This window comes from Pieris brassicae, chromosome W, assembly GCF_905147105.1.
Source record: "Pieris brassicae chromosome W, ilPieBrab1.1, whole genome shotgun sequence".
In the NCBI taxonomy this organism is placed as follows: domain Eukaryota; kingdom Metazoa; phylum Arthropoda; class Insecta; order Lepidoptera; family Pieridae; genus Pieris; species Pieris brassicae.
The window spans coordinates 2,545,868-2,617,956 of record NC_059679.1 but is presented as its reverse complement, the minus strand read 5'-3'; the positions used below and the strand labels follow the sequence as shown (position 1 = coordinate 2,617,956).

Genomic DNA, 72,089 nt, shown 5'->3' with positions numbered 1-72,089 from the left:
GTTGATAAATTGGTTGAGTGCGGCACCAGCTGTTTTGTCGCTAGCGTCGCTGAATATAGCAAGTGTCGCCTGGTGAGACGGATGAGCAAGTAAAGCGGCGTTTTTTATGCTCTCTTTACATGCTTCATAAGCTTGCGTTGATTCAGTGGTCCAGTCGATCTTAGTTCTGTCACGCTTCTTGACGTTGTGCAGGTAGGTATTTAAAGGCACTTGTATGGTGGCGGCATCTTTGATATTTTCACGGTAAAAGTTTATCATACCGAGAAAACGTCGTAGTTCTTCTACGGTTTGTGGTTTTGGAAAGTCTGTAATAGCTTGTACCTTCTCTTGGGGTGGCTGTATTCCTTCCGCTGTGACTTGGTGACCGAGGAATTTCACAGTTGGCTGGCCGAAAACACATTTTGATGGGTTGATGGTGATGCCGTATTCTTCTAGTCGCTGTAATACGATGCGTAGATGTTTTCGGTGCTCTTCCTCGTCGATTGATGCTATGAGTAGATCATCAACGAAAGGGAATACGAAGTCGAGTTCACGCAGTACTTCATGAATAAAGCGTTGGAAAGTCTGTCCGGCGTTCTTTAGACCAGGACACATGCGCGGAAACTCGAAAAGACCAAAAGGTGTGATGATGGCGGTTTTCTCCACATCTTGCTCGCTGACTGGCAGTTGTTGGTACGCGCGATTGAGGTCGTGTGTGGAGAAAATTTTCTTCCCTGCGAGTTGATAAGTGAAGTCACGTATGCGTGGTATGGGATACCGATCGGGCTTGGTTATGGCGTTGAGCCTTCGGTAATCGCCACACATGCGTAGGTCTCCCTTCTTCTTTGGTACGACGTGAAGAGGTGATGCCCAAGGGCTTTTGCTTGGTCTGCATAACCCTTGATCGATCATGTTTTGGAATTCCTTCCTGACCATTTCGTAACGATGCGGTGCAATGGGGCGTGGCTTGCAGTGAAGGGGCGGTCCATTTGTTTCAATGAAGTGTTCAACGGAATGTTTGGGACTAAGCTTCATTGAAGTGATTCTGGTTGTGCCTGGGAAATCTGCTAGAATGCTGTGGTAATTTTGCTCAATGTCAATACTACGGACTGTAGGTATGTCTGCAGTACTGAGTTGAGCGTTTGTTACCAGTTTTGTTTTCCCGTCGATCAGTCTTCTGTTTTTTACGTCGACAATGAGGTGGTGGTGCTGCAAGAAATCTGCTCCCAGGATTGCCTTAGACACATCTGCTACGACGAATTTCCATGTATGTGGTCTTCGGAGGTTAAGATCGAGTTGGAGTGACTTCTCTCCGTATGTTGGAATGACCGTGTTGTTGGCGGCGTAGAGTTGAAATGGCAGTGGTTTTTCACGTGAGCCTTTAGTCTTTGGTAGCACGGAGTTATTGGCTCCTGTGTCGTCCAAAAAGGTAAGTTTCGTTACCCTGTCGGTAACGAAAAGGCGGTGTGATGATTCGGTAACGCCGGTTCCCGCCGCGGCCAGCGTTACTTTTAGTTTTCCGACTGATTTTTGGGCTTGAAACTGCATGGTGGTGCGCATTTCTTCGCGTCCATACCATAGCGATGATGGTAATAGCAGTACGGCATTGGAGATTTTTTCCAGCTTCGATCTTCCATCTGCGACTCTCGTCGGTTTTCGTTGCGCTTTGTTGATGCATTCCGCGAGCGTGATTGTAAATGTGAATGGTAGCGAGAACGACTGTTGCGGTAGTTGTCGCGAAGTTGTGCTCGTAGCTCGGCGACTTCCAAAGACAACCTTCTTATTTCACCGATGAGGGTGTCGATGGTTGGTTGTTGTTCTGGAGGTGGCACACGGAGTGACAGTGAGATACCGGAGACTTCTTGGCTCGACGGATGTGATGAAACTTGACGCTCTGCACCGGAATTTTCTGTGTTCGTCATCTTCAATTTTCTTGGTGTTCTTCTCGGGGTCACCACTTTAGGTTTTTTACTTTAGGTTGTTTTGGTTTATGTTGATTGGTCCTTATTTGGTTAAAATAAAACTTCCTAATAATTCGTTGAGAAGAGGTGAAGATGGAATGTGGAATGTGTTTAATTTTTAAAAACTGTAGATTTATATACAAAAGTTATCCTACACTGGCCACTAGTGGTAACATGTGGTACCAAGATGCGAAGGGTGCGTAGACAATAAAATCGAGGCGCGGCAAAAAGTTGTCCTTTTCTGCGCGCAACCGTCGAAGGGTACGAACGTGTTCTTCTCAGAACAGTTTGATATTGTGGTCTAACGATAACGCCAATTTAAGTAACAAATCTGAAACTTCGATGTTTTGTTATGTCATGTCGATAATTTAGCTTGCTTGTTAAGACTGTTATAATTTTTATATTAAAAGTAGTATGTTTATAGTAAAATTACATATGACTTTTCTACATATATATTTTCCCTGTGCATAATCAATACTTGACTTACACTAACAATAGTTTTCTTTTTATTATTGGTCTTAATAGTGGATATGAAATACTTTTATTTATGTCTGATGATAAACATATCGTTCAACAGAATTGATAAGATATTGTAATGAAATTGAATGTAAGGAAATTATTGTATCAATTTGATCGGTTACCAATGAGTTTGTATTTGACAAATTATTTGATAAAATAATGTCAAATTTACGTCATCTCCAGAAGTAATAGTATCCTAATAAAAGCGATGACTTAATATAATAAGTAAGTTTTGAGTGAATTAAAATATGTTGTTGAAACATAATACTAAGAACAAGTAGGCTTGTAGTAGTAGTTGGTGTTATTAATATAATTAGGTATTTTGTGAGAAATGAAAGTGCTTCAAGTAATTGTTGTGCTTACGATAAGTTTTTGTTAAATTTATGTTTTTATATCAATTTTACATGATAAATTCACTTTTGTGAATATAAAGGGATCATAATAGATTTAGTTATGTAAACTTTATTGTGAATCTGTTGTGAATATGAAAAGGTTACAGCAGATCTGGTTATGTAAGACTATTGTGAATGATCAATTTTACATGATATATTTACTTTTGTGAATATAAAGGGATCACAATAGATTTAGTTATGTAAACTATATTGTGAATATAAAGGATCAAAATAGAGTTAATTAGACAGTTATGTATTTTTTTTATTTATTATAAAGAGATCACATTAGATTTAGTTATGTATACTTTATCGTGAATCTGTTGTGAATATGAAGAGGTTACAGCAGATTTGGTTATGTAAGACTATTGTGAATGTGTAGAGATCACAATAGATTTGGTTATGTAAGACTATTGTGAATGTGAAGAGGTCACAATAGATTTGGTTATGTAAGACTATTGTGAATGTGAAGAGGTCACAATAGATTTGGTTATGTAAGACTATTGTGAATGTGAAGAGGTCACAATAGATTTAGTTAGTAAGACTATTGTAAATTATTGATAAAATTGATGACTTGATATTTTAAAAAGAGTACCGAGAGTTTTTTACGCCGGCTTTTTCTCTCGGCCTACACCCTGCGTCTTCTTTGCCGATGAGTAGGGATGTCTACCGAGACAAATTCATATTACCCATAATAAATAAACATAAATAATTAGTGACGTCACAATGGATTAAATTTAACTCTCTGTAGTTATAGATGTAATTCGAGAGTTAAAATTTCGTTTCAAATTTGAGTTGTATGTTACAAAGCATTCTTTTTGCGAGACGCAAACATTGTCAGGAAAGGCCGACTGTTAGCTTCTAATATTTATTTAATTAAATTCTAAACATTTTTATGAAACATATTCTTAAGAATCTTGCTACAAGTGCGCATGTGCAATAGTTATTCATTTGACTCGTTCGGTTGTTTATGAATTGTTACGAATTGACTCGACCATCTTCACGAAGTGGAATGGTCGAGTCGGAGGAGGGAGTTGTGATTATAAAAGAGGTTGTGACACATGCGCACAGGCCTTTTTCTTTGCACAAGTTTGAAGTTATACAGTTCACGTAAAATCAGTGAAGTAAATTATAGTGAATTAAGTCATCATTGAAGTGTTTAATTTCCTACCCTAAGAACTAAATCAACTACCGCTAACAGTATAATTATAATACCTTTTACTATTTATTATTATATCACAGCCTGTATGGCTAAAATCACAAAAGTAATATCTAAGACAGTCTTTTTTTAAAGGGACATTTATAAATTTTGATAAAAACTTTCGTAATATTTAGGTATAATATTTTTCTCAATAAGTTTGAGTATACCTTGTTTTTTCGTCTCCCGATATTGTAAGTTTATGATTATACAACTTTTTTGGCACTATGTTGTAATTAGTAGATGATTTAGACATCATTTTTGTCAGCGTGGAGACTGAGATGAATTCTTCGCTTTCGTATGAAGTTTATATAAAAACTGGTGTTTATGTTCCCGGTGGACTTTCAATATTTTTATCTCGGACCATTTTACTTTTTGCCCATCTTCGGATGTGACAAAATTTCCAACACCCAAGCATTTTAAATCTAAAAAACTGTCATGTGCAAGTTCGTGAACTGCGAAAGGTGTGCCCTTTTTCTTTGCTGTCTTAATAAGAGTAATATACTGGTCCGGCACATAAATGGGTGACGATTTTAAAGCCATTGAAATATTTCGTTGAATTAAAGAGTGGGCGGCATCCCCCTCATTTTGGGTATGTCCCTTTATTAAAAACTTATAAATGATACTTCTCAATTTCGAATATATTTTCACAGCATATTGGTATGTTGCTAGCATGTATTTGTTTTTTTGTTGGCCGCAACAATTATCACTATAAAAAACTACGTCGAAATCACTCGCAGCTTCATCGTTCAAACGTTTCAAATACACGAGCACGCATGATCCAATTTCATTCACACCCCGACCCCCTTCCCCCTCGTGCCATACAAAACAATCTGAACCATTCTTTCCTAATTTAGTAATTGTCAAATTAAATAAATTCAATTTAGAAATACAATAAAAGATAGAGACTTCACCTCGCGGACAAGGCATAACTGCTTGTAGATCATATACACACACTACATAATCATCATTAATATTTTGTTTATCCTCTCCTTTTCAGATCTAGCGAGACATTTTTCTTGTAAATGCAAGTCGTACTTTTCTTTCAAAACAAATTTATCATCTGCATTTAGGTAAGCTGTACAGTCTTCACACTGGTCCTTTTTAGGTTGCCAAAAGGAGATGTTAAAGTCCTCCATGAATATATTATAATATATTTTATATAAAACATGTGGCTTATTTTCTTCTTTGCACTTGACAACGTACAGGCGATGCAAAGCAGCAATTGACATGTTTCCCCCAATATATTCACGTTTTGTGTGAGCACGGCAATAATGGCTGTCAATTCTAGGGATTGAATTGATATGTGCTTTGACACCATCTTTCAAAGAGGCCTCTAACTGGAACTGGTTCCCATGTTTCCCTCGATTTTCTTGCATTAATCCGAATGAAGTCGTTCAGAATTCTTTTTGACAACAGTTCTTATAGTTTTATCAGAAATAGCAAGTGTATTCATAAAGTATACTTTGCATACTCGAATGCGTCTATCGTTTTTAGGAAAATAATATGCGTGATTAAAGTTCTGACGAGTGCTGCCAACACGGACATAGCAATACTTAGGTTAAATTTTTGTCATGTTGTCGCTAATGAAATGCCTCTGATTTGTCAAGTCACGCATCTTCAAAAAGTTCTCAAATAAAGCCAACCTTTCTTCCCGTGAAAATTGGTTAGCACATTTTAATTTGCATTTATCGGAACATTCAAGTCCAATTTTCTTGGCTTCTATTTGTTAGTTTGATTTGGACATTGTTTCATATACCTTTCCGCTGTTTTAAAGAGCCTTGGATTTATTTATCTTCCAAGATGCTGGGTTACATTTTCTTTTTCGGGATAGCAGCTGAGGTTCCACGCTGGGTGGTTGACAATCAATGCTAGGGGGCTGGGTGTCAATGCTAGCGGGCTGGGTGTCAATGCTAGCGGGCTGGGTGTCAATGCTAGCGGGCTGGGTGTCAATGCTAGCGGGCTGGGTGTCAATGCTAGCGGGCTGGGTGTCAATGCTAGCGGGCTGGGTGTCAATGCTAGCGGGCTGGGTGTCAATGCTAGCGGGCTGGGTGTCAATGCTAGCGGGCTGGGTGTCAATGCTAGCGGGCTGGGTGTCAATGCTAGCGGGCTGGGTGTCAATGCTAGCGGGCTGGGTGTCAATGCTAGCGGGCTGGGTGTCAATGCTAGCGGGCTGGGTGTCAATGCTAGCGGGCTGGGTGTTAATGCTAGCGGGCTGGGTGTCAATGCTAGCGGGTTGGGTGTCAATGCTAGGAGGCTGGATGTCAATACTAGGGGTATGGATGTTACTACTGGGTGATTGTGGTTGTTCAGTCTCTAAGATAGGTGCCTCAGTGTTAGAAGGCTGCATTTCCAAGTAGTTGGTTTCATCATTTGCCTTGAAAGGTCCCGGTCGGGGTGAAAAAAAATGGTACTTAGGCCGTTTCAACTCTATGTATTTCTCAAGTAGAAAATTAGGATCCTTTCCACTATCATCCGAGGAAAAATCAGTTAAACTAGATAACGTAGAACAGTTCGCGTCACTGTCGTCAGAATCGCTGTCTGATGAGTCAGTAGGTGGAAGGATTTTAATAGGTTTTTTTCAAGTACTTAAGCTCTCTTCATCATCACTAAACAACGATATATCGTAATCAGGCTGGCTGTCAGGGTAGGAGTCCGTATCAAAACTAAAATTTGCCGTTTCTCTTTGTTGTCTAAACTGTGCTGCTATTTGAGGTTCCTGGGTGATGTCATTTTCAAGATTAATTAAGGTCAAATCGTTAGGGTTAGGTTGACTGATTGGATGGCACTCCGTAATCAAAATAATCCTTACCCGTTGTAATGTCTTGTTAAACTCTTGCTGGAATATCACAATCCTGAATTTGTTCAGAGTTGATAACGGGCAGGTATTGTATGCTTTCTGATTCGTGATGATTTTCTGAATGGCCGATTGCCATGCTTAAAATTATTTTTGCTCTGCTATTCATTCTGTAAATAATTATATAGACTATTATTTCTCGTGAAGCAATGCGTATCATAAATTGGGTGCAAAAATGAGATGAAGGTGTGCGAAGTTTTCATCAAAACTAGCATTTTATTTATCTGTGAGGAAGATAAATTACTTTGGAAATATAAAAACCAACCTAACAATTTTGAAGTGCTAAACTTAACCACCTCTAACTGTGTGAACGTAAACTCTAAGAAGTAAATGTTGATTTAAAGTAAATAAACATTTTATGATACTTCAATTATACCTCTAAGATTTACAAATTTTGAAAACATGCAGTTTAGCTGTATTTAAATTATTATTACCTCTGTAATAATTCAATACAAAAAGTACACATTTGTAAATATGGCATTGTTCTTTTTCAGATTGCAATGCAAAATGTACGTTTTCCAAAATATGGCTCTGTTGCATTAAAAATCAGATTGTACTCACTTGAAATTGGAATGCAAAACGGACGCATTTCAAAAAGTGGCCCCTTTGGACATAATAATTACACATGACCCGGGGGAGGCCCAGCGAGGCGACCAGCGGTCGAAGCCGCGGTTGCTGCCCTGATGTCGTCGGGACCCGCGGTGAAGAGCTCACGCGGGTACTTGTATTGGTCGGGCGGCCTGGAGTGCCACGGCGCGATGTTTTGGAGGTGAGGATGTTGAGAGGCGTCCGCTGGATCAAACATCCTCATCGCGAGCCGTGCGACGAACTTGTCGATCGACTCCATCCGCAAGTCTCGCGCTATGGTTGCGTTCCTCACGTAGCGTGGTGCCTTTACAGCGCGCCGTAAGACGGTGTTTTGTACGGTGCGCAGTCTTCGGCGGTTGGTCTCCTTGGCATAGGAGAACCACGCCGGTGCCGCGTACGTGAGGTGAGGGCGCACATACAATTTGTGTAGCGCGAGCTTGGTGCGGAGAGGTAGGTTGCCTGTGAAGAGTGGGCGAAGCGTGTGCGCCGCCCACTTGGCTCTCCCTACAGCCCTGGAGATGTAGTGCGTCATGGTCAGACTCCGGTCTATAGTGACCCCTAGATAGGTGACCGGCGTCTTCCACGGTACGTCTCGATCCAGGAAGCGTAGGGGTGGTGGCAGCCTACCCCGGCCGAAGGCGGGTCTCCACTTGTCCAGCCACTCTGGCAGGAGGTCCAGAGCGCGTTGGAGTTTTTGAGCAGCGTGCGAGGCCCTCAGCGATGACGCCACGTACGCCGTATCGTCGGCGTAGAGGGCGAGTGTGCTCCCCTCGGGGCACGGAACATCGTCGGTGTAGAGCAAGGGCGATAGCACGCTGCCTTGCGGGACGCCCGCCGTGATGGGTCGCGGTCTCGACGCAGCCTCTCCCGTCGCAACGAAAAACGTGCGCTCGGCGGGGCAGTGGAGACTCGATGAGCTTCAGCACGAGGCCGTCGTGCCAGACACCCACCCCCCAGAACACCCCCAGAACCCCCCCAGAACCCCCAGCGTCAGGATGCCAGTCAGGTTGACGGCCTGGATAGCGCGGTGAGGAATACTCCTTCTAACCAGCACTGCCAGGCCGCGCATGGGCGCCCCGTTGATCGCCTGATGCTCTTCGCGGTAGACGAAGTAGCCCGCAGCACTCAGATGGTCGGTGGGGCGCAGGTGCGTCTCAGAGATGAGCGCAACATCCACGTTGTGTGAGCGCAGGATGTTGCGCAGGTAGGGGCCTTTCCCCCTAAGGCCCTCGGCGTTCCAGTGTAGGAGGCGTAAGATCATCCTCTATGTTGTTGAGTTGTTGTGCGTCTTACGCCTCTACTGCGCGGCCGGCGTCCTCCGTAGGTCGGGGCAGGCGCAGTCAGGTAGAGGGCGTTCAACTCATTGTTGACCGGCTCAGCAATCGCTGTCTCGCTGTGGAACATCTGGCCCCTCAAAGGGCCCCCACTGCGGGGGCGTGCGGCGCGCTGTCCGGCGGTCCTGGAGGCTCCAGCAGCTGGAGCGGAGTGAGGAGCGGCCCTACTACGGCCCTCTGCGAAGTGCGCGGAATTTTCCGCGCGCGGGGGGGGGGGGGTTGTAACCCCCCGGCCTCTTCTTTCTCGGGGGCGCCTGCGTTGGCCTCTGGGAGGCTCCGCAGGGTACGAAATTAATTCCGCATCCTGCGCTATCGCTATGATCCTCAGCGGCGATTGCTTTGGGATTTAATAAATAAATCCACGGCAATACTTGACGTAAAGGAGGCTCGTTTGCACTATAAAGGCAGAAGACCGTCCGCACTGGAGCAGACGTCCGCACGGGTCGCCCCGTTTTTTTTTTTGAATAAGGAATCTCGCTGTTGGCCTTAAGGGCCTTTACAGCTCAGCTCGGGCTGTTTTGGCGAGCGTAGCTCGGCCAGAATGGCGTTTTATCCCGCGGCTAGCGCAAGGGCGTCTCCTGTGAGACTCAAACCTCGGCTTGGGCCGCCGCGGGGCGGTCAATCGCCTGAAGGGCAGGACGGAAGCTCACTGGAGTGAGCGAAGTGCGAAGTAAAGGTCCTCGCCTTCCCCGGTGAAGGCGGTTTTTTACCCTAGTCTGTGAATTTCTATTTTGATTATTGACCGCGCGGGCGGCATTTAATTTATTGTTTGCTACAGTAATTGGATCGTCCGGATCCGTTAGTATGTGTCGGGGCCTCCTACGAGACTTTTTGTCGGGAAGGGGTAATAGTAGATGCTATTACGCACCAGCGGATTGGGATGGTGTTTAGCCTTGTCAAAGTGGCGTGTGGACGCCAACTTCATCCATTGGGCTTTGGTAGGGAGCTCCATCCAGGTCGTGGTGGAGATCGACGTTTCTCACATAAAAGGGCGCATCGGTCCGACTGAAGCACCTGTAGCCGGTAAATTTAGGAAGGGGCACAATGCAGGTCGGATGCAGGCCTTGTACAGGGTCACCTTGTGTCTGAGAGACATGTGACTCCTTTTATTTAGGAGGAAATGGAGGCGAGAGAGGACAAAATAGGCCTTCTTGCGAACGGCGGCTATGTGCTTACGGAAAGACATGCCGCTATCGAGCGTGACTCCTAGATATTTGACGGACTTTTGCCATGGGATGGCTTGCCCGTATAGGGTTACCTCTGTCTTGAGGTGAAATTTATCCCTAGCTTTAGCACCGGGGTTGCCCCTGGCAAAGAGAACTGCTACGCTTTTCTCGGGATTTGTTTGGAAGCCCCATTTCCGAAATGGCCCGATGTCGCCGGTATACGGCGTGAACAGAAGGGGCGAGAGGACCGAGCCCTGGGGGACTCCGGCCATGATGGGGCGAGGAGACGATAACGTTCCTTCTACGCGATAGCGCATTGAGCGGTCGGACAAGAAGTCGTGTACGATACGCACGAGTCTTAGTGGCACATTAAGGTGGTAGAGCTTGTAAACCAAGCCGTTGTGCCAGACCTTGTCGAAAGCTTTCGCTATGTCGAAGAAGAGCGCACCCGTGGCTCTCGGTTTCAGGGAGCTATTCATCCCGGAGAGGATGTGCTCCGTGATTCGATGGACTTGATGAACGCACGAGTGGGCCGGCCTGAAGCCAAACTGCTCATCGGGAATGAGCCCCTTATCTAGGGCAAAGTCTAGGAGGCGCTTTTTAAGTACCTTCTCGTAAAGCTTGCTAAGCGTATTGAGAAGGCTGATAGGGCGGTAACTGGTGGGGTTGTTACGGGGTTTGCCTGGTTTGTGAATACCAATGACAAGGCCTCTTTCCACTGCGCCGGGAAGGTGCAGTTTTCAAGGAGGCAATTGAATATTGGCACTAGTAGGCATATCAGATGGGGCGGGAGGCACCGGAGGACCTTGTTCGAGATGGCGTCGAGATCTGGAGATTAACGAGGCAGTGAACTATTTATTAGAGTTTTGACCTCGGCGATCGACGTAGGAGGGAGCGGCTCGGGAGGGAGGGGCAGTGCTACGATGCGTTCGACCTCGCGGTTCACTCGTTCGACGTGCGCCGGGTCGCTATGATCGAGATACGGGGTGCACTGCTCCACTAGGTTGACGGCTAAGCACTCGGCTTTTTCGTCGTCGTCGAATGCGTCAGGCAGATTTGGACGCTTGAGAGGGGGCATGGACGCCACCGTGTCGGTTTTAAGGGAACGCGCGAGAGACCAATAGGCCGTGTGCGAAGGTGACAATTCGCTGGTAAGACGGTCCCAGCGTTCGTTTCTAATTTCCCGCAGCTTATTCGCCGTAGCTGTATTTAATGTCACCTATTCACACTTTATAATAAGCGTATGCAGAAAGTACAATTGTGTTTACGGAACATATTTAGGCACATAAATACATTATTAATTATTTACATACATATAGCAGAGCGATTTCTTTATTTTAACACCAAACGCCTTCTTCATGTACAATAGAAAAATAATTTAACGATTAACATTAAACGATTAAGTAAACTAAAAAAAATTTTATGTCGCGGGGGGAAAACATGCAGTTAATAAATAACTGCATTATTCAGCACATTCTAAAGTACACGAACTATTTTAAAATGAATTATTTATTTCATTTTGGTTTTTATTTTTATGTTACTATTTTTAAGATGCTTTCAACATTAATGAACATTAGTACAATTAATTATTTTCATATTAACGGATAAGAGACAGCGACATGGAGACGGTTGAAAACGCGGAACCAACACAACAAGCGGGTTACGGTCATCGAACACGAGTGAAGATTTCAACAAAGGCTACAACTTGCTACCACAACGCACCGCAACGCGCGTCTACGAGACGCTGCAGCTTTACCAGCTTTGCCGACTTTGTGAGGCGCCAGTATGTTCAGATTTCATTTGAACATAGACCAATTGCTGACTCGACTCACTTATGTTCCAAAATGTTAATAGCTGAAGGTGCGCAATACACCAACAGCTCACTTAAATAATTTTTTATTTTATTTATTTACACTTCGCTCGTTACACTACAAAAAAAAAATAACATAATTAAATCAAAAGGAGGGCAACTGGCGGCCTTATCGCTTACGAGCGATCTCTTCCAGGCAACCACTGTGTGTAAAGAAAAAAGAAATGTATTAAATAAGATAGGCAAGTAGTGCAAAATACATGTAATACACAGTTATTAAAACAAAAACTAAACAGGAATAAAATATTAAAGATACTGTACGGTTCCTGGGTCAACGGGATGCTTCAAATAATAGAGATTTATTGATTTACTCTATATGTACCACTCGCGTGTTACAATAGAATATGAGCGAAATAATGACGTGCTAATTGCTATATACCGAATGAATACAATTTAACAGTCAAAGAGAGTGCCTACGTCTGGCTATGCTCTCGGGGTGTAACTCCGACGATTTGGGAAATCGTCACGCTTATAAGTGATCGAAATGTACATCCATGGCACGTACAAACATAGGAATTTGTCAAGCTTGTAAACGAGCAAGAATGTACGAACCTTGGCACGTACATAGGGTTTCATCACGCTTATAATTCTAAGATAGCCTGAGTGAGCAAAATGTACAGCTTTGGCTCGTACAGATACATTAAAGAGTAAAAAGACACATAAATCACGATAATTTAAGATAAGTCTCACGTCAGTTAGTAGTTAGTAAGAAAGTTAGGGATACAATGTGGACAGGTAATATTTGTAAAGAAGAAATTTAAAGGAAGATAAAGAAGGAGCTAAGCGAATAGGGACGGGAAGTGAATTCCATAGCCTAACTGCGGAGACCTTAAAGGAATCGCCAAGAAAGGAGGAGTTACGAGATGGGATTTCAAGGGTATAGTTTTCGGAAGAGCGTAAGCTATAGTTATGGGCTCCCAAAAAATGAAATCATTTTTGAGATAGGAAGGAGTTTTAGGGTTGAACAGGATGGAATATAGGAGATGAAGAAAAGGAGCATCACGTCGCTGACGAATTGGCAACCAGCCTAGCCGCTTACGGAACGCAGAGATATGATCGTACTTTCTTAGACCGAATATAAATCTGATACAGAAATTTTGGAGACGATCCAGTCTATTTAGCAATTCCTCGTTAAGATCGGAGGAGCAAGAATCGGCGTAGTCCAGTAAAAGCAGGAGGAGAGATTGCGCCAGTGAGGTTTTGGTACTAAAGGGAAGAAAATTACTGAGACGTCGAAGGATACTGGAGGCACCGTATAATAATCGGCTAACTTCTTTAACATGCTGCTCCCAGGATAAATTTTGATCAAATAAATCCCCCAATTTTTTTACTGTACGGCTAAAATTTAAAATTACACCATCGATATGGATAGGGGGTATCCTGGCCCAATCAATTCTCGTCGTGAAATAGGGTCTGCCAATAATTAATACCTTACTCTTTTTGGGATTGATTAGAAGACCAAAATTTTTACTCCAGTCAACTATCTTTGCCAGCTCATTGTTAGTAGATTGTATGGCTTGCGGGAGATCATCGAGACTTGATTGTACGTAGATTTGAAGATCGTCAGCGTATAAATGAAAATTAGTTGAAAGTCGGAAAGTTAAGGAGTTAATATATATAGCAAAAAGAAGAGGAGAAAGTACGCCACCTTGCGGAACGCCAGATTCAATCAAACTCCACTGAGATATGCAATCGCTTGTCTTAATACACTGGCGGCACCCATTAAGATAGTTAGAGAACCAGTTAACAGCATGAGAAGAAATATTAATAGATCTAAGCAACCCCATTATAATTTTAAAATTAATAGTATTAAAAGCGTTGCTGAAATCTAGCAGTGTGAGAATTGTGAGTTGTTTGTGGTCCATGCCTTCGCGAATATCATCGGCTACTCTGACCAGAGCAGTATTCGTGCTATGTCCAGGTCGAAACCCAGACTGAAGTGGATTCAGTATGGAATTTTGGTTTAGGAAATGATTTAATTGCTCATGTATGAGGCGTTCAAATACCTTGGATAGAAAGGGCATAATCGAGATGGGTCGAAAATCAGAAAAAGTACTAGGATTAGCCTTTTTGGGGATAGGGATGATAAGTCCATCCTTCCAGCAAGAAGGAAATTCACCTATAGAAATGGAGAAATTAAAAATATGTGTGATTACAGAAAGTATAATAGAGAGAATAGGTATGATCATAGCATGACCAATCAGGTCAGAACCAACACATTGGAATGAATAGATGAAATACTCGATTCAACTTTCTGACTAGAGAATTCAGCGCAAGAGAAAGATGGAAAACTAGGACGAGGGAGAGATGATATATACTCAAGTGATAAGTCCAGATCGATATTACTTGAAGTGGAGTGAGAGGTAAAATGGGCGTTTAGGCTGTTTACGTCGATATCGGGAGTCATGACAGTACGTGGTGGCTTACCGATACCCAGAGATTTTAAAAATTTCCATATTTTTGAGGGATCCCCATTAGACACTGAGTCGTGAATGTGTCGTCTCTGCGCATTGCGACAACGCGTGTTGCAAGGGTTGCGCAAGGTTTCGTAAAATACATGTTCCTTATCCGTTTTGGCTGTTCTCATCTTGGCCTTAGCACGGTTTTTTGTTCAATCAAAGATTTGATTTCATCGTTGAGCCAAGGAGCAGGTAAATGCTTGAGTTTAACGGGCCTCAAAGGAGCATGTATATCAAAAAGATTAGTGATGGAGGCATTTAGTAAATCAACTTTACCATTGAGGGTGGGACACTCGTAAATCGTGCTAAAGTCAATTCTGGCCGCATCTATAAGCAGACGCTCGGTGTCGATCGCAGCAAAATTATGCCTAAGGACTACGGTGGGTTTTAGTTTAGGAGGTTTAAGATTGAGAGATAAATAAATGAGGTCGTGATGAGAAAAAGCAACAGCAGGAAGTTGGCCATGGTTGGTAACTAGGTCAGGAGAAGAGGTTAATATAAGGTCCAATAAGGAAGGAGTGGAGCCTGGGACTTTGTGTGTGGCATTAAGTGGCAGGTTATGAAGATTATAAGATTCGGTGATGGAGAGCAACTTTTTCGATCGGCAGTCGTCTTTGATTAAGCAGGTATTGAAATCACCCAAAACTATTATGTTTTTATAGAGAGGCGAAAACTTTTCAAGAGTATTATCAAAGCCTGCGAAATAGTCGACTAAAAGAGAAGGAGAGCATGACCTCGACCAGAAGATGCTCGCATTCATTAGGTGGTGGTGGTTGAGGAGACATATTGATAATAGTGTAAGGGATGTGCGATCGTAGGTAAATAGCGACGCCACCTCCACGCATTCCAACTCGATCATTTCTTATTAGGTTGAAGCCGGGGATAGAATAGCTGAGCGAGGACAGGGTTGGACACAGCCAAGATTCTGATATAAGGATAGCGTGAATTTCGTTGGATACAAATGTTGTCAACAAGTCCAAATGGTGAGCAGGAACGCTTTGAGCATTAATATGGATGACATTCAAGTGTCGCGATTGGTCTTTGAATAAAGCTGTGAGGATACTATGCAAGGGAGGGGGAGATATCTCAGCGCTATGGAATGATTCGAAATCCGACGAAGAGACCGATGTAAATTCAAGAGATTTACTATCGTGATTAATGAGTTAGCCAATAATATTTATGTATAAGTCTACTAAGTATATAAATTTTTAATTCATGTACAAAAATGATCCTGTGTTCACACTCAATCGCTAATATTAGTGAACAGATAATATAGTTAACTTAACTTAACTTAAAGGGCTTCAATAAACTAATTGTAACTATTTCCAACAAAAAAAAAAAAACAAATTAACAAGAGAATTTATATATCGTTTGCAGTGATAAATTACTGTAAAAGCTTTTTATAAGAGAATAATTTTATGAACTGTGGAAATAGATACAATCTATCATTAATTGACAATCACAACCTTTGTCAGTGTCACATCACTTTTGCTAGTTATTTGTTATAATCTGTCAGTGGGCTTTAAAAACACTAAGTTAACAAAAGTTAAGGTTATGAGATACTAAATAATCATTTTTTAAAACAAAAGGAAAACAAAAAAGAACTGTTTAACACTTAAAATTAATGACATCAAACCAGTTGACAACAAAGTTGATTATAACCCCGGAACCATGGAACACCGACACTGAAGTTAATGACCCTTCTTTGGAGCCTTCTTATTACGGGTCATGTCATGACGGGATGCTGCCCGGGACTGAATCAAGTTCCTTCAACGAAGAGATGCGGCGAAGTTTCCCATCACTTGTACACGTCCATCCTGGTTCCTACATTTTGAGACACCAAACCGCTTTCTCGCCTCCATAAATAGTGAGTGCCTTGTTTTTGTTAGGAACTCAGACAAGGTTATACCAGTGCCTTTAAGGCTAGTCTTGGCAGCCGAGATCCTTAACTTATCGGCATGTTCACGAAACTTTAATAATGTAGGCCTAGGCTTTTCATTGGATCTTAATCCTACTCGATGGCAACGGGTAAGGCACTGCTCCGTGACATTTGGACACTTTAAAAGGATGGATATCATATTTGCAATGGAGGCCAGGCTTTCATTCGCTTCGCTTCGCTTCATTTACTCCATGCAGCAACAGACACTTTCGCCTACTACGCATCTCTTGCTCATCCTGCACTTTAAACAGAATCGCCATCTGAGACTGGAGATTCTCTAGGCAGAAGAACTTTTAAATGTTTCAAACTCCCTAGCAAGTGGAGTTTGTTCCAGCGATGGGGACCTATTCTGAGCTGCAATAAGGCGCTGCTGGAACTCCTCCATTCTGGTAGACACACATTTCGGATACATCCCTTAAAGACTTTTTAAGATCCTCCATAATAAGGTGCAAGTGAAAAATTAATAGTTCAAATGAAGGTACTTGAAGAAGTGATTATCGAACTTTAAGTTAATTTTAGTTAAATAAAGGATATTATTAAGGAAAAATTGCAATTTATGTGTAGTGGAACATGAATTCATCAATGGAACTGTAAGTAACAAAGTTCAAACCCAAATACTATTTTATTTTAGTACAAATCACAAGACACACCAATACACGTTGCACTACCCACTATTCATTTTGTTTGTTTTGATAATATTACGTATGTGTGAATAGGTGTAAGTAGTATTTAAGATATTGTCTTTGAACAATAAATCAGATTTGAATATTGCTCTGTCGTATTCATTTCTCGCTTCCTCTCAAAGTGGCGAAGACTACTTCAAGTCCTTAATTATCGTGGTGAGCCTGCCCGATAGTTTTGAGATAATCCCACCACCTCGAACCTGTGATCCTACCCGTAGGGCTCCGCCTGTTACCTTAGGTCTCTTGGTGCAGACATCCCATACTTATTTATAAATTCACTATTTATGTGTCAGTAGTATAGTACAGATGTAGGGCTTAGCGATCCGTAGGGTTGTTAGGTTCTTACATCTCACCCTCTCATATATTTAGTTATCTAGTGCAGCTTGCTCATACATACATTACATATACAATACAGATACTCCTGACATTCAATACATATAAAGATTAAACAGACATTTCACAGTCCACAAGCTAGCAAGCTGTACAGAGCACTTGGGCGTTCGACGGTAATTTCTTGTTTTAATTATTTTCTCATCGAAATTATTTATGATCTCTGAATTAATAATATTTGCATTATTTTGACAATATAATTGAGATTTAGAATAAGAATAAGCATTATAATTAGGCTATGTATTATGAAGCGTTAAGGTCAGGACAAGACAGGACAAGGCGGGACAACGCGGGACAAGGCGAGACAAGAATGTACAAATTCTTGTCACGCCATGTCCCATGTGACAGGACATGGCAATTTTTCAGGCTGGATAATTCCAGGAAGTTTTAGCGTCATTATAAAAGTTTCTTGAAGATTTTTATATTCTTTAGGGAGTTTGGTTTATGTTGATTGGTCCTTATTTGGTTAAAATAAAACTTCCTAATAATTCGTTGAGAAGAGGTGAATATGGAATGTGGAATGTGTTTAATTTTTAAAAACTGTAGATTTATATACAAAAATTATCTTACCTGGCCACTAGTGGTAACATGTGGTACCAAGATGCGAAGGGTGCGTAGACAATAAAATCGAGGCGCGGCAAAAAGTTTTCCTTTTTGTTGCGCGCAACCGTCGAAGGGTACGAACGTGTTCTTCTCGGAACAGTTCGACATCGTGGTCTAACGGTAACGCAATTAACTGTTCTTTTCAGAACAAATTATTGTTTCATGACGACACGTACTAATCACCTACAGGATTCCCCCTCTAGCGAAGCGTACCGGCAGGCGTATAACGCGGCCTCGGCGAGTTGTTCTTGTAGGTATTGAGGTGTTCCCAGTGTCTTGTTGTTTCAGGTTGTTGTCATCTTGATGTTTCAGGGTGTTGTCATTTTGATGTTTCAGGCTATTTGATGGTTCATGTAGTTCGCTCGCACTTGATGTGTTTTGCTTGTTGCAGGTACTCGTTGTTGTATCAGTAGGCACATCTTGCTCGGCGATAGTGTAGGCAGGTTTGAGTCTGTCGATAGAGATATTCATTTCACGGTTAGGTAACTGCAGCGTGAATATCTTGCTGTCTCGTTTCAGCACGCGATAGGGTCCGTCGTAAGGTGCTTGTAATGGCTTCTTTACGGCGTCTACGCGTACGAATACGTATTCACATGTTTGCAGGTCGCGGTGAACAAATATGGGTTTTGTGTTGCTGTGTGGTTGACTCGGCATTGGTTGCAGGTTACGTATTGCGTCGCGCAGCTGATCGATGTAGCCAGAGTCCATGATGACGTCATTGCGGGTCGTTGATAAGAAATCACCGGGTAAGCGTATGTTGCAACCGTAGGTAAGCTGAGCGGCGCTTACGCCGGTGTCACTTCGCATAGCGGCGCGTAATCCGAGTAGGACGGTTGGGAGCTCCTTGATCCAGCTTCTTGCGGTCTGTAGTCTTGCTTTTAATGCGGCTTTAAGGACACGGTGCCATCGTTCGATGATACCGTTACACTGTGCGTGGTATGAAGTTGTACGCGTTTTTTCGATTCCTAGTAAGCGAGAAAGAGATGCAAATACTCTGCTTTCAAATTGGCGTCCTTGGTCCGTTGTTATTGTTACAGGACAACCGAAACGGGAAATCCAACCTTCGTATACCGCTTTGGCGACGTCTTCAGCTGATATTTCGCATAATGGGTATGCTTCGGGCCATCTTGTTGCTCTGTCGATCATTGTCACGAGGTATCGATGACCGCTGGCCGCGGTAGGTAGCGGACCAACAATATCGATGTGAACGTGTTCGAATCGTTCGGTTGGTGAAAAAATTGATAATTGACTTGATGTGTGGCGTTGTATTTTGGCGCGCTGACACTGTAGGCATATTTTTGCCCACTTGCCGACGTCTGCGTTCATTGAGGGCCAGAAGTAACGTTGCGTAATTAATTTTCTCGTAGTTTTTATTCCAGGGTGGCTAACGTTATGTACTGCGTTGAATGCGGTACGTCGATATTCTTCTGGTAGGTACGGACGTAACTGTGAGGTTGAAGTTTCGCAGTGTAATTTGATGTTTGAGACGGGCAGGTTGACTTTCTTGAAACATAAGTTGCTCTGTAGACTGAGTGCTTTAATGGTATCGCTATCGCGTTCTTGAGCTTCTGCAAGTAGATTGTAGTCAATCGGCGATGGACAGGTGATTGCTTCGACACGTGATAATGCATCTGCGGCTGCATTTTGAGATCCACTAACGTGTCGTATATCAGTGGTAAATTCGCTGATATAAAGTAGCTGTCGGGTGCGTCTGGGTGATTCGCTGTTTGTATTTGTTTTTGTGTAAGCGAAAGTTAGCGGCTTGTGGTCGGTAAATATAATTATTTCTCGTCCCTCGAACATTTTGCGAAAATGTTTGACAGCCATGTAGATGGCGAGTAGCTCTCGATCGTAGGTACTGTAGCGAGTCTGTGCGTCGGTGAATTTCTTCGAGAAATAGCCGAGTGGTTGCCATGAGTTGTTGATAAATTGGTTGAGTGCGGCACCAGCTGTTTTGTCGCTAGCGTCGCTGAATATAGCAAGTGTCGCCTGGTGAGACGGATGAGCAAGTAAAGCGGCGTTTTTTATGCTCTCTTTACATGCTTCATAAGCTTGCGTTGATTCAGTGGTCCAGTCGATCTTAGTTTTGTCACGCTTCTTGACGTTGTGCAGGTAGGTAGGTAGGATTTAACGGCGCTTGTATGGTGGCGGCATCTTTGATATTTTCACGGTAAAAGTTTATCATACCGAGAAAACGTCGTAGTTCTTCTACGGTTTGTGGTTTTGGAAAGTCTGTAATAGCTTGTACCTTCTCTTGGGCTGTATTCCTTCCGCTGTGACTTGGTGACCGAGGAATTTCACAGTTGGCTGGCCGTAAACACATTTTGATGGGTTGATGGTGATGCCGTATTCTTCTAGTCGCTGTAATACGATGCGAAGATGTTTTCGGTGCTCTTCCTCGTCGATTGATGCTATGAGTAGATCATCAACGAAAGGAAATACGAAGTCGAGTTCGCGCAGTACTTCGTGAATAAAGCGTTGGAAAGTCTGTCCGGCGTTCTTTAGACCAGGACACATGCGCGGAAACTCGAAAAGACCAAAAGGTGTGATGATAGCGGTTTTCTCCACATCTTGCTCGCTGACTGGCAGTTGTTGGTACGCGCGATTGAGGTCAAGTGTGGAGAAAATTTTCTTCCCTGCGAGTTGGTATGTGAAGTCACCTATACGTGGTATGGGATACCGATCGGGCTTGGTTATGGCGTTGAGCCTTCGGTAATCGCCACACACGCGTAGGTCTCCATTCTTCTTTGGCACGACGTGAAGAGGTGATGCCCAAGGGCTTTTGCTTGGTCTGCATAACCCTTGATCGATCATGTTTTGGAATTCCTTCCTGACCATTTCGTAACGATGCGGTGCAATGGGGCGTGGCTTGCAGTGAAGGGGCGGTCCATTTGTTTCAATGAAGTGTTCAACGGAATGTTTGGGACTAAGCTTCATTGAAGTGATTCTAGTTGTGCCTGGGAAATCTGCTAGAATGCTGTGGTAACTTTGCTCAATGTCTATACTACGAACTGTAGGTGTCTCTGCAGTACTGAGTTGAGCGTTTGTTACCAGCTTTGTTTTTCCGTCGATCAGTCTTCTGTTTTTTACGTCGACAATGAGGTGGTGGTACTGCAAGAAATCTGCTCCCAGGATTGCCTTAGACACATCTGCCACGACGAATTTCCATGTATATGGTCTTCGGAGGTTAAGATCAAGTTGGAGTGACTTCTCTCCGTATGTTGGAATGACCGTGTTGTTGGCGGCGTAGAGTTGAAACGGCAGTGGTTTTTCGCGTGAGTCTTTTGCCTTTGGTAGCACGGAGATATTGGCTCCTGTGTCGACCAAAAACGTAAGTTTCGTTACCCTGTCGGTAACGAAAAGGCGGTGTGATGATTCGGTAACGCCGGTTCCCGCCGCGGCCAGCGTTACTTTTAGTTTTCCGACTGGTTTATGGGCTTGAAACTGCATGGTGGTACGCATTTCTTCGCGTCCATACCGTAGCGATGATGGTAATAGCAGTACGGCATTGGAGATTTTTTCCGGCTTCGATCTTCCATCTGCGACTCTCGTCGGTTTTCGTCGCGCTTTGTTGATGCGTTCCGCGAGCGTGATTGTGAATGTGAATGGTGGCGAGAACGACTGTTGCGGTAGTTGTCGCGCGGTTGTACTCGTAGCTCGGCAACTTTCAAAGACAACCTTCTTATTTCACCGATGAGGGTGTCGATGGTTGGTTGTTCTGGAATTGGTGGCGATACTACAGGTGTGAAAGGCGTTGCGACGGCAGCGATGTGTTGCGACGGCGTGTGGACTTCCATCATCTTGTCCGCGAGCAAGGTCAGGTCGTCAAGCGTCGTTTTGATTTTAAACGCTTCGCTGACGGCTAGCACGGAACGAATGTGTGGCGGCAGATGCTCGAGCCACATCATTTTGATGGTGCTCTCGGGAAATTTGTCCTTGTTAAGCTGCTTCATTTGCCTCATCAGCTGGCTGGGTTTCTGGTCTCCAAGCTTAACTTGCGACAGTAGCTTCTTCGTTTGTGCGCTGTTAGATTCTTCGTATAGCGATATTAAACGGTCTTTAATGGCGTTGTAGTAATCTGCTTCCGGCGGCGAGCAAATGAGATCAGCGATGTTTTGGATATCTTGCTTTTCAAGCTGTGCGATGACCATCTGGGCGAGCTGGGCCTGGCTTCGTTTCAGATCGGCGGTTGCTGCTTCGAAACTGCAGAACCAGAGCGGCTGGTCGCGCCAGAATGGTGGCACACAGAGTGACAGTGAGATACCGGAGACTTCTTGGCTCGACGGATGTGATGAAACTTGACGCTCTGCACCGGAATTTTCTGTGTTCGACATCTTCAAATTTTTTGGTGATCACGTCGGGGTCACCACTTTAGGGAGTTTGGTTTATGTTGATTGGTCCTTATTTGGTTAAAATAAAACTTCCTAATAATTCGTTGAGAAGAGGTGAAATGGAATGTGGAATGTGTTTAATTTTTAAAAACTGTAGATTTATATACAAAAATTATCCTACCTGGCCACTAGTGGTAACATGTGGTACCAAGATGCGAAGGGTGCGTAGACAATAAAATCGAGGCGCGGCAAAAAGTTGTCCTTTTTGTTGCGCGCAACCGTCGAAGGGTACGAACGTGTTCTTCTCAGAACAGTTCGACATCGTGGTCTAACGGTAACGTAATTAACTGTTATTTTCAGAACAAATTATTGTTTCATGACGACACGTACTAATCACCTACAATTCATTAATATTTACACTGGAATAGATGGACGCACATACAATAGCGCATGCTTTCGTTTGAAAAACTGTCTTCTTGCAACCTTCGCAAAAATTCAATTTGTAAGTGTATGGAAAAATATGATTAAGTTTAGATTTCCGTAATTGCACAAAAATAAATGCTCTCTTTTAAAATGGCACTGCAATAAGTGCTCTTCACAGTTATTTGTACGTATTAGTATACTTAATCTTTAAGTAACTCAATGATATTACATACATACGCCCGTTGTCATGGGCGTTGATACAAAATAACCACATAAATAACCACAGAAAGAGCTGTCAATTTGGGTTCTCATTTCACTTGAATCAATTAGTTCTTAGTTCAATTGTTCAATTTATAGACACTAACACAAAAACACTTTTGAAAAGTCGTATTATTTCTATATATTCCGTACTCTACAAAATACCTATCCCTTCCAGAATAAAATAAATAGCCACTATTTACGTGTTTCTCTCTGGTTTTACAAAAATATTGTTAATAAATGCGTTTCACAATAAGGACTTGCTACCCTCTTTGAGTGTTATTGATGAGAACTATTAGCAACATCCTGGGTTTTAAAAACATCTTGCGTTTGACTTAGTTACACCCTTGAGGAAAGAAACTATGTTTATAACTGATGCCCGCTTCATTGTAATCAAAATATTATTTTCAAATGTTTATGAGATACCAATTTTTAGTTTGGCTTTTTCGTATTAAATACGAATATGACGAGGTAAGTAATTGTTAATTTCAAAGATTCCACGCTTAAAGTAAAATCCTAATTCGCCGAAATAGCATCAATGTAACCTGGACTCATAAAACCTATCTGCACGGTTTTTCAATTATACTAATAAACAAAATGTTTTTGAAAATTTAGCTTATTGGGATAGGGATTAAGTAATTTCAAAGAAAGACAATGGTATCATTGTGTTTTGCATCTCACTCTTTTCTATCAGGTAAAAACGAGATCGGGAGAAACAAAAGAGGTTATATTTGACTATGATCATCCCCCATACTTTTGGCTTTTGATATTTTGCAAATTCGATCAGTGTCTTTTAGCTTATTGGAGTGAAAAGGTCTCGAAGTACCTCAGTGTTCTTTTCATTTGTTTATGTGATTTAACTCGCGTAAAATCTACTTTTTAATGTAAGTACTTGGCAATTTTTTCTATATTGTGAGATGTTAAATTATTTCATTCTAGTAAAATATAATATTAATAAATATACACACTTTTTTCTTTATAAAGAATTGAAAAACTTTTGATTGGAAAAAATAAACCATTTTAGTGTATAAGTGAATCATTTTTAAAAGTTATTTAATAAATCATATCAAAATGTTCGGTATATTTATATGAATTTATATTTATATGTTATAGCGTCGGAGACTATTTTGATTACAACAGTTCCACTTGGGGAATAGGAAAAGCTTCATCAACATGTATTTGTAGTCGGCTTAATTTTTCTGTTTTATTTTTAATACGCAACATAGTCTATGTTGTCGTGACGTGTACAGTCTTTCTAAATAATCTTTTCGGCATGAGGCAAATATTTAGAATTATACTTGCAGAACAAGCTGATTACTGCTGTAAGATTCAATTACGTTCCTTTAAAGTATATGATGTAAGTATAATACTTTCGAGTGTTCCTAAACATCGGAATATTTGTAGAATGTCTATGGAAAGTTTCGAAATCGCCGCCGTCCAAGCTCTGTTGGCGCTGCAGGGATCGATAAGCTTTCCTCCGTTAAATGGTAAGTATACCTATGAGAAAACTGTCGGTTTGTGAAAACCTTGCCACCACCACATAAATCAGTGAATTTAGTCGGAAAATAAGAAAAACACTTTTTGAACGGATTAAAGCTATATATTATTATTAAAAACTTATAATTATTTACATAATTCTAAATTTTAAATTTTCCGACGTTTCGTTTCGTTTTTCTTAATGTGTAAAAGCTATTTTAAATTTTAAATACCATTACTTTTTTAATGACTATTTTGGTTCGAGAAGAAATTTATAATTATTATTTTAACGTAGAGATGGGCATCGCTGAAATTCTCGCCGCAGAAGCCTTATTAAAACTTGGGGGAAGCGGAATTCAGTGTCCTCCAAAGCCTCGTAAGTACTTACTGTGATTATTATATCTTTAATTATATTTTATAGGATCCTATTGAATTCTAATCAGTTCGATGCTAAACGGCTTAATTTGGCATATATACAATTTTAGCTGGTGTTGGTTCGCTTTGCCAGCTCATAATAAAGCCTCCTGCTGTGCCATCAATCCGATGCCTGAACTTCAAAATGGTGGTATGCCAGCTAGGTTTCAGGAAACGGAAGATCTGGGCATGTCAGAGAGGCTTTCTTCAGTAACAGTGGACGAAAGTAGTTCGTCGATGATGATGGAGGAAGAGGGCCCAACAAGGAGTCGTAAACGGACTCGCAGTTGCACTTCAGTAAGTTAAATAATACTAGAATAACTAAACATTCTACTAAACTACATGGGAAAACTATTTAAAATATCAATAAATCTTTTTATAACAGGAACTATCAGACCAGAGTGTAAGTGAAGTAAAAAAATATTTTTAATTGTTATTAAATATTTTGAGACTTCCATTCTAGCTTTCTTCAAAATAAGAAAAATTTCTTCGAAATAAATTTCCTTTATATTAATTTTTATTATTACTATGTAGGTTATGAAAATTGTGAATACTGTAATTGTTTGATTGTTATAACGGCAAATGTCGATCGAAATGTAAGAGTAGACCCGGTGATAGAATCTCGAATCGAAGCACTAGTATAAAACAAGAGTCGAAAATATTATTGATTTATGCTAGTGTTACTTACACTTTGAGATATATATTTTGAAATAATAATGTTATAGATGATAGTCGGCGATGGAAACGCCAAAATCCCAGTGGAAATTTACACATCCATTAAGTGGAATTCCTATATTGTACAGGCTACCAGGAAACTATTGACAGCCGTATTTTCTCGACAGTAAGTGCTTATTATATCAATTTATAAAAGTTGTATAACGCAATTACATTTTTAACGTGATGTGTTTGTTTGTGTAATGCAGCATTCTCGCAACACATTCTCTTACTGGGAAACGATCACCAGCGTTCCTCAACAGACCGGCCAAAGAGAAACTAGACTCCAAGCTTAAATAAAAGTCGATATTTAGCTAAATCAATAGCTAAGTTTAATCAATACGCAGACAATATTTAATATTAATCTTATTGTATATTTACAATTAGAAGTACCATAAAATATAACATATCTATTATGTTTTCAGAATGGCTATCACAAACAAATGCGCCGATGAGAGTAAAATGTTGCGTCAGCGGAAAAAACATAAAATAGAAGATGATGATGATGATGAAGAATAGGTATTTGGTTGGACAAGGGCTCGTCAACAGTCTTCTTGAAAAAGCAAAAACTCGACCGAAAGAAAAAATAAGTATTTTTGTTTTTTCTATCGGAACTGTAATAGACGGCTGTAGATTTTAATATTGTGTTCGTTTTTCAGATGCATCTATTAAGCTTCGATAGGATTGTTCCAGCGATTGTGAAATTCTTCCCAAGTGCACAACGAGGGCGGTAAACGGTAATTGGAAGAAAAGAAATTGAGAAGATCTTTGACTGTAGTTTTAAGGATACATTTTGTATTAAGAAATTTATTATCACAATTTTATTATTACAGCTTTGGTTGGGAACCTGTGGTCAGTTATACAATATCACTGTGTATCAAAATAACACTTGTATATTATGTATTTCAAGTATTTCCACCGCTACTCCTTATGTTAAATCTGCAAAGTACTTTAACAGTATTGTGGCGAGGGATAAACATAAATAATCTTTCTTGTACGTAGCGCATCTCTATTTTGTAATTTTCAAAATCTATGATTTGCATACAAATGCAGCAACAGATAATATATTAAGAAATTATTCGTTTTAATTATTAAAATAACGATTGTTTTTAGTTATTTTTCTTCAATATGTTTTAAATATAAACGTATATGTATGTTGACGTAATCACCAATTAATAAATCAAAGACACCCAGAGGCCCTCCTGTAGTGCTTACGAGATGCTTGAAAGGGTGACTATGACTTTTTATTCGTTTCTAATTATTAGATTTATATTTAGTTATTTATAGCCTTATATCAGAAATACAAAATATATTCATTATAACTATTGTTTTTCTTTATCTACGATAACCGATTCTGTGTGCTTCGGGTAAAGGCCTCCCCCATTGTCCTCCATTTTTATTTAAAGTACACTAATGTCTTCCAGGTCATTCCAGCCATTTATTATTAGTTTTAGAACCCCTTAAATACTAGCCTATCAGGCATATTTCACATATTTGATGATCTTATGGCAGACTTTCTCCAGCAGCGATCTGTGTTCAAGCAACAAGTCAGATAGTGCATCCCGGGATAACCTCATGTCATTATCGAGCTCGAGATCGTACCTAACTCTTTCAAAAGTCGGAAAGTAAATGAGAATACCAAGACAGGGACCGACCATACGGTACCATCTTTTGGTCAGTTTGAATCTGTGTGAATAGTGTCCAAAAGCCTCGTGACCAGTATGTACCTGCGCCATGTCTTGATTTGTTTTAAATGCCGCGTTATCCTTGAAAAACATTTTCGTGACACAGGGTGTTTCTTCCCTATAATAGCGACCGTTCCAGGAGTCAAGCGTAGAATCTTGTCAGTCGTCGCAAGTTATCTGTGTGTGATGATCTATTCATAATACACTTATTGAAGTAATCGGGTGGTGTCTTAATTATCACAAATTAAAAGTTCGCTTCTCCACTAAGCAGTCAACAGAGAAAAGCTGCTCGACCTTATGGCCTGTATTCACTTTGATTAGTGCGAGTGCAAGTGATGAGTGATTAGTAGAAAACAAGTGTGGACGGTGTGTTTGCAGTTGCCTGGAAGAAATCACTTGTTAGCGATAATGCCTCCTGTTGCCTAATTACTTATGTAACCTTTTTTTTACATGTATTTTTTTGTAAAAGAAGTGTGAATAAACTGTACCGGTTACAATAGTGATTAGCTTAAGACTTCCGCTGGCCATAAACAGACCGCATATTGCAGCCGAGACCGACTGCCCTAGAGCGGTCGCCGCACGGCGATCTGCAGTTTCCATAGTAAATTCATATCCGCAATACACGGACCGCTCGAGCAATTCCTGAGTGGTCGGAGCAGACGCATTCATCAAGTGAAACCACGGACATTCTAAAATTGGGGATACAAAGTATGAAATATTCCATGCTGTTCTCTTGTTTGTAGTATTGGACGAACCCACATACTACGGTGTCTTCTACGCTTACGCTTGCGTAATAGTAGTACAAGAAGCAGCTTCATCAAAATCTATCTTGTAAATGAACTCGCATCAGCATTATTTTACGGTCGAACATAACTGCTCCAAGCAGACGTAGTCGACTGCATTGTGCGGTCGTGTTGCAGCTGTGTACGACTTCAACGCGACCGCACTACAGCAGTCAGTCTCGATTGCAACATGCGGCCCGTCTATGGCCAGCGTTACTTATTACCTATTATTTGTGACTGGGAGCTAGACAGTCCGTGAGCAGGATTCTTGACAATACGCGTGGGTGTTTCTCATTAAAGATTAGAAAATATTTCTTGGGACTGTGTCAGTTACACATATAGATTAGATAGGTATAGATTTTATTTTTAATTTAGAGCCATAGGTTAGATTAGTGTATGTAGGAAAGTAGATAACTATAATGATGATTTCGTACTGAGTCGGTAATTAGATACAGATTGGGAAGTTGGTTCAGAAAATATTAGCTGATCAGGTGGTGATAAGTAATTAGCCAGGGTTTTGGGAAAGCTATCTCCGGAACGCTTAGAGTAACGGGATATATTTAAATTAAATTGGCTCACGTTCCTCGTTTCAGTGGTGCCTGCCACGCACGCGCGCACGGAATTAGATACCTATTTAGAGCTTACGAAGTATTAGACGAAATACTTAAACACACACATATATATATATATATGCGAAAATATATAAAAAAAACAATAATATCTCTGTGTCTTTGGTATGTAATTAAATGTTAAATAACAAAATCAAAATATGAAAACTGCACTAAAAATAATACCAATTTTTTCCTACATGGAGGTACCCGCTATGAAAATTTACAAATAATTTTAAACAATTACTTAATCTCACTATTTTAAAAGATTAGAAAATAAAATACTTATTTGCACAAATAATTAAATTAATGACACAGTTCGGAACACAAAAATAAAAGGACAAGGAACACTTAACTTTTGCTTAAATCTTGGTGGACATGTGGCACTTTAGCTGTACTACTGCTCGGTCGATTAATTATTGATTAATATTCTATTTCTTCTTTGTTCCCCTCATGGGCCACCATGTTCATTCTTTAGGGAATGACTGGGCCGGTAAATGAAACTCTTTACACTTGTTGTACAATTTGTATTATTTCTTTACACGACCTTTCGCTGGTCAAGTACAATTAGAAGTGATGGAGCATGTCGCCCCACCTTACATACTTTAATTATAATTAAAAAATGCGCCTGATATAAAACTTGTGCAATGCCGCACACTATATGTTGGAGTTTGAATATGAAAATAATGGCAGGCAACACTCGTGACAAGTTAAGAAAAAGTTTTATGGTAAAAATGGTGCGACATTAAAACTCTTTCGAGTAAAAATCTTCACACTTAGTCATAAAATCTAGAACTTAGAAATAAATGTATCATGCAGAATAATATCAATGGAAGAGTTAGCAAGAATTACTCCAGTTAATCCTCCTACTGTAAATAAAAATACAAATCCTAAACTTCATAATATTGAAGGTCTATAATTAATTTGAGTTCCGTATAGTGTAGCTAATCATCTAAAAATTTTAATTCCTGTAGGAACAGCAATAATTATTGTTGCTGATGTAACAATATCTATTCCTACAGTAAATATATGATGAGCTCAAACGATAAATCCTAATAACCCAATTGCTATTATTGCATAAATTATTCCTAATGATCCAAAAGTTTCCTTTTTTCTCTTTCTTGAGAAATAATGTGAGAAATTATTCCAAATCCGGGTAAAATTAAAATATAAACTTCTGGATGCCCAAAAAATCAGAATAAATGTTGATATAAAATAGGATCTCCTCCTCCAGCTGGATCAAAAAATGATGTATTTAAATTACGATCTGTTAAAAGTATAGTGATTGCTCCTGCGAGAACAGGGAGAGATAGTAGTAATAATAAAGCAGTAATTCCAACTGCCCAAACAAATAAAGGTATTTGATCAAAAGATATATTTCTAATTCGTATATTGATAATAGTAGTGATAAAATTAATTGCACCTAAAATTGATGAAATTCCAGCTAAATGGAGAGAAAAAATAGCTAAATCTACTGATGCTCCACTATGGGCAATATTGGATGAAAGTGGGGGGTAAACTGTTCATCCTGTTCCTGCTCCATTTTCTACGATTCTTCTTGAAATTAGAAGGGTTAAAGACGGGGTAATAATCAGAATCTTATATTATTTATTCGGGGGAAAGCTATATCAGGAGCTCCTAACAATAAAGGTACTAATCAATTTCCGAATCATCCAATTATAATAGGTATAACTATGAAAAAAATTATAATAAAAGCATGAGCTGTTACAATAGTATTGTAAATTTGATCGTCTCCAATTAAAAATCCTGGATTTCCTAATTCAGTTCGAATTAGTAGACTTAATGATGTTCCTACTATTCCAGATCAAATTCCAATAATAAAATATAAAGTTCCAATATCTTTATGATTAGTTGAATAAAGTCATTTTCGCTAATAAAATGGCTGAATTATAAGCGATAAATTGTAAATTTATTTACGGGAAATTTCTCTTTTATTAAGTCTTATAGTCAAATTATGATATAAAATTGCAAATTTTAAGGTGAAAATTTCTAAGGCTTAAAGAATTTCTTATAAAAGTATTTAAAATTAATCCTGATAAAGAAATTAATAAGAAAAAGTTAATTACTGAGAAAAAAATATTTTTAATTTTAATTTTAAATCATTTTAATTTAAAAAAAATTAATATAAAAGAAAGATAAATAATACGAATATAAAAAAAATAATATAATTAATCTAGATATAATAAAAATAAAAGAAATAATATATATATTTATTCTTATTAAAAAATTAATAATAATTCATTTAGGGAAAAATCCTAAAAATAGAGGAAAACCTCCTAATGAAAAAAAATTAATTATTTAGATATTTTAATAAATGAAATGAAATTAAAATTTATTATTTGATTAATATAAAAAATATTTAATATAGAGAATATAAAACATAAAATTAAATTTAAAAATGAATATAAAATAAAATATATCAATCAAATATTTTCTCTAATTATTATTCTAGCTATTAATCATCCTAAATTGTTGATAGATGAAAAAGCTATTAATTTTCGAATAGAAGTTTGGTTGAATCCTCTTACTGCCCCAATTATAGCATTTAATATTATGATGATAATAATAAAATTATTATTTATATAATAAGAGAGGAGGATTATGGGTGAATTTTTTTGTCATGTCATTAAAATAAAGCAATTTATTCAAGAAAGTCCTTCCATAATATTAGGGAATCAGAAATAAAATGGGGCTGACCCTATTTTTATTAATAAAGAAGAATTAATTATAATTGAGAGAAAGTTATTTATTTCAAAATTTTTAAATAAAATTATTTTCAAAATAATAGAAAATAAAAAATTAATTGAGGCAATAGATTGAGTTAAAAAATATTTTAATGTTGCTTCTGTATTTATTAAATTTTTTGTATTAGAAATTAGGGGGATAAATCTTAGTAGATTAATTTCTAATCCTATTCAACAACTTAAACACGAATTAGAAGAGATTGAGATTAAAGTTCTAAAAAATAAAATAAAAATAAAAAATATTTTATTAGAATTTCTATAAAAGTAAATTTAAAATAAAAAAAATTTAAAAGAAATTTAAGTTCTATTTATTAAATATTTTAGTGTAAGAAGCACAATAATTTTTGATATTATTAGGTTTAGTTTAATTCTAAAAAATATAATAAAGGTAAAAATTTACATAATTTATCCTATCAGAATAATCCTTTTATCAGGCACTTTATTTAAGAAAAAGTATAAGTTTATATTTGGGGTATGAGCCCAATAGCTTAATTTAGCTTATTCTTAATGTTTATTAATTATATATAAATATTGTTGAGAAAGGTTTAAAAATAAAATAATAGAAAATTATTTTAATATTTTTTTTTATACTATAATTATAAATATTAACTAATATATATATATATATTCGCGCGCGTGTGTATGTGTGTATATATATATATATTTATATATTAAATATTTAATATATATAAATAATTATATATATATTAAAAAAAAGAAAGAAAGAATTATATAAAATTTATTATAAATTTAAATATTTAATATAAAAAAAATCTATGCTAAATAAATATAAAATAGATAAAAATTTATGATTTAAAAAATTTATTTTAAGTTTAATTTACATATAAATTTTAGTGTTAATTTTGTTAAATTTAAATAATTTTACAATAAAATTCATAGTAATTAAAATTAAAAATTTAAGAAATTAAGATTTAGTAATACTAATTTTTAAATAACAATTTTTGTGCCAGCAGTTGCGGTTATACAAAAATTTAAATAAATTTTATTAGTAAAAATAAATAATAAAAATTAAATTAAAAATGAAATTATTAAGTGAAATTTTAATTTTGATTAAATTTAAATTAAAATTATGATTTTAAAAATTTTATAAAAAAATAGGATTAGATACCCTATTATAAAAAATTAAATTTTATTACTAAAATAGTATATAATTATTTATTGAAACTTAAATAATTTGGCGGTATTTTAGTTCATTTAGAGGAATCTGTCTAGTAATTGATAATCCACGAATAATCATATTTAATTTAAAATTTTATATATCGTTGTTAAAAAAATATTTTTAAAGAAAAATAATATTTAAAAAAATTTATATAAAATTAATTCAGATCAAGATGTAGATAATAATTAAAATACAAGATGGATTACAATATATTTATATAAATGAATATTAATTTTGAAATAGTTAATTGAAAGTGGATTTAAATGTTATTTTAAATAATTTTTTAAAATGATTAATAATTGAAATATGTACATATTGCCCGTCACTTTCATTTTAAAATTGAAATAAGTCGTAACAAAGTAGGGGTACTGGAAAGTGTTCCAAGAAAGACAAATTAGAGCTTGTTAAGTATTTCATTTATACTGAAAAAAAATTATAAATTTAATTAGTTTGAGGGGTTAATTTAATAAAAGTAAAAAATATGAAAAAAAAATTAATATAATATATTTAATGGGGGTTAAAGTATTTTTATAGAAAAAATTTTAAAATTTATAGTGGAATAGTATTGTAAAAGAAAAATTTAAAATGTTGAAATAGAAATTTATTTAAAAGTAAATTTAATTTATTGTATCTTGTGTATCAGAGTTTTTTAAGTAAATAAATTCGGGGGAATTTATTTCGAAATTAAAAGAGTTAATTAATTAAGAAAGTTAATATTGCATAATTATTTTTAATAATTAATTGGAAATGAAAAGTTAATCGTTTTTAATGATATCTAATTTTTTTAGAAAAAAGTTAATTATAAATAGTTAATTAGTTTTTTAAAAATTTAATTTTATATTTTAGGGGATAAGCTTTAAATTAAAATATTATAATAAAAATAATAAAATTGAAATTTTTAAAATTTATATTTTTTAAAAATTATAGTTTATTATAAATAATTTCATTTAATTAAAATTTTATTTTAATTTAAATTTTTATAAAAAAATATTTTTTAATAAAATTAGAAAAATTAAAAAAATAGGTATAATGATAAAATTAGTATATAATTTAATAATTAATATAAAAATTATTTAAATTAATAAAAAGGAATTTATATTCACTTGTCATGTCTTTTTGATAATAATTTAAATTCTAATCTGCCCACTGAATTATTTTAAAGGGCTGCAGTATATTGACTGTACAAAGGTAGCATAATCATTAGTCTTTTAATTGAAGACTTGTATGAATGATTTGATAAAATATAAACTGTCTCTTTATTAATAATAGAAATTAATTTTTTAGTCAAAAAGCTAAAATTTATTTAAAAGACGAGAAGACCCTATAGAGTTTTATATTTAAATTTATATTAATTCTTTATAAAATTTATATTTAATATTTTTTTAATTATTTTATTGGGGTGATAGAAAAATTTATTAAACTTTTTTTAAAATTTTTACATTAATATATGAAATTTTGATCCATAATTTATGATTAAAAGATTAAATTACCTTAGGGATAACAGCGTAATTTTTTTTTTAGTTCTTATAAGAAAAAAAGTTTGCGACCTCGATGTTGGATTAAGATAAAATTTAAATGCAAAAGTTTAAAATTTTGATCTGTTCGATCATTAAAATCTTACATGATCTGAGTTCAAACCGGTGTGAGCCAGGTTGGTTTCTATCTTTATATAAATTTAATGATTTAGTACGAAAGGATCAATTATTAGAAATAATTTTTTAATTAGGAATGTTATTAATTTGTGCTATTTTGGCAGAAAAATGTAATGGTTTTAGAAGTCATAAATATATAATTATTTATATAAGTAGTAATGATATTAATGGAAAGATTTAATGTTATTTTAGGTTTTATTATTTTATTTATTGGGGTTTTAGTAGGAGTTGCTTTTTTAACATTAATGGAGCGGAAAGTTTTAGGTTATATTCAAATTCGAAAGGGTCCGAATAAAATTGGTTATATAGGTATCTTACAGCCTTTTTCAGATGGGATTAAATTATTTAGAAAAGAACAAACTTATTTAAATTATTCTAATTATTTATATTATTATTATTCTCCTATTATTGGTTTTTTTATCTTTAGTTATTTGAATAATAATTCCTTATTCTTTTAATATTATTATATTTAATTTAGGGGCTTTATTTTTTTTTTGTTGCACAAGAGTTGGGGTATATATTTTATTGATGGCAGGTTGGTCCTCAAATTCTAATTACTCTATATTAGGGAGATTACGTGCAGTAGCTCAAACAATTTCTTACGAAGTTAGATTAGCTTTAATATTTGGGTCTTCTTTAATTTTAATTATGGATTTTAATATATTAAGTTTAAAAAATTTTCAGGAAAATATTTGATTTTTATTTTTAATATTTCCTTTATCTTTATGTATATTTTCTTCTATGTTAGCTGAAACTAATCGAACTCCTTTTGATTTTGCTGAGGGGGAAAGAGAGTTAGTTTCAGGGTTTAATATTGAGTATAGAAGAGGGGGTTTTGCTTTAATTTTTTTGGCTGAATATTCTAGAATTTTATTTATAAGATTAATATTTGTTTTACTTTATATAGGTGGTTATACATTAAGTTTTATTTTTTATTTTAAGTTAAGATTTATTTCTTTTTTATTTATTTGAGTTCGAGGTACACTTCCTCGTTATTGTTATGATAAATTAATATATTTATGTTGAAAGGTTTATTTACCTATTTCTTTGAATATAATAATTTTATATTTAGGCTTAAAAATATTTATTATTTAATAAATATTTTTAGTATAAATTAATAGAATTATCATTCTTTCTTAAGTTTTCAAAACAAATGCTTTTACAAGCTCATTAATTAATTAGTTGTTGAAAATTATTTTATCTCATATTTTATTTATTATAGGATTAATAATGTAATATGAAAAGTAAATAATTGTAAGAATTTGTCCTGTTAAAATATAAGGAGTTTCAACTGGTCGTGCCCCAATTCAGGTTAATAGGATAATAGTAATAATTATGGATCAAAAAATAATTTGATTGATAGGGTAAAATTGGATTCCTTGTATTTTTTTGTTAAAAGTAAATGGAAGAATAGCAATAATTAAAATTGATATTAAAAGAGCAATTACTCCCCCTAACTTATTAGGAATGGATCGTAGAATTGCATAAGCAAATAAGAAATATCATTCTGGTTGAATATGGACTGGTGTAACTAATGGATTTGCAGGGATAAAATTATCTGGGTCTCCTAAGATATAAGGATTAGTTAGTGTCAGTTAGCAGTAAGATTAAAATAAATTATAATAATAAATCCAATTAAATCCTTAAAAGTAAAATAAGGATGGAAAGGGATTTTATCTAAATTTCTATTTATTCCTAAAGGGTTATTGGATCCTGTTTGATGTAAAAATAATAAATGAATTATTGTTATTGCTAAAATAATAAATGGTATAAGAAAATGAAAAGTGTAAAATCGAGTTAATGTTGGGTTGTCTACAGCAAATCCTCCTCAAATTCAATTTAAAAGTGAATTTCCTAAATATGGGATGGCTGATAATAGATTTGTAATAACTGTTGCTCCTCAAAAAGATATTTGCCCCCATGGAAGGACGTATCCTATAAATGCTGTTATTATTAGTAAGAATAAAATAATAATACCTATTATTCAAGTATTGATAAAATTAAATGATTCATAGTAAATTCCTCGTCCAATATGAATGTAGATACAAATAAAAAAGAATGATGCTCCATTTGCATGTAAGGTTCGAATTATCCACCCATAATTTACATTTCGACAGACATAATTTACTCTATAGAAAGCTAATTCGATATTTGCATAGTAATATATGGTTAAAAATAATCCAGTTAAGATTTGGGTGATTAAGCATTAAGCTAAAAGTGAACCAAAATTTCACCAAATTGAAATGTTAGATGGGGAAGGTAAATCAATTAAAGAATTATTTAAAAAATTTAATAATGGGTGAGTTTTTCGAAGAGGGTGAAATTTTTTTTTCATTAGTTAAATGATCGTAGTGGCCCAAAAAAAATATTAGTAATTTTAATAACAGCAATTAAAGTAATAAATAAATAGATAATAATTATTATAATTATTAAAAAAGTTTGAGAGTTATATAATTTTGTTAATTTTATTTTATTTTCATTAAAAAATATAAAGTAATTATTTAATTTATTTATTTCATTATTTAGAAAATTATAATTATCTAAAAAAATTATATAGTTTATTAATTTTAAAATTGAAAAAATTATTATTAAAAAAGTTATTATAAAAAAAAAATATTTTTAAGGAGAATTTTATTATTTCATTTGATGCAATTCTTGAGACATAAATAAATAAGACTAATAATCCCCCAAGAAATACTAAAAAAAGAATATAAGAAAATCAATAAGTATTAGCATATACCCCTAAAATTAATGATAGTAGTAAAGTTTGTATTAAGATTATTAACCCTATTCTTAAAGGATGTGAGGAAAAAAGTATAGTAAATGAAATAAAAATTATTAATATTAGTAAAAAAAATATAATATCAAAGAATAGTTTAATGAAAATAATAATTTTGGAGATTATCGATGAGAAAAGATTCTTTTCTTTGAAGTTTTTAAACTTTTTATTATTTTTGGTTTACAAGACCAATGTTTTTTTTTAAACTATAAAAACACAAATGATAAAATTAGTAATTTTAATTATATTTTTTTTTTTGGTAATATAATTTTTGTTATAAAACATAAACATTTATTAATTGTTTTATTAAGTTTAGAATTATTGTTTTAAGAATTTATTTTTTATTAATATATTATTTTTAATAATAAATTATGATATATATATATATATATATATTAATATTTTTTTTAGTTTTTTCTGTTTGTGAGGGGGCTTTAGGGTTATCAATTTTAGTTTCTATAATTCGAACTTTTGGAAATGATTATTTTCAGAGTTATAATTTATTATGATAAAATTTTTATTATATTTATGTTTTATAATACCTTTATGTTTTTTTTTAAATATATTTTGATTGGTTCAGATAATATTGTTTTTTTTTTTATTTATGAATATAAGTATAAATTTGATAAATTTTTGTAATATAAGTTATATATTAGGGTGTGATATAATTTCTTTTGGTTTAATTTTATTGAGAATTTGAATTTGTTCTTTAATAATTATAGCTAGAGAAAATTTAATAAAAATAAAATATTATATAAATTTATTTTTAGTAAATATTTAATTTTTATTAATTATATTATATTTAACTTTCAGTTCTATAAATATTTTAATATTTTATTTATTTTTTGAAGGTAGTCTAATTCCTACTTTGATTTTAATTTTAGGGCTATCAACCTGAACGAGTTCAAGCAGGCTTATATTTATTATTTTATACTTTATTTGTTTCTTTACCTTTATTAATGGGTTTATTTTATATTTTTAATGATATTAATACAATAATTATCTATATATATATAAATTCTATTTTAATACTTCTTTAATTTTATATATATCAATGATTTTAGCTTTTTTTGTCAAAATACCTATATATTTTGTTCATTTATGACTTCCTAAGGCTCACGTTGAAGCACCTATTTCAGGTTCAATAATTTTAGCTGGGGTTATGTTAAAATTAGGAGGTTATGGTTTATTACGGGTTACAGTTATTTTTCAAGAAATTAATATAAAAATTGGGGTAATTTGAGTTGCTATTAGTTTATTAGGGGGGGTATTTGTTAGCTTAAAATGTTTTTGTCAGGTTGATATAAAGTCTTTGATTGCATACTCTTCAGTTGCTCATATAGGAATAGTAATTGGGGGTATTATAACTTTAAATTATTGAGGGATTTGTGGTTCTTATATTTTGATAATTGGCCATGGATTATGTTCAACAGGCATATTTTGTCTTTCTAATATTAATTATGAACGTTTAGGAACTCGAAGTTTATTTTTAAATAAGGGTATAATAAATTTTATACCTTCAATAAGATTATGTATGATTTTTATTTATGATTGGGAATATAGCGGCCCCTCCCTCAATAAATTTTTTTGGGGAATTAAAATTAATTAATAGATTAATTAGATGATCTTGAGTGACAATAATTATATTAATAATAATTTCTTTTTTTAGAGCGGGTTATAGATTATACTTATTTTCTTATTCTCAACATGGTCAATTTAATTTAGGCTTATATAGATTTTATTCTGGGGTTTCTCGAGAATATTTATTATTATTTTTACACTGATTTCCTTTAAATATTATAATTTTAAAATTTGATTTTAGAATTTGAATTTAACTTAAATAATTTAATAAAAATATTGATTTGTGGGGTCAAATATGTGGGTTATTCCATTTTAAGTTATTAAAAATTATAATTCTATTTGTTTTATTAGATTTTTTTTTGTTTATTTTTATATTATTAAATTTAGCATTTATATTATATTTCTTAACGGGTAGAACTGTTATTTTTTTAGAGTGGGAAATTTTATCATTTAATTCTATAAATATTGTTTTTTCTATTTTATTAGATTGAATATCTTTGTTATTTATAATATTTGTTTTTTTAATTTCTTCTTCTGTAATTTTTTATAGAAAAAGATATATGAGATCTGAGTTAAACTTAAATCGTTTTATTATTTTAGTTCTTATATTTGTTTTATCAATAATATTATTAATTTTAAGTCCAAATATTATTAGAATTTTCTTAGGTTGGGATGGTTTAGGGTTAGTTTTAGTAATTTTTTATCAAAATACGAAATCATATAATGCTGGAATATTAACTGTTTTGTCAAATCGAGTTGGAGATGTAATATTATTAATAGTAATTGCTTGAATAGTAAATATAGATAAAGTTATATATAGATTTCAATTGTATGACTTCAATATTCCGTAAAATAGCTCAATAGAAGTTTTTCGAAATACATAATTTAAATTTAATAATTTTTGATGAAGGTAATCTCAAATATTTTTTCTCGGCCGACCGTCACATTTGTTAGTTGAGTCCTTGTTGAGATTTACTCGGGCTGCGTTAGACACATTTTTATTTTGATATATACTTTTTGTTAATTATAATTGGTAATAGTTACATCCAATATTTGGAATTTCATGGTGAGTGTTTGGTGCGTTTTTGAGAACTATGGTGAGGCAAGGTATTAGCATCAGTCTAACCTCTCTTTGTTCCCAAACTAACAGAATTTCTCCAAATCCTTACGGCTGATAATATTGTGTGCCTTTCTTCCTGGTAAGAAGATATTGTAACGAGGTATGTACTCGGAACTTATTATTCTAGTATAAGATTGTTTAGCGACGGCCACCGAACCGTTCTTTGTGGTACAGAAGTATATTAAGCAATAAAAGGTCAGTCAATTGATATAAACCTAAATTATTTTACGAAGTAACGTTGGTTTCGTATTTTAGGTTTTCTCTACATTTGTTATGCTATCAAAAGTAGCTTACGAGTATAAAGTTCTGTTCCTTTATTAACGGAAGACTGTGCTATTGCGTAGGAAGTGTGGAACTGTGCTATGTTTTAGGATTTCTAAAGCTTTTACCAATTATAACCTCTCGGCCCTGTCTTGTCGTATTAGTTATATCGATAAAAATCAAAGCTACTTATATATATGAAAGAAAAAAAGGCCTATACTAGTATAATTTCTTGTTTAATTGTAGATATGACTTTGAATTGTCTGATTTCCTTTTCACGCTCTAGGACGCAAAGAACATTTTACGTCATTTTTTATTTTTAAGAGCTGTTACATTATATATTTTTATAATACTTACCGTTTTTATGAAGTCGAAATAAATTTAATAAGTATATAGGAAAGTTTATAATCTTTATTTATAAGAGGTTATTAGGCGAGTGAAGCGTTTATTTAGCTAGTTATAGAGGCGTTATGTGAAATAATATATAGTATTTCTCACGCCTTGGGTGTGAACTGAATGCCATAGTAATTTGTAAAAATATTCTTAGGCTATGTTCACCCGAGATAACGTAGGGTTCTAATCGTAAAATAATTTGTATAATTGATTTCGGGGCCTATTCATAGCAAACAATCAAATCTTGTATTCGTATTTTTTTTTATAATTTTCACAATTTTTAGAGATTCTTAGGTGAGTTGAATATAAAGTTATTTTTTTTTTCAGAAATATTTGATTTTAATTTATTATTAATTTTAACCATTAATTTAAAATTTACCTTAATTAAATCTATAATATTTTTATTATTTTTAGAAGTCCCAAGTCAGTTTAATATTTAATATTATAATATTATTATATTTAACAGGACTAATTTATTTTAAATATTTTTTTATAATAATAATTTTACCATTTTTAGAGCTTCTTAGGTGAGTTGAATATTTTATAAAGTTTATTTTTTTACAGAAATAATTGATTTTAACTTATTAATGATTTTAACCATTCTTTTAAACTGACCTTAATTAAATATATAGTAATTTTATTATTTTTAGAAGTCCCAAGTCAGTTTAATATTATAATAAGGTTCTTACCGGACTGCTTTCTTTTAATTTTTTTATAATCATAATTTTACCATTTTTAGAGCCTCTTAGGTGAGTTAAATATTTTTAAAAAGTTTAGTTTTACAGAAATAATTGATTTTATTTTTTTTATTAATTTAAACCATTACCTTATTTAAATCTATAATATTTTATTTTTATTTTTAGAAGTTACAAGTCACTTTAATATTATAACAAGGTTCTTACAGAACTAATTTTTTTTTTGTTTATAATAATAATTTTACCATTTTTAGAGGTTCTTAGGCAAGTTGAATATTTGTATAGTTTTTTTTACAAAAATAATAAATATTAATTGTTATAATATATTTTTTTTACAAATTTTATAAAATCTTAAGATAATAAGGTATTTACATAAGCAATTTACTTTAAATAATTTTACCATTTTGAGAAGTTCGCAGTGATTTTAATATTATGATATGGTGTTTACAGAATTTCTTTATATTTTTATACAATTTTTACTACATTTGCAAATTCTGAGACGAGTCGAATATTATAAAAGGTTTTAACAGAAATAATTAATATTAATTCTTATAATATCTTTTTTTACAAATATAAGAAATTCTTAAGAGACTTTAATATTATAGAGGAAGATAGAGAAGGAGAATAAACTTTCCAATATGGACCGTCGATTTAAATGCCCATATTTTTTTGTAGATAGTACTCACTAAAAGAAAGCGTTTTGCAAAGTTTTAGGTTGAGAAAATTTACAGTTCATAAGATATATTTTTTTAAACGTTTCAAACAAATTGGTATGCATGCAATTACAAAATATATTTGACAAATAATTGATGTCAAACGTCAATCGCTTGGTGTAGGGTTCCTAAAATTTTGAAAGTATCGATACTACTCAGGTATCGACGATAAACTTTCCAACATGGTGCATCGATTTACATGCCCATATTTTTTTTGTAGATACTACTAAAGTATTTGAAAGTATCGATACCTATTGCGGATCATTAAATTTGTTTTTAGGCCATTCTTTTTGTTTAATAGCTACCAGTCATCGTTTGTCAAAAACCAAATCAGAGCACCCCACTATCCACGTGGTCTTGTCTGCCCTACCCCTAGAGTATATTTGAATTTTTCCATTTTAAAAAATTCACAGTGAGTTTAATAAGGTATTTTAAAAAGTAAGTAGTTTTCACCATTTTTATTTTAAGGTCAGATTAATATCAAATTATGCCTATGTTAGACGAAAATTACATTGAAACATAATACAGTATTATATATTAATATAAATTTAAATTTTGATTTAAATAGAAAATATCTTGGTTAGAATCGATGCCAATACTTTTAAGATTCACATGGCGGGAGTAGTAATGTACAATGTTTTTCTTATGTGTAACGTTTGCTTCCAGTAGTATGGCAATAAGAATCCAGGGTTTTAGTCCTGAGTTACGACATGGTTTTAGGGACGAGGCATATAGAAGTCGAACTTCATGTTTATTTCATTGATGAGACTAAAGCAGCTCGCTTCCCAATGCAGTAGGAGCAAGACTATAGGGCAGTCGTAAGTTAACCTTACCACAAAAGTCGCAGTAGAGCGAATAATTACGCAGGCGTTGCCTCACGGAACTACCATCACAGGACTACGCAGTCCCAGAATTTAACCACAAAAGTAAGGCACGCGAACGACGATTGCAAGAATAATGGAGGCCGTGAAAATACAGCAAACAGCTGATTAATTTTTTGCTACATTATTCATTTTGGTTAACCTTACACATAATATGCTTCTATGAGCACTAGTGTTTAAACTAGGCCTAACCTGTATCTTTAACGCTAGTTCCTTCCAGTGTCAAAAAGAAATTGGTTAAGTAGTTTGTCAGTAGATATTTATTAATTTTATTGTTTATTAAATTAAATGAAGGTAGAATCTATTTAAGTTGTTGCAATGGGTTAGACTGTAGTAAGTGTGAACTTCGACAAAGATTTTTAAGTCTTGCGGATGAGAAATTTGAATACGAGATATGAATTTAGTGTCGTTATTTAGGCAATTATGGAAACTAATATTTATTGTTAAGATTTTCTATTTAAATTTAATTTTAAACAATATAACAGATTGAAGTTAGAAGTTTTAAAATACGATCTTGGTCCCAGAATTCAATCCGGATAAAAACATTACAATTTGTCAAAATAGTAAGTCACTAAGTGATATTACGACTCAGTACATTATACGACATACACATATCACGATTATTTTCATTCACGCAAAATATCATCGGTGTACGGTCTAAATTATTGTTTACGTATATCTCACGTAGCGGCTACAAATTTAAATCCGTGGCGAGACAACTAGCAGATCCTTTGCCAAAACGTAAAACATATCTCTTAAAATCGATTGGACAAATGTAGCGTTCCTTTGAAGAAAGATTCAGATCAAAGTTGATGTCTAGAACCTCGAAAGGAAAATGAAAATTTTAAGTGAACATTTACATCGATAACTCGAAACAAATTACACCGTTAGATAGGAAATTTAATGGCGAACAGGGTAGGTTTGGTTCGGTTAGGTTAGGTGAACTTTTTTTTTTATTTTTTTTTATGAGATATGAGCGTTTATAATGTTGGAAGGTTTACATCGATTACTCAAAAACTAGTTGATTTATTTTAAAAAAATTACACTGTTAGATAGGAAATTTAATGGCGAACAGGGTAGGTTTGAAAATTAAGAGGAGTTATTTTCATTATTGGCAACCGTTAATAGAACTTGTTATTACACGTCCATAAAGTAGAAAAACGTCAATATGAATGAAGTGAGAATGATAACAGTGGAATCGCTATTACTATTGACTGTTGAATAGTCGTTCATTTGTAAACCCAAATTATGATTAACATTAATAAGGAAATGGAATGAAAATATAGATACTTATTTGTAGTTGGATTCTTCAAATAAGTTTAGCGATTGGTTTTTAAAACATGTACAGAAATTATGATAGAGCTAAGCGACAGGTTTTTACCCGTAATACTGCCTGAAAGAAGATCAAACGGTAAAACAAAAAACAAAAAAATATCCAGAACAGAAGGCCTGGTAATTTGTGCACTGTCCTAGGCTGTGCACTTTGCCCCCTACCGCGAAATGATGATCAAGTGGACAATACTTCAGTCAAGGGTGTTGCATTACACTGGGCCTTGCAACAGGGTACTATTAGAAAGCTGATGGTATTTGTGGTTTTAAGTGAGCAAGGGTGGCAAAGCTGATAAAGATGATATGAAATACTTTTATATATGTCTGATGATAAAAATATCGTTCAACAGAATTGATAAGATATTGCAATGAAATTGATTGTAAGGAAATTATTGTATCAATTTGATTGGTTACCAATGAGTTTGTATTTGACAAATTGATAAAGTAATGTCAAATTTACGTCATCTACAGAAGTAATAATATTGTTACGAAGACGGGTCGACTGCAATGTTTCTAGATTTTTCCACTACTTAGAAAACTTTTCAGCAGGCTGTAATATGATTTCTGACCGTTTCAGGAGAGGGTTAATCACATATTAGAAAATTGTAATTTCCATAATGTTACCCTAGTTTTCAGGAAGCTGAAACCTTTTTTCAGTCAGTTTCAGAACATGTGTAGTCGATTGGTGCAGTTTTCAGGAGACCCGTTTTCAGGCGTTTTCAGGCCTAGGTATACCCCTTTGATGAAGGAATATTCTAGACCGAACTTTCTAGGTGTGAGACAAGGACGAAATGATAAGAGAGAGAGAGAGAGAGAAGATCAGAACTTTCTCGAAACTAGACTGAGCACTCTAGAACGCCGTACAACAAGGACGGAGCAACGTGCGAAAGAGACAAAGAGTGCGGACGTTCTAGAATTGTGCAATCGCTACTCAGTAGCAAGCCCGCCTAGAAAGTTCTCGAATATTGTTTAGAATTATTCCCAGGGATATATAAGCGAGCCGAAACGCGACTAGTCGCTTTTAGTTTTGAATGCGATTACACGAGAGAAACACCGAAGCGATAAAGTGTGAATATAAGTGATAAAGTACTGTGTGAAGTGTGCATAAGTGAAGTATTTAGTCACTGTTTTTGTGTGTGCAATTAGTGCATCTCTGCGATTAATTTGTGCCCATAAATTCCTCATTGATTTACCAAGAAATAAACCCTTGAATAAATCTACGGCATTTTCTATCCGATCCCCTAGCTCGTAACAATATCCTAATAAAAGCGATGGCTCAATATAATATGTAAGTTTTGAGTGAGTTGAAATATCTTGATGAAACATAATACTAAGGATAAGTAGGGTTGTCGTAGTAGTAGTAGTAGTTGTTGGTGTTATTAATAAAATTGTGTATTTTGTGAGAAATGAAAGTGCTTCAAGTAATTGTTGTGCTTACGATAAGTTTATTTTTTTTTAATTTGTGTTTTTAACACAGACTAGAATATCAATTTTACATGATAAATTCAATATTTTGAATATAAAGGGATCACAATAGATTTAGTTATGTAAACTTTATTAGATAGTTATGTTAATTTTTTTAAAGATATCACATCAGAATATCATTGATCACATAAAACTCCCATCCTTAAAGTAGGAAGCTAAGTAAAAGATTTAGATGTACACTTACATGAAATACGAATAATTATTGATTTTGAGGCGTCGGGACGTGACGACCCCATCGCCCACTGGTGAAATAACGTGTGACAGAGGTTATTTCACCAGCGCAATCAGTCAATCCCTTCCTAGTGGGAGTGCCATGCTGTTGCCTCCTGGCTTCAGCCAAACGGGCAGGCACGACCGGGGTAGTACCACTGTCTTTCAGAAAACCGGCGTAAAGTGATACAAAAGGTTCGCCTTCTTGTACTCGCGTTTCGTGCGGTGAGAAAGATTCCCGGAGCCCACCCCCCCCCCCCTACAAGAAATATGAAGGTGCAGAAGAATCAGAATCTACCCCAGGGGGGTACCACACGTGCTTGCGGTGGAGAATCCCCCTCTGGGCGTCCACCACCGGGACACTCAGCACCCGGTGGTGGACGCACAGGCTGCCCTTCGTATTCTGGGGGGGGGCAATTCTGCGCTCTTTAAAAAAAATAATTATCGGTCTCGGGGCAAACGGAGCAATCCAACAAAGGCACCCCCATCCACACTCGCCGTGGACTTCACAAATATTAGGGGGCTCAACTCCAACATCCACGCTGTCCACTATCATTTAGAGACTGCGAAGCCGGCCTTGCTCTTTCTTACCGAGACTCAGATTTCCTCCCCGGCTGATACTTCTTACCTCTCCTACCCGGGGTACAAATTGGAACATCCGCGATTCTACGCATGCCTGTATAGGTCCCATAGCGGAAATACCGAAACTGACCGACTCATTGAGCACATCCAAATGGCTACAGATTCCCTGCTCGAAGGGGTTCCTACCGCTGAAATCGTGATACTTGGCGATTTTAACGCTCACCATGACGATTGGCTCGGTTCGGAAATCACCGATCACGCGGGAAGATCCTTTCACGACTTTGCTTTAGCTTACGACCTGTCACAAATGGTCGCTGCGATTACGCGAATACCAGATGTGGATGGTCATAAACCCTCTTTGTTGGACCTTCTGCTGACTTCACATCCGGAGACCTATCAAGTCTCTGTTGACCCGCCATTGGGTTCATCAGATCATTGTGTGGTACGGAGCATTGTGCCGCTCACGCGCCCTTTACGGCCTAGCTTTGCGGGCTGTCGCCGTGTGTGGCACTATAAGTCAGCAGATTGGGACGGGATGCGGTCTTTTTTTGCGTCCTACCCTTGGAGACCCATTTGCTTTTCGGTGAGTACTCCGGATGCCGTCGCTGACTCTGTCGCTGATGTGGTCCTGCAGGGCATGGAACTTTTTATTCCATTCTCTGCGGTGCCGGTCGGTGGCAAGTCCCAGCCTTGGTTTAGGCGTTCGTGCAAAGAGGCTTTGCGCCGTAAGCGTGAATGCTCTTTGAAGGCACTCTCCTTAAAGCCTCAGCTAACATCGGAATATTGGGCGTTGACATATCGAATAACGTCCAGTTTCGCGGTCATTTGGAAGGGAAGGCTAAATTAGCCTCCAAAAGCTTGGTGTGCTCAGCAAGGCGAGACGGTACTTCACTCCGGGCCACCGCTTGCAACTCTATAAAGCGCAAATACGGCCCCACATGGAATACTATTCTCACCTCTGGCCGGGAGCTCCCCAGTACCAGCTCCTTCCACTTGACCGTATTCAACGAAGAGCGGTTCGAATCGTCGACGACCAATCACTTTCCGTGCGGCTTGATCCCTTGGCGTTGCGTAGAGATGTTGGGTCCCTCTGCATCTTCTACCGCATTTACCATGGGGAGAGTTCAGAAGAGTTGTTCGGTCTAATACCCGCAGCTGAGTTTCATTATCGGATGTCAAGGCAAAATACAAAATACCATCCGTATCACCTCGACGTCCGTCGTTCCACAACTGAGCGTTTTCTAAGGGAGTTTTTGCCGCGCACCACCACTATGTGGAACCAGCTGCCCACTGAAGTATTTCCGAACCAATTCGACTTAGGGTCCTTCAAGAAAAGAGCGTACCAATTCTTGAAAGGCCGGCAACGCACTTGCGAGCTTTCTGGCAAAGTGAGTGTCCATGGGCGGCGGTATCGCTTCACATCAGGTGAGCCTCTTGCCCGTTTGCCTGCTATTACATTTAAAAAAAAAGGATTAATACGCTTATGGGGGTGTAGGGTTGGTGGAAATGAAACCCCATATACTTAAACACACATGTATATTTACTCTAAAATAAATCAATACAATGTATCGTTTAAAACAGTCTACCGGTAGCTTGTGTCGCGATACGTGGCGTAGGTACGATCGTACGACCTGCCGGCGACGAAGCTCGGTAAAGACTAGCGTCTCCCGCGCAGTGTTGCCAGTCCCCACATCAGCCCCCCCGGAGACCTATAGGTCGTACAAGTGGCGCGGAAATCGAACTCTTCTGCCTGAACGAGTTACATAATCAGGCTTCTTCGCAGGGGGCATACTGGGAACTGCAATGGTGTTATTGATAGGCTCCTCCTCAGTCAATATGTGTGCCGGTTTCACTCGATCTATAGACACCGTTGTTGTCTTGCCGTCCATTTCTATTCTCATGGTCTTGTCTGTCCGGTCAAGGACTTTGTACGGACCAGAGTATGGTGGTTTTAAAGATTTACGTACGGCATCCTGCCTTAAGAATACCGACGTTGCCTGTTTTAGATCCTTATGCACGAATGTTTTGGCCTTACCATGTCGCATAACAGGCGTTGGCTTTAACTGGCTGATATGCTGCCGTAGACGCGACAAGAAATCACTGTGGTCGGTGATTTCAGTACCCGACGATATGAATAAGTCTCCAGGTAATCTAAGACCTTCACCGTATAACAGCTCAGCAGAGCTGGACGATATATCCTCCTTCCATGCGCTACGTATGCCTAAAAGAACTAAAGGAAGCACCTCATGCCAATTCTCGTTATCATGACACATTATAGCCGCTTTTAATTGTCGATGGAATCTCTCCACCAGGCCGTTAGCTGCAGGATGATATGCAGTAGTTGAGATATGCTCGGAACCAGTATGCCTTGCAAGTTCTTTAAAGAGATGCGATTCGAACTGCCTTCCTCTATCAGTTGTAATTTTAAGCGGACAACCAAATCGTGCGATCCACTCGTTAACAAAACCATAAGCCACACTTTCAGCCGTTATATCTGTTAACGGAATAACTTCAGGCCATCTCGTGAATCGGTCGACAGCAGTTAAGCAATAACGGTAGCCGTGTGAAATAGTCAGCGGTCCAATAAGATCTACATGAACATGGGCGAAACGTGAAGATGGTTGTGAAAAAACGTGTATAGGGGCTCGAGTATGTCTTCCAACTTTTGAGCGTTGGCACGCTATACAGGCTTTCGTCCATGCCCTACAATCTTTTTTTATATTCGGCCAAACATACCTCTCTGTCATAAGTCGAATCGTAGGCTTAGCACCAGGATGACTCAACCCGTGGATGGAGTTGAACGCTTGTTTCCGAAAATCAGGTGTGAGGTACAGACGTGGCGAAGGGCTGGAGATGTCGCAATACACTTTGCTGGAATTAGAGATGTAAATTTTCTTTAAATTTAACGAAGAATTACTGTTTAATATATCGTTCAATTCCGCGTCTCTATCTTGTGCTGCAGCCAGCTGGTCTAAGTCTATGTCCGATATAGCTTCGATTCTTGACAGTGCGTCCGCTACGACATTATCATCACCGGAGATATATCTCACGTCAGTCGTAAATTGCGAGACAAAATCATAATACCGGAATTGCCGTGGCGAACATTTGTCCGATGCCTTGCGAAATCCTGCGACAATAGGTTTATGGTCGGTCCAAATCGTGAAAGGTCTTAACTCAACCATAAACCGGAAGTATTTCACTGCCTCGTAGATTGCAAGCAATTCTCTGTCAAATGGGCTATATTTCCGCTGAGCTGATGTTAACTTTTTCGAAAAGAATGCAAGCGGTTGACATACGTCATTAATCTTTTGTTGTAGTACTGCACCTATCGCTATATCCGATGCATCTGTTACTAACATTAAATTCGCCGTTGGATTTGGGTGAGCTAGGAGAGTGGCACCCACAAGGTTCTCTTTGCACAACTTGAAGGCCTCCTCGAGCTCATGCGTCCAACATATGGGCGTCGTTGCTTTATTGTCATTACCAGAAAGAAGATCATGGAGTGGTGCTTGCATCTGAGCAGCATTTGGTAAATAACGTCTGTAAAAGTTTATCATGCCAAGGAATCGTCTGAGTTCTCTTAAATTCTTCGGCTGCGTAAAGTTCTGGATTGCGATGACTTTCTCTGGAGTAGGACGTGTGCCTTCTGCAGTGATAAGATATCCAAGAAACTCGATCTCTGAAACACCGAATATGCTCTTAGAAGTGTTCAAAACAGCTCCGTGATCTCGTAGACGTCCAAGTGCTTGACGTAGGTGTATCTCATGCTCATCATGGCTTCGTGAGGCAATGAGAACATCATCAATATAAGGAAAAGCAAAATCCAGATCTCTTAATATTTCGTCCATGAATCTTTGAAATGACTGGGCGGCATTCCGCAGACCAAATCCCATGTAAGGAAATTCGAATAAACCGAACGGTGTTGTAATCGCAGTCTTAGGTATGTCACTGGGATTGACAGGTATTAAATTGTATGCGCGCACCAAATCAATTTTGCTAAACACTATGCAATTATTTAAATTATGTGAAAAATCGGCGATGTGGCGAACCGGATATCGATCAGGTATTGTACGGCTGTTTATACCTCTATAATCACCGCATGGGCGGTCTGTGCCATCTTTCTTAGGCACCAACTGTAGCGGTGCTGCCCACGGGCTATCTGAACGGCGTACAATACCTGTTCTTACCATGTCTTCGAACTCACGCTTCGCTCTGCGGAGTCGATCCGGTGCCAATCTGCGCGGTCGGCTAAACACAGGTGGACCAGGCGTAGTCCGTATGTAGTGTAGCGTCTTGTGTTTGATCTCACGTACCTCTGGCTCACCCGATGGTTTCGTAACCTCCGGAAACTCAGTGAGAAGAATGTGATACCGTGAGGTGCCTGAAACAGTTTTGATTTGGTATACAGTAGCTGAAGCTGGCTTAGCACTTGCTTTAAGAGTTGTTGTTACATCCACTAGCTTGTGATTACGCACATCAACTAATAGATTATAATAAGCTAAAAAGTCTATCCCTATTATAGGTTTCGTCACATCTGCTATTACAAAACGCCAATGAAAGTCTCGGCGTAAACCGAGGTTTAAATTTAAATTGATTGTTCCATACGTATTAATCACTGAGCCATTGGCTGCATAAAGTTTGTACTCACAGTTTTTTAACTGCTTATTATTTACATATTTACAAGGATACACACACAAATCCGAACCAGTGTCCATTAAAAAATCCAGTCTTGTGTTTTTATCTACAACAAAAATACGACGCACGTGGTTGTGGCAGCCATTGTTCGTCGCCATTAATGACTGCTGTTGTCGTTTCCCTTATATGAACATGGCGCACGACACTTTGTCGCGTTTTCTTTGAATGTGCGGTGATACCAACACACGCCACTCGTTGAAACATCTCGTGAACGTATGCACGCTGTCCCGATCGCGAGCGTGGACGCCGAGATGTAGATGTAGAAAGGGCTGCGACTTGCTTGGTTAGCTCGGCAACGCAATTCCTTAGTTCTTTTATCTCGTCGTGCGGGAACGCCACGTGGTTAATTTGTGGTTGACACATGACGTCAGTAACTGCGTCCGCTAGCGACGCCAAGGAGTCTAGCGAGCTCTTTGGTTGTGACGCAATTATGACTCGAATATTTGTTGGTAATCGGCTCGACCATATGGACCTAATGAAGTCATCTGGAATTTCTGGACCTGCGAGATTTTGTAAGTGTCTTAAAACTTGGGATGGCTTCCGGTCTCCAATGTCTTCGTGTGTTAAAAGTTGTCGCACCCGTTGTTCTTGGGATGATGACAATCTCGATATTAATTCGGTCTTCAAAGATATATACTTGTCCGTAGTGGGCGGGTTTTTTATTATGTCTTTAATTTCCGAAACATACTTGTAATCCAAATTTGACACTACATAGTTATACTTAGTAGTGTCCGCCGTGATATTCGCCAACGTAAACTGGCTTTCGATCTGTGCGAACCATAGCACAGGTTCGTCGGGCCAAAATGGCGGCACTTTAACACTGACGCTATTGATCACGGGAGCGTCATGCGCGTCTTGATTGTCCATCACGTCGGTGTCACCAATATATGGGGGTGTAGGGTTGGTGGAAATGAAACCCTATATACTTAAACACACATGTATATTTACTCTAAAATAAATCAATACAATGTATCGTTTAAAACAGTCTACCGGTAGCTTGTGTCGCGATACGTGGCGTAGGTACGATCGTACGACCTGCCGGCGACGAAGCTCGGTAAAGACTAGCGTCTCCCGCGCAGTGTTGCCAGTCCCCACACGCTTTTAGAATACATTGGTATCATCCATAAAGTGCCTGTAATGGAAATACTAATTAAAACCACAAGCGCTCTTATAAATAAATACCAACAAGATATTGTTTATGGTAAGAATGAGTTTGATGAAATATTATTCGGTTATTTAAAATGTATAAGGCTACTAAATACTTCACTTCACACGAAAAATGCAACAATCAGTGGTATAAAATAAAAAATAAATCAGTGACGCTACAACCTTTTTAGGTCTGGGTCCAGTAGCGGATCAAGCTAGCGCCTAAGCTAGGGGCCTGTAGCAAATTCTATCAAGGGACCTTTGGTTTGCTTTAGATTCTCAAGTTTAGGATATTGAATAAAACAAAACCGTTACGAATAAATATTTCTGGATCTAGATTGGCAAATTAAGAGATAGTAACACAATATGGACTATATATTCTTTAAGCAAATCATGCTCTATATTCAACAAAGTAATATGATAAAGACGTTCTTATAAAAAAATATTTCCACTTGAAATGTAGATGTGGTATAGATGCTAGTCTAAAGATATCGATTATAATTAAACATTAGAACATTACGGTAAAAAGTTTGTAATATACCTACTTATCTTCAACGATTTGACGTGATGAATTCGAGTTTTAGATTTTTAAGTGGAAGTGAAGCAAGATATATTACGCTCCTATGTAATATTTTTTTTTATTACGGTAAGGTTAGGTTAGCATGTTGGAAGGCGGGGCCCCCAAATTCGCGAGCCCGTAGAATTTGCTACTCTTGCTATATGGCTAATCCGGCACTGTGCGTAGTTACGGTAACAAATCATCGTGATGAATCCAGCATCTCACAATCTATGACTTATATTATTGATAAGGTCGTTGTAATTCTGTATTTTATATAAAGTAGCTGATTAGGTAGTGATAAGTAATTAGCCAGGGTTTTGAGAAAGCCATCTCCGGAACGATTAGAGATATCGCTGCTGCAGTACTGCTTTCCAAACTTTTTATTTAGTTTTGTTCAGTCATGCGCTCATAGCGGCCAAGAGCAAGTTAGGTTGCGGAACTTTGAAGTGAGCCATAACACGGGAATCCCTACTACTCATAATGCAAATATCACAACTGGGGCGAAACGTAGATTCAGTAGATTTTAGATAACAAGTAGTATTCATTCGAAATTAAAAAAAAAACATCAAAGCACTAATGAAAATGATTCGAAATTCAAATCCACACAGCAAAGTACTTTTTAATATCATTCGAAATACGAAAATTACACCAAAGAACAAATGGAAATGATTCGATTTTCAAAATAAATTTGAAATTCGAAAAATACACTACAGCACAATTGGAAATGATTCGATATTTATAATAAACTAGCGGACCCCACAGACTTCGTTCTGTCAAAAAGATTTGAAATGTGGCAGTTTTTTATATCCAATTTTATAGTCGACGCAAAAAATTCTCATGAACTTAGGGTTCAAACCTGATTGGAAAATAATGTAAAAGAATAGTGGGAACCTAAAAGTAACAAATATTTAAAAATTGTGTGCCTCATTGATATATTTTCCTATAATTATGTATTCAAATAATTTTGCTCAGATAGGGATACTAAATTAATAATTCAAAAATGAAATCCTATTTTTAACGCGATTTGTTTGACAGATGTAATGACGTGAAGACATATGCATTTTATGTCACATGCCGAAACTAAAATAAAAGAAATAATATCGCGAAGCCAACCAAACTAAAAATCAGTAATGATCTATAGCTCTCACATTTTTTGACTTATCGATTTGGTCGGGATCGCGATATTATCTCTTGTTGTGTTTCGGAACGCAACATTGATTAGACATCAGTGAGTGCTTGTAATTTAATATGAACTTTGTTGAATAGCAATAAAGTTCAAATTGACTCTACATTTGATTTACAAAACGTTTGTATGGGAAAATGAATGGCTGTTTTAGGGTTTTCCCGTACATTATTCGAATTTTTCTCGGCGTAAAAACCATCCTTAGACTTCAACGAACATTTAAAAAAAGAATTGGTACAATTGGTCCAGGCGTTGTAGAGTTATGCGCTTACCAACACATTTTGCGATTCATTTTTATATTATAGAAGATTGAAATTCGAAAAATACATCAAAGCACTAATTGACATAATTCGAAATTCAAACCGATACTCCAGATCACTACTCGACATGATCCGAAAAAGGAAAACGCGTGATTGACGTTTAGAAATCATTTTATTGATATTTTTATAATTTATTTTCTAATCATATAACCTATTTATATCGGAACGCTTGTTGTTGTGACAGCATCATTGAGACTGACCCACCTATAAAAAGGACTTATTATTGAAACAGGTGCATTTCTTTTCATATGCAATAAATATCAGGAGTATCTGTATAGTGTATGTATATGTATTACCAAGCTGCACTAGTTTACTAAATATATGAGAAAGGAAGAACAACAACTAACAACACTACGGATAGGTAGTAGCAGACATATGTACATATATAAATGTCTGCACCAAGAGACGAGAAGCGGTTTAGGTATTTAATATTAAAATATAGGATGGACACTCCACCCTCGGACATGCACCAGAGCAGATAAAAATATAAATATATCTTTCCTCCAAATTCGATTTTGTGCCCTTTGGAATAGGCTTGGGGCTTGGTTCAAATGCTATCCTCGTGTAATGATATTGCAAGGGAAATGCCAGCATTAAAAGTCTAGCACAAGGCGTTATTAAAAACCATTATCCACTCACCTTTGGTTACACATCAAGTAATAATTAACCACTGTGGGTGAGTTTAAAGTATGCTGATCTTATTGTATATTTACGCATATTATAAACGCATTAAGTTTCGTTTAAATCGAATTAAGTCTGGGGTCTTATAAGTACTTGAATAAATGTTAGGCTCAAGTAGGCAGAATACAACATACCATCCGTATCACCTTGACGTCCGTCGTTCCACAACTTGTGCAGATCTATATAATGATGTAGAGGTATAAATAAGTGATAACAATCAGAAAAAATATATTATATTTTAAGGAATAATGTTTCATTGTTTTTCTTTGTTATATGCTCTTCATACCTAATTAATTAATTGAATATTATTAAACATAGTTGGTGCAATTGTTTGTATGTGTGATCTTTATTTAATCAGCACATTTTGTTTGGTTTATAAAATCTGTGTAAATGCGAATTTATGACTAAATGCGGTTTTACCTCTTCCACATATAAATAAATGAATAAGATCTTAAGTATCTAAATTAATTTTAATTGAAAATATTTCATAGCCTCGCAGTGAGCGTGATAGGCCAGTTTCACCATAACCTCTAAGAACAAGTCGAATTGTATTAAGATTGTTTGCATTGTATTAATAAAATCGTAATTATATGAAATAATCTTTTAGCCCAATTGTTGATGCTACATTTTTATGTGAGTTACTGCCAACAGCAAAATTTCTGAATTCGAGCTCTGGCTCGAAGTCCGCTCTATGTTTCTTAATTGTGACCTTGAGGTTAGTGTTTAATTTAAAACCCGAAAAGATTCGTTTAACTGGCGTTTACATCTAAGTATGTAGACCTTAGGCAAAGGTAATACATATATGTAGCAGGACAGCTACCACAAAGAAAAAACTATGATAAGAGTACAAAGTGACGTCAAACGACTGGGATATGTGAGCATTTTCATACGATGGAATTTATCCGGTCATGTTTTCGCGTTATCGCGTACCGCGTTTATATATTTATAGTATCGAGTTTAGGATACCTTTAACTGGGGCTGCAGTATCTCTAAATCTATAATGCTTAAAATTTATGAAAAATAGTCATAATAATTTTATGTTAATTATGATTCTCCATCTACACGGTGTCTAATCTTCATTTAGACTGTTTTGATAATTGAACACAAAGGTTAGGAAACTGATTTTTGTCAATATAACGTATCTTGTTAATTACCTATAGACAATATTTTTTTCACTGATTGATTGTGATTCCTGGTGCCGTATCCAGCACAACACGACAAATATTTTTTTTTGCTATAATATAGAAACCACAACAAAGCCACCGGCTTCTACCCACGGTGTAAATTTGTAAATTTTATAGAATAATTATTATACTCGAGCTTTGTCCTCAAGATCAGCATAGATTACATGTAGTACATATCGTGATGCCATTCCGCACTGTGGTTGAGGGTAGATAAAACACATATTTTAACATTTTCACTCATTTTTTAAATTGAAGGTAATGTTGAAAAGATTCTGTTCTCTGCCTAACGACGATCGTCATTTACTTTTTAGTGCTCCGCCACTTGGCACATTTATGTCGTTGGGCAGCACAGCGCATTTTTTTCTTAAAAGTTTTCTAGATTAGTAAGCGTAAACTCGAGTGTAACGATTTCGAGTATTTATAGAAAAAACTCAAGAAATTAAAAATTAAATTATATGCACAAGCACAACGTCCTCGACATCGACAACATTGAGGTGATTCAAGATTGGATGTCCCGCCACTGATGCCATCACGAAGCAGATCACCGTCACGTCCCGCTCCAGCTGCGTCGCGTTGTCCTAGGCCTCGTGCTTCTGCTGGAGCCGCTCGCAGCTTTGTCGCTGCCCCTTACACCGTTGCAGGAGCTGTCAAGATACGAAGGTTGGTTTTGTTCTGCATCGACGTTTCTACGTGTTCTTTATAAATCAAATTTGCGGGTAACCTCTGGGGTTATCACTTTATTGAAGAACATGTTATTAACCTTATAACCCTATAACCTTATGTAGGTACTTTTCACGTAAATATTTAGTGCTGCGGGTCGTCTTTGGGATTACCACTTCACTAATTACGTGATTTTAGGTATGGTAGATGTTTTGTGGGCCGTCTCTGGGATTGCCACTCACAATAAATTAGTAATGCGGGTCGCCTTTGGGGTTATCACTTTACTAATACGGTAAGTAATAGTACCTACATACTACCGGTACTGACGTGTGCAAATTGCCACAACTTTTGGAGATATCACTTTACCTATGGGTACCTACGTATCTAGTATAGTTGATAACTTGTGCAGACGTGTGCAAATTGCTACACGATAAATGTAGTAATGCGGGTCGCCTCTGAGGTTATCACTTTACTAAATATTAGGTATATTATACCTACCGTCGGTAGTTACCTACCTGTGCAGACCTGTACACGTGTGTAAATCCAGTTGTAATGTAGCATTTACCTTACTATTCCAGATGTACCCTCGAACGAAGGCGTACATAACCAAAAGCGTTACGCACGGCCGTCGCCCGCGCCGCCGGTATCGGGCCCTAACAACCACTTGTCGCTGGATGAGACGATGAACTGCTGCAGGTATTGGGAGAAGATCCATCAAAGTCTAATACTCCAGGTAAAGACATACAGTCTGATCTTGCAGTACGCCTACAATACATAGCTACAACTGGGTTGTCTAAAGAAACAAGAAAGGAACTTTTATCTAAGTACCTACTGCCAGGGAATTGTACCCCAATCAATGCACCTGCACGATTTATATAGAGACCAAGGTTTCAAATGAAACCAAATGCTACAGCTACTTCTTGTTTAGCAGAGGTACTCACAATGTTCTTGTCTGCGGAAACAAGAAATATGACCCTTATAAAATTACTTATGGATGCGAGTAAGTTGTTGTGACACCCAATACCAAGACTCAGTCAGTCAGTCACACGACAAAACTTCATTCTATATGACCTTAAAAGATCTAAAAGAACAACTTCAAGCAACATAGGTATACAAGTACCTATTTAGTAAGTGATTAGTTGACACTTTGAAAGCGGTGGAAGCCATATTTACATCTGCCGCAGATTAGAAACAACCTACAAGCACGCATCAAACTCAGAAAAGGACAAATAAGGGCAAAAGAATTTAAACTGGTGAGCTCCTCTCCGGAATCATAGGTAAAAGGGGCATCGAGGATGAAGGAGCTTGCTCACAGCCTACTATAGGCATTCGCGTTCAGCGCCGCCGGCAGCTCCGCGCGCGCCACCTCGAGCTCACTCGTAGTTTATCCAACTCTAATAAACAATGCTCACTTATTACTTGTGATACAACTCTATTATCGTGGATAAAAGGTTATAAAATACCATTTTCTTGACTAGTTAATTATATCCTCAAAGTTAATTATATTCAGAGTTCAGTCTCTGAAAGCCAATTCGAACAATCTATAAATGACCATCTCTCTATTGGCGCCATCTCGGAATGTCAGCCTTACGAAGGACAGTTTATATCTCCAGTATTTTTGATTCCGAAACCAAGCGGCAAGAATAAATTTATAAATACATACAAAGCATTATTTCAATAAGAGGATTTAAAAACGGCTTAAAACTTATATCTAATGATTGTTTGATGAGCCCTTTACACCTCCAAGACGCATAATTGATATAATATCTGCGTTTTAGTTTCTCTGCAATACTATACGAATGTAACGTCTTGCCGTTTGGTCTCAACACTGCTCCATTGGTGTTAACAAAAAATATTAAGCCTGTGGACAGTTTACTGAGATCTTGTGGCTATCTACTAGATATTTGGACGATAGTGTTCTCAGTTGATGGGGACTTACAATGGTATTGTGCGTTAGACCAACCTATAAATTAAATTAAATTAAACAAGATGACTTTTTGTTTAGAAATTTATAGTGATTCCTCAACTATGGGGTGTTGCGTAGCATGTGGGGAGGAACGAGCGAGTGCAATGTGGTCTCATTGAGAATGCTCATATCACATTCACCATCTAGAATTACTTGCTGCATAATATTCTGGACAGAACATTTTTGCTAAATAATATTGAAATTGTCAAATACTCCTGCGAATTGATATTGAATTTCGTATATCAATCGCATGGGTGGTGTCCAATTTCGCCATCTTACTAAAATTGCTAAAGAACTTTGGCAATGGTCCGAAGTCCTCAATATTGTGGTTTCCGCATTATACATTAGATTGGCTGACAACAGTGTAGCAGACGCTGTGTTACAAAGAGTTCACATAGACATAGAATGGAAATTGTCAAACTATGCCTTTCATTATTTAAGATTGTACATCACTTTGGTTAACCACAGGTCGACATTTTTGCCAGTAGATTAAATTGCAAATGTACTGTAGTGACGAGTGATAGAGGTGAGGTGAGGTTTCCTGGTCAATTTTTTTATGGCCTTCCACCGTTTGCTATCATATTAAAAACATTAGGGAAAATTATTAACGACAATGAGTTTGGCATCATCGTTGTTTTCCTATGGGCTACTCAACCGTGGTATCCAACTTTCAAAAGGCTCTTAGTTTCAGGACCCATAATTTTCTAACCTAATAAAACCTTATTATCTCTCATTTCAGCAACCGAGATGTACATCAAAGGATTATCCTGGTTGCCGGAGTATCATCGAAATGTCCCTTCTAAGAAGTGTGCCCTTATCATCAGTCTCCACCATGATGTTTGTACCATATGTTTGTTTCTGTGCAACATAACATAATAAGGACATTACTAAAATATAAGATATAAAATTTTGAGCCTCTTAAATAAAGGTACCCAACTAAAATACCTTATTTACTTCGATTGAACCACCCCAAACTATAATTCCATGTCTAGTAATAGATAAAACATATGCATGATAAGCAGGCAATACCGTATCATGGTTAACAGTTTCTCTTAGTCGTTTTAACACAAAAACGAAACTCTATTTTACATAATATGGGAATTAAAGTTATTGGTCTAGAATTAGTCATTGGTGTTATTGCTTCTTTTTTATGTAATGGATAATTGATATTTAAAATATGTATGTCAGTGGATCAAGTAGGTATAAGCGCATGATTTAATTGTTTTGCTATCAAAATTATCGTATCCTGTAGATTTTGTATTTTTTAAAGACGTAATATTTTTTTAATATATCCGTTCTGTTTATGGGGGAGAGAAAAATACTTTTATGATATAGAGCGATTTTGGCTTCTGGCAAATTGTTTGTTTTACTTTTAGTAGGCAGTGAGGTAAAATAGTCATTAAATAAGTTTTATATTTCATGTGGTGATTCATATGTTTTGTTATCGATGTTAATTGCTTCTATCTTCTATAATATAAAAATGAATCGCAAAATGTGTTGGTAAGCGCATAGCTCTACAATACTCTAACGCCTGGACCAATTGTACTATTTTTTTAATGTTCGTTGAAGTCTAAGGATGGTTTTTACAGCGAGAAAAATTCGAATAATTTCTGGGAAAACTCTAAAACAGCCCTTTTCTTTTTCCCATAAAAAGTTTTTTATAAATAAAATGTAAATTAAATTTGAACTTTATTGCTATTCAATAAAGTTCATATTAAATTACAAGCACTCACTGTTGTCACAAACAATGCACGACACAAGCAATGTCGCGTTCGAAACACAGCAAGTGATAATATCGCGAACCCGACCAAATTGAATAGTCAAAAAATGTGAGAGCTATAGATCATTATTACTGATTTTTAATTTGGTTGGCTTCGCGATTTTATTTCTCTAATTTTAGTTACGGCATGCGACATAAAATGCATATGTTTTCATGTCATTACATCTGTCAAACAAATCGCGTTAAAAAAAGGATTTACTTTTTGAATTATTAATTTAATATTACTTCCTATTACTAATAGGAAAATATATCAATGAGGCACACAATTTTTAAATATTTGTCACTTTTAGGTTCCCACTATCCTTTTAGATTATTTTCCAATCGGGTTTGAACTCGCCTCTTAGTTTGAAGCCCTCTAGCAGAGATCCCAGTCGGGGTTTTTAGTGGGTCACAGAAGAGTGGCCAAAGTTTGTGGAAGCGAAGATACTTTGGTCACCCGAGCTGAACCTCACACATCGGTTTATCATCAGGGTGATGGCAGAACCAAGGGAACAAAAAACTGCCACATTTCAAATCTTTTTGACAGAACGAAGTATGTGGGGTCCGCTAGTTTCTGAATAAAATGTCATGTCTCGTGTTTTTGTTTTAATTACATTCCAGGCTGCTCTAGTTTTATTTTTTTGCGCAATTTATGTACTCTGCATTAGCAAGTTGATGGGATTTTTGAATACATTTTTTTAAAAATAGATGCTTTTTTATTATATGCTGATTTATTTTGATTTTTATTGTGCTTATTTAAACAATATTTTAGGTGTAACGTTCTTTTTCTTATACATTTCTTTAGCTAAGGTGCTAAATTAGAGTGATAGTATAGTATTTTTGATAGGTTTGAATGTAGTTTTAGTTTTTAAGATCGAAAACAAAAATTGTAAAATAATGTTATAGTGTCATGGAAGTTGTCCAATGCTTCATTTCCCTATTGAGTTCTCGTCTATGTATAATAAACCAGTACTTTGAAGTACCTTTAAAATTTACGTTTTCTTTGAGTGAAAAACAGCGATTGTGCGGTCTCATGGTCGGAAATGCCAAGTAGTGGAGGGCCGATTGTGTGTCATTTATGTTGCTTGCTATAAAGTCGAAGCAGGAGTTTTTACGTGTTGGGCGCTTTACATGATTTTGTGAATTATTATTTTGAAGAGTAGAGAGTAAGTTCGCGGAAACTTTTATTATTTCTTAAAATATCTACGTTCCAGTCTCCAAATAGTAAAAGGTTTTCTTGCGTTTACTGCATAGCTTACCTAGAAGTTGGTCTAAATTATATAAAAAAGTTGTTACATCTAAAGTAGGAGTCCGGTAAATAAATATTATTATTAAGTTGTATTTACTTTTTTCAACGCGACAATATTCGAATGGAAGAGGTATTGGAGGTCTAGAGTAACAAATTTCCTTGTATTTTAAATTATTTTTTATTAAGACGCACAAACCTCCTCGGCGGTGATTAGGCCGAAAATATCAAGAGATTAATCTATAATTATTTATCTTAACGTTGGATTCGCTTCCCCGTTTAATAAAAGTTTATGTCAAACATAACATGATGTTTACATTTCCTAAATGTCTTTGCAGGTCTGTTAATTAATTATTAGTTAATACAGTTAATTAATTTTACATTTATGTGAGTATTATACTGTATATTCGTTAGTTACCTATTGCTGTCGCAATAGATATAACGCATTACACAATTGTGAGATGAAGGTATAAGGACGTTTCGTCGTTTGCACCAATTATTAATACTATAATGTCTTTTGAGTTGACTTAAAATTTGTGCACTCGTTACATGGGGCTTAATAAACGAAGTAATATTGTAACTGTTATTTTTCATGTTAAGTCTTGATTTTATGAATTTATGTGTCAAGCAACAAGCTTGCTGATCCAAATATTATTATTTTGGGTGGATTTTCTATTGCTTGAGCATTTAAAGTCATGACATTATCGTTTTGAATAACAGATTCTGTTGTTCTTATAGGGACATCTATTGGCAGCTCCTTAATTATCTGAGTGTGAATCTCACATCAGATCCACGGCTATTAAATGAGCTAGTTCGAGATTTAATAGCTATTGTTATAAGAAGTGATTGATTACCAAGAGTAAATCTTCAGAAATGGTTAAAATACGAATGCGACTGATTCTATGACTAAGTGTGAAGATTTTTACTCGAAAGAGTTTGAATGTCGCGCCATTTTTACCATAAGGAACATGGATTATCACATTGGAATGATCTTTATTTCTATATCCGGAATAATCATCATCAGCATCATCATCATCTATTCTTAAAATAGAGAAGTACTAGCAAATAACAGAAAACAATCTTTTTATATAAAATTAAAACAGGTATTCCAATATTCTACACTAAAACTTTTTCTTAAGTTGTCACGAGTGTTGCCTGCCATTATTTTAATATTCAAACTCCAACATATACTGTGCGGCATAACACAAGTTTTATATCAGGCGCATTTTAAATTATAATTGTAAGGTGGGGCGACATGCGCCATCACTTCTAATTGTATTTGACCAGCCAAAGGCCTTGTAAAGAAATAATACAAATTTTACAAGAAGTCTAAAGAGTTTCATTTACCGGCCCAGTCATTCCCTAAAGAATGAACATGGAGGCCCATGAGGGGAACAAAGAAGAAATAGAATTTTAATTAAGAATTAATCAACCGAGCAGTAGTACAGCTAAAGTGCCACATCGAGAGATTTAACCAAAAGTTAAGTGTCCTCAATTTAATTATTTGTGCAAATAAGTATTTTATTTTCTAATATTTTAAAGTAGTGAGATTAAGTAATTGGTTAAAATTATTTGTAAATTTTCATAGCGGGTACCTACAAGTAGGAAAAAAATGGTATTATTTATAGTGTAGTTTTCATCTTTTGATTTTGTTATTTAACATTTAATTAGATACCAAAGACACGGAGATATTATTGTTTTTTATATATTTTCGCATATATATATCTTTAAGTATTTCGTCTAATACTGCGTAAGCACTAAATAGGTATCTAATTCCGTACTTAGGTAGTTAAATTCAAGCGCATTTGCCGACTTTTCCAGGTTTTTCGCGTCGACACGGAAGTTGCATTGCACCGGCCGGGAGCCGTGAGTAAGCAACGAAAGCATTGTGTGGCAGGTACCACTGAAACGAGGAACGTGAGTCTATGTAATTTAATTGAAATATTAAATTTTTTTGTTATTGTTTTCATTGTGGCTTATCATGTCTGTGGAAGCAAAATTAAGACTGAAAGAATTAGATATTAAAAGGTCGTCTACAAAAGGACAAAAAACTAACTTTAAAAATTATTGAAGTAGTATTCATGATAAGTTGGAATTCAATAATATCGAGTTTTATAGAGTTAAAGTTAAAACTAGCTACATTTGAAGCTATGTCGGTTAGGGTTGACGATTTGCTAGGTGAAATAGACGTTTTAAGTCCTGAAAATATAAATATATGTCGGAGAATGAATATTTTAAAATTCCCGCCACTCTGAAGTTAGTCGTAGAATGCGGTGTGTTTAGGTAAGGTAGGCTGTCAACGTTGACAATTGACAATTGACAATGCCTAGTCTGTGTGATCTACCAAATGTCAGTGGCGCGACTGTTTCGTGGCAGTAAGTGAATTCTTTAGTCACTTGAGTTTCGAACGTCGCCTGCGCCGGACGTACGCACTGACTGTATTATAATGTCGGACGACGGTAGTAACACCAATTTTGCAAATATTAATCGCGTTGAATCTGCGACATCAGAAGTGGGATCGCTCCTATCCGTGACAGCAGCAATGGCCAGTACGTTGAGTAATGGATGTTTCACGCCTAATGCAACTCCGGACCAAGTGGCTAACGATCCGTCCACGTCAAGCCGCAATGAACGTGGCACGCTATCATCACCCGAGGCGTGGTCATTATTCCTCAAGAATATGATGACCAGCTTCCAGGATCCTATCCCGCAGCCATCTACATCTCCCGCAGCTGCTAGGAAACTGTGATCGAGTGAAATATTTCTGTCATATTTTGATCCGGATGAGTGTCAATTCACTGAGTCACAATGGTGTGAAAAGATTGAACATCACATGAAAAATAATTCCTGGAGCGACTACGAAACAAGAAACGCAGCGTTCACGCACCTACAAGGCCGTGACGTACGTCGAGTATTCTACAACAAATTGGCGCTTAAAGACCGACTAGATACTGGATGGGGTGAGTCCAACAAAATTGAAGTTGTGATCTATGGCATTACTGATGTCCAGGTAGAGAAATATTTAAGACGCCAGGTTTGATTTTTGCTCTTGGTAGTCAAGGTGCTGGAATTACTCGCGATGTTTACGTTTGCCTGACTATAACTCAGTGTTGGACCAAATTGGTACCGATTTAACTAACGAAGAAGATATTGATAGGTTAAGATTGATACTGGAAAGATGTAAAACTAATTTTACTACTAACGATTCTAGCACTACTGTTAAAACTGGTGAAATGCAAATAGGGCTAGGGAACCCCGATAAAATTGTGCAGCGACGGCCGTGTAGGCTGGCCCCTTCTGAGCGCGCCGTGATGCGTGAAATAATAGCTGATTTAGAACGTGAAGGTATAATTCGTGAGAGTTCCTCACCTTTTTCTGGTCCGGCTTTGTTCGTCAAGAAGAAGGATGGGTCTGACCGTCTTTGCGTGGACTTTAGAGAACTCAATTCTAACACTGTGCGCGATAGTTACCCTTTACTACTAATATTCGAACAGATGGACACCCGAACATATCAAAGCTCATTCTACTATAATAGGTTACCTCACTTCTGCACCTGTTTTAACCATATTTCATCCCAGTAAACCAATTGAATTGCACACAGATGCAAGTTCAATCGGATATGGTGCAATTTTGTTTCAAAAATTTGATAATCAGCTAAAGATTATTGGATACTTTAGTCAGAGAACAGCTGGTGTAGAAAGTAGGTATCATAGTTACGAGCTCGAAACTTTAGCGTTTTTCAAGGCCCTTAAACATTTTCGCCATTACCTTCTTGGTAGAGAATTCAAAGTTGTCAACGACTGTAATGCTCTTAAGGCATCCCGTCACAAACGCGAACTTTTACCCCGTGTTCACAGATCGTGGGCATATATGCAAACATTCGACTTTGAAATTGAATATCGTAAGGGAGACAGAATTCCACTTGTAGACTACTTAAGTCTTAATCCAATCGACTCCAAACAAGTAAATGTATCCTGTAAACATGACGAATAGTTAAGAGTCGAACAAAGACTAGATCCCGATCTCAAAAACATAGAGTCCATAGAAAATGATACCATCGATGCCAGCCTCAGATCGTCATATTCACTGGAGGACAATTTATTATTTAAAAATTTCCAAATTGATGGCAGGACTTTAAGCCGCGTGATAGTTCCAAAAAAGTTTTCGTTGGCAAATAATTCAGAGATTTCACGACGAATTAAAACACCTCGGTTGGGATAAAACACTGAGTAAAATTAGGGAGTATTTTTGGTTTCCAAATATGACTTCAAATGTTAGAACTTACGTTAATCATTGTTTGCCTTGTAAGATAAATAAAAATCTAACTGGTAAGAAGCAATCCCTTTTACACCCTATTGATAAGGTCGCGGAGCCATTTCATACTGTCCATATAGACACCAGTGGTAAATTAACCGACGGAAGGGTTTCTAAAGAGTACGTTATCGTTATCGTTGACGGTTGAGTTTCGACCGTCGCCTGCGCCGGACGTGCGCACTGACTGTATTATAATGTCGGACGACGGTAGTAACACCAATTTTGCAAATATTAATCGCGTTGAATCTGCGACATATATGTTTAAGTATTTCGTCTAATACTTCGTAAGGTATCTAATCCCGTACTTACGTAGTTAAATTCAAGCGCATTTGCCGACTTTTCCAGATTTTTCGCGTCGACACGACAGTTGCATTGCACCGGCCGGGAGCCGTGAGTAAGCAACGAAAGCATTGTGTGGCAGGTACCACTGAAACGAGGAATGTGAGTCTATGTAATTTAAATGAAATATTAATTTTTTTGTTATTGTTTTAATCGTGGCTTATCATGTCTGTGGAAGCAAAATTAAGATTGAAACAATTAGTTATTAAAAGGCCGTCTACAAAAGGACAAAAAACTAACTTTAAAAATTATTGAAGTAGTATTCATGATAAGTTAGAATTAAATAATATCGAGTTTACAGAGTTATAGTTAAAACTAGCTAAATTTAAAAATAGCGAAATTTATAAGCGTGATAAATACAGCTAATTAAAGATCGACATTCAATCAAGCATTTTGATTCAAATAAAGCAGCGACGAAAACGTTTAATTATCTGTCTAAAACAAGATGGCAAAACAGGACTACGCCATGATTATTTCATTTGTTATTATTTCGGTGTGATCGTAAAGAACTGAGAGCTTGGAAATTCCGTGTTTTGTTTTATTGTAAATGGTTAGGTCTTGTCTTGTTGCCTAGGAACGTTTAGGAAACTTGTTAAACGTTTTCTTTTTTTTTATAAAATAGAGAATAGAAATATATAAAAATGAATTGCTGTTCGTTAGTCTCACTAAAGCTCGAGAACGGATTTATCTTATTTTAGTCTTGAAATGTTCGTGGAGGTCTAGGGAGCGTACCAATTATTACTAGGCCGGCAACGCACTCGCGAGCCCTCTGGCATTGAGTGTCCATGGGCGGTCACTTAACATCAGGTGAGCCTCCTGCCCGTTTGCTATTTTATAAAAAACTAGCGGACTTCGTTCTGTCAAAAAGATTTGAAATGTGGCAGTTTTTTGTTCCTACCAATTTTATAGTCGGCGCAAAAAATTCTCATGGCAGAACCATCACCATGATGATAGGCCGATGTGTGAGGTTCAGCTCGGGTGACCAAAGTATCTTTGCTCCACGAACTTTGGCCACTCTTCTGCGATCCACTAAAAACCCCGACTGGGATGTCTGCTAGAGGGCTTCTAACTAAGAGGCGAACTTAGGGTTCAAACCTGATTGGAAAATAATTTAAAAGGATAGTGGAAACCTAAAAGTGACAAATATTTAAAAATTGTGTGCCTCATTGATATATTTTCCTATTAGTATGTATTTAAATAATTTTGCTCAGATAGGGATATTAAATTAATAATTCAAAATTTAAATCCTTTTTTTAACGCGATGTGCTTGACAGATGTAATGAAAACAAGCATTTTATGTCACATACCGAAACTAAAATAAAAGAAATAATATCGCGAAGCCAACCAAATTAAAAATCAGTAATTATCTATAGCTCTCACATTTTTTGACTATTCAATTTGGTCGGGTTCGCGTTATTGTCACTTGTTGTGTTTCGGAACGTGACAGTGCTTAGACATCAGTCCAGTGCTTGTAATTTAATATGAACTTTATTGAATAGCAATAAGGTTCAAATTGAGTCTACATTTGATTTACAAAACGTTTTGTATGGGAAAAAGAAAAAGGCTGTTTTAGGGTTTTCTGTGAATTATTTGAATTTTTTTCGCCATAAAAAAACCGTATCCGTCGTAAAAACCATACTTAGACTTCAACGAACATTTAAAAAAAAGAATTGGTACAATTGTTCCAGGCGTTAGAGTATTGTAGAGCTATGCGCTTACCAACACATTTTGCGATTCATTTTTATATTCATGAGTAGTAGGGATTCCCGTGTTATGGCTCACTTCAAAGTTCCGCAACCTAACTTGCTCATGGCTGACCAAAAAACTTTGGAAAGCAGCACAACAACAGCGATATCTGTAACCGTACCGGAGATAGCTTTCTCAAAACCCTGGCTAATTACTCATCACATACCGAATAACAAAGATCTTATCAATGTTAATTTTAATTATTAACAGTTATTTATTTTATTTTAATTGAATTATTACACTTAATTCTTAAACCTTTAACCTTATTAAAAGCTTGTGACTGTTTATATTTAACGCGTATCGAATCATCCCTAGTAGCTGTCTAATATACGTCATGTGAGATGCTGGATTCATCACGATGATTTGTTATCGTAACTACGCACAGTGCCGGATTAGCCATATAGCAAGAGTAGCAAATGCTACGGGGTCAATTTGGGGGCCCAACCCTCCAACGTGCTAACCTAACCTTACCGTTATAAAAAATATTACATAGGAGCGTAATATATCTTGCTTCACTTCCACTTAAAAATCTAAAACCCGATTTCGTCACGTCAATTCGTTGAAGATAAGTAGGTATTTTACAAACTCTTTACCGTAATGTTTAATTATAATCGATATCTTCAGACTAACATCTATGCCACATCAACCTTTGAAGTGGCAAGTTTTTTTTTTATAAGAACGTCTTTATCATCTCACTTTGTTGAATATAGAGTATGATTTGCTGAAAGAATATATAGTCTACTAGCTGCCCCCGCGAACTTCGTTTCTCCTTAATGTGGTTTTAGTTAGCCTTAATACCGTGACACGAAATAATAATTTCACTGTATTATCGTCACTATAATTTGAATTTGATTTACACTTCGGTCTAAGTAACACGTGGTTGGCTACGCTATTATGAATACCTACAATTACGATACCACCTCGTTCGAATACTAAACTAAAATATATGTTTACTAAATTAACGTGTTTTATTAAAATATTTTCAAGACTCGGCATTCGAGGTTGGATGAGAATGTTGCAGATACCATGGACTGCAAAATCAATAAATCCATTTTCAACCATCTCAAAATCACCACTAGACTGTCAACTATCATTTACAAATGCTTAGGCCATATTGCCAGGAGAAAACCGAATAGTCTCGAACTGTTAATGGTAGGGAAGGGTGATGGCAGAAGTCGGGGTCTCACCAAATTAGGGCAATTATGATGCCCTCATGCCAGAGCTGAGGATGGAGTTGTGTGGAGGCAGTCGAGGTACGAGATAAGGGCTTTTCAGGCACGTCCGTAATAATTAAGATTTCAATTATAAAATTACAATAACTCGTACAAAACACGAATTAATCATTTAATAACTTGGAATTAATATGATTCTACGAATATGTAAAATACTAGCTGCCCCCGCGAACTTTGGTTCTCCTTAATGTGGTTTTAGTTAACCTTAATACCGTGACACAAAATAATAATTTCACTGTATTATCGTAACTATAATTTGAATTTGATTTACACTTCGGTCTAAGTAACACATGGTTGGCTATGTTAAAACCAAAAATTAATTAGAAATAATTGAATTTCACGGTATTTCGTTTACTACAAAATAAATTTAATTTATACTTTAGACTCAATAACACGTGGTAATCATGATATTGAATTGTAGCTTATATGACACGTTTGTCGGTTTACCATAGCAGTGCCATCTATTGATTACTTACTCAATCCAGTCGATAAGTATCGACATCCGTTAGAATCTTTTGGAGTTAACAGATAACTGTCAATGATAGACAAATAATTTGCAATAAAATAAAATTGCGACTATAATTCAAGATCTAAGCTATCCTATCTCTTTAGTTCAGACTGCTCACGGTGTGCTAATTTAATTTAAAATCGGTTAAGTAGTTTAGGAATCCATCGCGGACTAACATTAAGCATTAAGCTTGTTATTGAGATTATTCACTCAATTCAAAATACAATTTAAAAAAAGCTTAAAATTAATATTGTAAGGTATAACAAATTGACATCACTTATTATTATTTTTTATTAATTATTATTCATGATATAGACATATTAAGGCCGACAGGGGTCAAGTGCAATCTTGTCTTCATAAAAAATGTAATTTTTTTATTATATCAATCAATATAAATAAATAATCTGTTAAAATATTGTGGCAACATTCAGCATGGGATTAACCAGAAAATCTAAAAAAATATTTAAACCTGATCCAAAATATGAAGCAGCTGACATTTTATTCGAGATTTCAAGTATGCATAACTTAAAGTATGATTCTGACCCAACCTATATAACAAACACGACATAACCTAAAAATATAGCACCGGCAACTTACATTTCCTTGTGTGAGGTTGTATTGTTCCTTATATTTGGTCCAGGACATAATCCTCGAAGATTCTGACAGTTTGTATCTTATTTTCTTTCAAAAATTCAGTGAAAAACTAACAAAAACGCAGCTCTGACGTTACCGGCTCGGGTCGAAAACTGTAACTTGTAACTTGTTGTAACTAAAGAATATGGCGGAACATCGAGAGATGACGTCACGAGCGAGCGTGCCTGTGATTGGTTCATTTTCGGATATACGGCAAAGAAGCACGCGCTGCGAATTTCGATACTGGATGTTGGTCACTTGTTGGTGGTAAGCCATACAAGCGCGCAGAGTAAAGTTCATAAAGTGGATATTGATTTTTTAAACCGTGTATTGCTCATTTATTTGTATAGTTACATGAGTCGTTCATCTAAACTGTGTAGAATTTGGTTCTTAAGCATACTACATTCAAAGGTCATTTTCGTCAAAATTGGTCTGTTGGCCAAACAAGCACTGAGGCGACGATTTCTATATAATTTGGACATCGTAATTTTAATCGAAGAAAGAGGGAGTTGCGCACTGAGAACACTAGAGCGTAGGTCCATGCAAAAAGCATCATTATAAGATGCCTTCTTACGGCGTTTAACCAGATTTTCGTATTTTTATTTTAATAATCTCAATATATTCAATATAATAATATATATATATATCAATATAATTTCAATATTTGTAACTCCCTATAGCATCAGTGACTTCAGGATTCGTAGCCAGCCCAAGGTTCCTATATATTGAGGTTGTGGAGGAATGAAGGCCATGGCGAGTCAAACCGGTGACTGGCTTCAAGGCCTAAGTGGCTGAGATTAAGAAGTTGTTTATAACCATAGCAGTGTTGGCCTTGTGGCTCCAGTGTGCGACGCTCATCCCTATGGTCGTAGGTTCGATCCCCGGCTGTGCACCAACGGATTTTCTTTTTATGTGCGCATTTAACATTAGCTCGAACCGTGAAGGAAAACATCGTGAGGAAAACGACTTGCCTTGGACCCAAAAAGTCAAAGGCGTGCCTCAGGCACAGAGGGCTGATCACCTACTTACCTTTTCAATTTACTAATTATCATGAAAGAGATACAGAAATCGCTATATGCTATTTGAAGTATCACCTGTGGTATAATAAAATACGGTCACGAGTTTTATATATTTTATTGGGTTTACAAAACTAATAAGTCATCTATCGAAAATTTTGTGATTTATAAAATTTGTACGCGTTAACGCAGGCTCTGATTGGCACACACACAACGACACAAATAAGTGGCGTCAGAGCAAGATACGTGAAGATCTGTGTTCTCCGCTAAAGTTAATGCCGTGACGAACACCACCTGAAAATATATTATTATGTAAATACCAAAATCTGAGGCCAACGGTAGAAGCTCCAACGTTGTTTTTCGGGTATTTTTTTTGTAATCCCCCTGTAATGAATTGTCGTTTCAAAGAAGAAATAGCTCCAGCATCCTACGCCTGAACATATGGAGACTGTCATGTTTACTACTGATAGAGATCTGTTTAGAGGAGCATTACAATTCATGGTAGTTCCACCCGAGCATTACAATGGTGGTGGTTCCACCCGAAAGTAAAAAATGTCTGAGTAATTAATGATATAATCTGCCATTGGGCATCGATTCTGTTGAAACACACGTTCTCTTCAGTTGCAATATTTACATCCGAAGTAAAATAA

The 72,089-nt window shown here is 36.3% G+C and overlaps 2 protein-coding genes across 2 annotated transcripts; both read right to left on the bottom strand.

Moving 5' to 3' along the window:
- Positions 1-30,599: 30,599 nt before the first annotated feature.
- LOC123718343 (NADH-ubiquinone oxidoreductase chain 2-like) lies at positions 30,600-31,655 on the bottom strand (the record flags this gene model as incomplete). Its single annotated transcript, XM_045674758.1, is given in 3 exon segments — positions 30,600-30,806; positions 30,808-30,947; positions 30,950-31,655. Coding segments are annotated over 3 exon segments (1,053 nt in total), but the record flags the coding sequence as incomplete, so codon positions are not given.
- A 4,291-nt stretch (positions 31,656-35,946) lies between these two features.
- Positions 35,947-40,487, bottom strand: LOC123718342 (NADH-ubiquinone oxidoreductase chain 6-like). The gene is given in 3 exon segments (XM_045674757.1): positions 35,947-36,750; positions 36,791-37,148; positions 40,463-40,487. Coding segments are annotated over 3 exon segments (576 nt in total). The 3' UTR covers positions 35,947-36,557.
- Between the last annotated feature and the right edge of the window lie 31,602 nt (positions 40,488-72,089).